Source organism: Suricata suricatta, chromosome 3 (genome assembly GCF_006229205.1).
Source record: "Suricata suricatta isolate VVHF042 chromosome 3, meerkat_22Aug2017_6uvM2_HiC, whole genome shotgun sequence".
Classification (NCBI taxonomy): Eukaryota; Metazoa; Chordata; class Mammalia; order Carnivora; family Herpestidae; genus Suricata; species Suricata suricatta.
In genome coordinates, this window is record NC_043702.1 from 30,735,425 (window position 1) to 30,807,513 (window position 72,089).

At 38.6% G+C, this 72,089-nt stretch overlaps 1 protein-coding gene across 2 annotated transcripts; it reads right to left on the reverse strand.

Moving 5' to 3' along the window:
* Nucleotides 1-26,968: 26,968 nt before the first annotated feature.
* Nucleotides 26,969-54,147, reverse strand: CD28 (CD28 molecule). Of its 2 annotated transcripts, XM_029934010.1 has the most exons (5): nt 53,977-54,147; nt 34,270-34,323; nt 33,388-33,744; nt 33,015-33,139; nt 26,969-27,311 (listed from the first exon to the last, which is right to left on the reverse strand). In XM_029934010.1, exons 1-5 carry the CDS (start codon nt 54,131-54,133, stop codon nt 27,183-27,185), a joined length of 822 nt encoding a protein of 273 aa, XP_029789870.1. In that variant the 5' UTR covers nt 54,134-54,147; the 3' UTR covers nt 26,969-27,182. The 2 variants fall into 2 exon arrangements, with proteins under 2 accessions (XP_029789870.1, XP_029789871.1); XM_029934011.1 differs by lacking the exon at nt 34,270-34,323.
* Between the last annotated feature and the right edge of the window lie 17,942 nt (nt 54,148-72,089).

Consider the following 72,089-nt stretch of genomic DNA (forward strand, 5'->3'; position numbering starts at 1 on the left):
CTACCTAATACAAAATTCCCTGTGAGCAATGTGGCATAGGGTTTAAGTGCACAGGCTTTGGGTTCAGAAAACCCAGAATTCAAATCCTGGTTCTGCATTCCCTTTGCCATCTGTGTGTCATTGAGCAAGTTGCTCTATCTCTCTGAGACTTGGTTTCCTTATCTTTAAGAGTATTTATAATAGTGATACCTCAAGAGGGGTTGTTAAAATGTTAGTACATAGGGGAGATGTTGGCCAAAGATTATAAGTGCCCTAGTATAAGATAAATACATTATAGGGATCTAATCTATACCATAATGACTATGGTTAATAACATTGTATTATATACTGGAAAGTTGCTAAGAGAAAAGATCTTCAGTGTTCCACCATAAAAAGGGAATAGTAATTACATGACATCATGGTGATGTTAGCTGATCTATGGTGGCAGTAATTTTGCAATATATAAATGTATCAAATCAACATATATAGACTTTAAACTTATGCAATATTATATATCAATTATACCTTAAAAGAAAGGAAATTTAACACACAGTAAGCACTTAACAAACTATTATTTATCAGCACTCACAAAATATCTGTTCTGGAACAAAGTTTTATTGATAGTAGTTCTTTCTTCCTTTCTTTTTTTGATAGTAAATTCTTTCTTATATGAAACAGATTAAAATTTGTTTCAGAATTACATCACTCTTTACTCTGAGTTCTGCCTCTGGAAGCTATGCTGAATGTGCATATTCCTTCTTTCACACACTAGTATTTTAAATATTTAAGGAAATTATCTCGTGCCTCTTTTCATATATTTGGAGATAGCTATTATTTTTCCAGTTTGATTATCTCTAATTCCTTCAACTGTTTTTCCACATCCCTTTGGATCCTGTGGCAAAACTGGCTAGATGCTCACCAGTCCCATTTCCTTTCCTTGGGCATCAGGAAAATCCCATTTCCCTACTTCCCTTGCCATAAGGTTCTGGCCAATAAAATGAGGGCAACATGATGCGTGTCACTACCATATGAAGCCAAATATCCAGTGAGATCCTCCTTGCTCTTTCACTTGTTGGCCTACTTAATGCAGAGCTACTGAGGATCCGTGGAGGGAAACCTATGAGACATGGAAGCCAGAGATGAAAGAAGCTGGAAACCCTGAGGTAGAAAGCTACCTGTCAGACCCCTGCCAGACCGTGACACAAGTAGGAAATAAGCTTTTACTGTAGTAAACAATAAAAGGTTTTTTCGTTACTGCAATATATCCTGGTCTATCAAGGCTAATACATTTTTGTAGTTACCCATCTCTGGACATATACCAGCTTGCCAGCCTCCCTCTTAAAAGATGACACAATTTTTGTATCATCTGAATACAATTTTTTGAATGTGACATGGCTCTGATGGAAGAAAACTACTTGTTTTCCTGGGTATATTTGTGCCAGTGCTTTCCACAGTTGCTTTATGCTTTGCAACCACATCATACATACATGTGAGGCATAAGTTAAACTTGCAGTTAGCAAAAAAAAAAAAAAAGTCACCGAAGTATTTGTAAGGCAACTTCTGTTAGCTAGGGGTGACACAGTTAGTATTCACCAATTGTCCCACTTACTTTCCTGTATTTCCCAGCTTCCCTTGCAGTTCAGCTGAAGATAGTTTATATTTCTGAGAATGAAAATGGTATGTGTCACTTCTAGACTGAGGCAACTAAAAGACACGGTCCCCATCCATTTCTCTCTTCTCTACTGCAGTGAACTTAGAAGACGAAGATAGATTCCAAATGAAGGTAGACTTCACAACTTGCTTCAGACTTTGCATAAGTGATAAATAAATGTTTACTGTGTTAAAATGCTAAAATGTCAGAGTTTGTCTGATATCACAGCTACCATTAACTTGACTCTCCAATCTGGTCTTAGTGCAATTCATTTGTTTACCCTTTAATTCAAAACTTTATATGTATCTGTACTAATGTTAAATTATTTCAATATTAATTATGTACCTACAGGAAAGTACCATAGCATAAGCAAATTAATAATTCAATGAATTATCACATAATGAATGCACTTGGGTTAACACCTAGATCAAAAGAGAGAACATTACCAGCATCTCAGAAGCCCTTTTAGCAACCATTGTTATTTTCCCAGGTGTTTGGGGGTTTTTTTGGTGTGACTGTAAGTGGGATTATTTTCCTAATTTCTATTTCTGATAGTTAATTATAAGTATATAGACATGCAACAGATTTCTGTATGATGAGATTGTATCCTGCAACTTTAGTGAATTTATCTAACAGCTTTTTGGTGGAGCCTTTAGGGTTTTCTATATATAATATCATGTCATCTACAAATAGTGACAGTTTTACTTCTTTCTTTGTTACTTGAATGCCTTTTATTTCTTTTTCTGCCCATGGCTAGCACTCCCAATACTGTGTTGAATAAAAGTGGCAAGAGTGGGCATCCTTGTCGTGTTCCTGGTCTTAGAGGCAAAGCTTTCAGCTTTCTCCCATTGAGTATGACATTAGCTGTGAGTTTGTCATATATGACCTTTATTATGTTGAACTATGTTCTCTCTATACCCACTTTGTTGAGAGTATTTTTAATAAATTGATGTTGAACCTTGTCAAATGCTTTTTCTGTGTCTATTGAGGTGATAATATTCATATGATTTTTATCCTTCATCATATAGATTGATTTGCAGATGTTGGACCATCTCTGTACCCATGGAATAAATATGGTCTATGATCCTTTTAATAATAGGATTATTGTTGATTATTACTGAATTATTTTATCAAATTGTTAAATTCAGTTTGCTAATATTTTGTGGAAGATTTTTACATCTATGTTCATCAGGGATATTGGATTGTAACTTTTTTTCCTTGTGTTATCCTGGCTGGTTATGGTATCAGGGCAATTCTGGCCTTGTAAAATGAGTTTGGAAGCCTTTCCTCCTTTTCAAATTTTTGGAACTCTTAAGAAGAATAAATATTAAACCATCTTTGAATGTTTGGTAGAATTTGCCAGTGAAGTTGTCTGGTCCTAAACTTTCACTGGTAGGAGGGTTTTGATTACTGATTCAAAATCCTTATTAGTAATTGATCTATTCTGGTTCTCTCGATTTCTTTATGATTCAGTCTTGGAAGATCATATGTTTCTAAGAATTTATTTATTTATTTATGTGTATGGTGTAAGAAAGTGGTCTCATTACATTCATTTTGCCTATACCTCTCCAGTTTTCCCAGCACCATTTGTTGAAGAGACTATCTTTTTCCTTTTGGATGGCTCTTTCCTGTATTGTCAAAAATTAGTTGACCATGTATTTGTGGTGCATTTCGGGTTTTCTAATCTGTTCCATTGATCTATGTGTCTGTTTTTGTGCCAGTACCATATTGTCTTGATCACTACAACTTTCTAATATTGCTTGAAATCCAAAATTGTGATGTCTCCAGTTTTGTTTTTCTTTTTCATGTTTGTTTTGGATATGCATGGTCTTTGTCATTCCATACAAATTTTAGGATTGTTTGTTCTAGCTCTGTGAAAAATACTGGTGGTATTTTGTTGGGGACTGAATTAAATTTGTTGAATGCTTTGGATATATAGACATTTTAACACTATTGGTTCCTCCAATCCATGAGCATGGAATGCTTTTTCATTTCTTTGTGTTTTCTTCAATTTTTTTCATAAGTGTTCTATAGTTTTCAGACTATGGGTCCTTTACCATTTTGGTTAGGTTTATTCCAAGGTATTTAATTATTTTTGGTGCCATTGCAAATGGGATCAATTCCTTGATTTCTTTTTCTGTTGCTTCATTATTGGTGTGTAGAAATGCAATTAATTTCTGTATGTTGATTTTATATCCTGCAACTTTCCTGAATTCACGTATTAGTTTCAGCAATTTTTTGGTGTTGTCTTTCAAGTTTTCTATATAGCGTATCATATCTGCAAATAGTGAAGGCTTGAACTCTTCCTTGCCAATTTGGATGACTTTTATTTCTTTTTGTTGTCTGATTGCTGAGGCTAAGACTTCCAGTACTATGCTAAATAGTAATGGTGAGAATGGACATCCTTGTCTTTTTCCTGACCATAGGAGAAAGGCTCTCAGTTTTTCCCCATTGAAGATGACATTATCTGTGGGTCTTTTGTATACGACCTTTATGATGCTGATATATGTTCCTTCTATCCCACTTTGCTGAGGGATTTTATTAAGAAAAGATGTTAAATTTCTCAAATGCTTTTTCTGCATCTATTGAGAGGAGCATATGGTTCTTATCCTTTCTGCTATTAATGTGATGTATCACATTCATTGATTTGCTGAATGAAATCCTAGCGGAAAGAGTATTAATGAAACCCACAGGATTCTAGTCCCAACTATAGTCTTCTGTCTTGATCCTCTGACCACAGTCATGACAATGGGCTATGTTGATTCATATCCCATTCTTGTACCAAATCTAATAGTAACATGTTTATAACATATTCCCAATTTCTTTGCCTTCTAGAACTTCTATCTTAACATATACCTTCTAATTCAACCACTTGCTTCATTCATTATGACTCTACTGGTATAGCTCATTATGCTCCTATACATTATTACATATATCCATACAAATGTTGAAAATTCAGTAAAGTCCTGACAAAGAAATATGCTCTGGAATATTATCTGCAAATGGTTTCTTATAAAAGATCTATAAGGATTATATTTTATCTATAAGGATTATATTTTTAGAGATCTCCTTACTTGAGTCAAGAAAAAGTATGGCTTCTGAGCACATTGTGACATGAATTTCTCCCCTCCATTATTTTAAGTCTCTTTTTTTTCCTTTTTAAGATTGTTTCTTAATTCATACAATGAAAAGGCCTCCCACCCTTGAATTCAATAACTGACCTCAAAGTTAGGTTTCTCATGAAGATCTTGTAGTCTAACTATATAGTGCTTCATGTGGCTGTACAAACATATTCACACATGCACACACATGGAGGCACATGCATATGCATTAGAGATTAAACCCTTGATTTTGAGAACAGTATTGTGAAATTTTGAATTTCACATGGCATTAAGAATTCTTTTTTAAAACTTTTGGCTGTGACTATTTAGAAATCCTTTTGGGAATTAAAAATTTTTAATACCCTTGTTTTATCCACAATCCAATTACCAAATACAGGAATAAAATATTCTACCCTTTAGTAGTGGTGCTTTTTGTGTCCTTTCTTCCCAAAGAGTAAAATGTTTAGTCTAAAAATTTTTTAACTGAATAATTTAAATCATAATAAACATGGAGTCATTATGGAATCCATGTCAATAAACAAAATAAATATTTTTTCTAGCATCCATGGGAGATATTGAAGATGGATGGATTCTGCACCTTTTGGTCTGAACTTCTAGAGTAGCCTAAGGTACTCGTCTCTCCTTAAACTACTTTGATCTTCTTTTAGATCAATTCCCTGCAGTGAGATACTGGTCTAAAGAGAACAGGAAACTCTCCACATCCACATATCTGCTCCAGAAGGGAGTGCTGGTTGTCCAGAGAAAGACTAGGACCTTCACTAATGATTATACAGTGGCACACTTCTCTTTCCTTTCCATTCCATCCAGTTATATATGCTTAGTCAAGTACACAGATTAATTTTAAAAGTTCATAATGGTATGGTCAGTATGGGTGTTTCATTCAGATGCAGAAGTCTAAAGTTCAACTCCTTTCTCTTGTATATGTGCTTCCATAACAGCCACTTAACTCCCCAAGCCTTACTTTCTTCACCTAGGAAGCTGGAACAATATGTCTACCTCACAGTGTTGCCACGAAAATCGATGAAGAAAGTATATGTGACATTTAGCATCTTATAAGCTGAATTGTGCTATGCATCTTTAGTACCAGTACTATTATTTTAATTCTCAACTCCAAACCAAATAAAACAAATATTAGCAACTTTCTGTAGAGACCAAATGTAGAAACAAAGAGAGTCCTAATCTAGCGTCCCAAAATATAATGCAGAACACTAGTTTCATGAGTTATTAATGGATACTGTATATTAAAAAATTAACAAAAAGATCAAAATTAGTTGTGAAACATTTGTCCTAAAGGTAAATCAGTTTTTGGTGAGCATTAGCACAACATATAGAGTTGTCGAATCACTGTTATACACCAGAAACTAATGTAATAGTGTGTTCAACTATTTCAATTTTTCAAAAAGGTCAGTCAGTTTTTAAATTACAAGATTTCTCAAAACCTTCAACATGCTCATGCACATGGTGAGTCTCTGAAGGGAATATCATTTGTGGTATTTCCCCAAATTTTTTGACCATCTATCTGTTTTCCTTTTTTTTAATTTCTTTTTTATGTTTTTTATTTATTTTGAGAGACAGAGACAGCAGGAGCAGGGGAGAGTCAGAGAAAGAGGAAGACAGGCTCCAGGCTCTGAGCTAGCCATCAGCACAGAGCCCAGTGCGGGGCTTAACCCCACAAACCATGAGATCATGACCTGAGCCAAAGCCGGATGCTTAATTGACTGAGCCACCCAGGCACCCCCCATCTATCTGTTTTCTTTTTGCAAAATACTATCTTTAACAAGCACAACCTTACCTTTTGTCCATTCTTCTTCCATTTCCACACTCATAGTTTTGTTACCTAATTCTTAGAACACACTCTCTAATTTTTTGTTAAGTTGAATATCTGTTAATAGGCAGAGAATAACAGATTTTCCAAAACAATGTTTTGTCAGAGCAAAGACTACATGAATAAGTCTGTTCTATATAATATAGTATAGCATATAGGAATTCAAGGAAATAAAGTAGCAAAAGGAATCCAAAACAACAAAAAGATGAATTATACTACTGTGATACTTACCCTTTCCTGACATACATAGCAAGTTTTCATAAAGGTAAATAAACAATCATCATAATTTATAGTTAATTACTCTGTCTTGTGAAATAATACTATGATATGAAGTCTTAATTGCAGGTCTTTTTACTATAGATTTTCAAGACCCAAAATCTCAGTTTTTTAAGTTACATGGTAGTTTCAAGTTGTATTGTAGTTTAGGTGCCTATACTCTATGGCATAAGGTTCAACAGGCATTGATTTGCATGCTAATATAAAGACAATGCATAGTAAGTTTTTTTCATCTAGCACATATTAGGCCTTAGCATAGCTTAAGTGGCACTCAGCTCCTTTTTGGGGGCATGAAAAAGTTCCAGTAAACTCTCAAAGCACATATTTGCTATCCTATATGTGTGCATTCATATCTGCCTAAAGCATACATCTTCCCCTTCTTTCAAATGTTTTTATGCCTCTATGAGTCAGATCGTAAGTTCTTGGGCCAGACCCTACCCCTCTTTTTTTCCTTTTGTATTTTATGTGTACTTGTAATCCTTCCCAAATACCCAGAGGCCACCCTGGTGTAACATATCTCTGACTGTGATAGTTGTCTTTCAAAATATTGCCCACACCACCCCCAGCATGACCCCCACACTCCCACACACCTTCATGGCTCATTCTCTCCACTCAGCAAGGGCAGCCAGGCACAAGCTCCACCTAATTTATAAATGACTACATTCTGCAGAGACCCATCAACAGTCAGAAAACAACCTTTGGTTTGATTTGAGTGTGAAAACCACTGTATTCACTTGTTTGTTAAAAGAGTTATGAAGATGGATTAATCACTTCAATTTCTGGACTATTCCCCCCATCAAAGTATGCAGAAAAGATAAACAAGTGGGAAGGAAACCTCATACAGTATTATTTCATCTCCCTTTGCTACCATGCTTTGACACAAAAGTTTACAGACTTGTAGAATCTCTGAATTAGAAGAGCTCTTAAGGTCAGGATGGTCTAAGCACATAGCCCATAGTGAAATTGACATGAGCACTAGTGAAAAGAGAAGCTTTGAAGCTGGATGAAATAGTTGGCTTTGCCATTTCTTATCACATGGCCTTAGACAAGTTACTTAACCACCCTGGGTCTCCGTTCCCTCAACTGAAAAATGCTGAAAATAGACAGTGTTCAGGGATATCATGAAGATAGGAGGTTATGTATTTAAGATGCTTAACACTCTGCCTAGCACTATGGTTCCTAGCACCATGGTCTTATTTATTTACTTACTTATTTAATTCCTACATACTTGACAAATGATTATCCAGCGCTCTTAACTTCAGAGATGAGAAACCCCTTGCCTGCCTCGTCAGCCCATTCCATCTTTGGAAAGTCTTCCAAGAGTTACAGAGTGTGTCCTTATTATTGTTGCCAACTGCCCAAGGAGAAAGAGACTGAGGTTGGATGGTAGCAATGGCTATATTAATTACTGATAGAGGATGATGTGGATTCAGATACGTAAGAAGAGAAAATAAAAATTCAGGCCGAGTCAGGTCAGAATCTGCTCATTAGCCCATTGGTATGCATGCATACCATATCCCCAAGCCCCAGAGTCTTGTTCAAAGAAGGTTGAAAGAATTTGACTATCTAGTTGCTAGTAAAAATGTGAAGGGGCTGTCAGTGCTAAGCACTTTAGAACCTGCAATATCCAAGCAGTTCTTAGTATACTCAGGTTCACATATAAGAACAATTGCATATTACCACAAGTCATGAACACTGAGGACTTGCAAAAAGTTGAAAGAGACCACGTAAAGCAAAATGATTAAGAATGTGTTCTGGAAATAAATTCCTTGAGTCTGAATCTTTGACAACCCATTTAAATTCTCAAAGCCTTAGTTTCATTGCATCTAAAATGAACCAAATAATAATAAAGCCAATCACATAGAAAAGTTGTGAAGATTGGATAAAACCATGTATATAATGCACATGCTAAAGTGCTTGGTACTTTTAAGCTTTCTCTAAACATTGGCCATACATTACTATCAAAAATCCGACCATTGGCCTTTTTTTTTTTTAAGAGAAAGAGGGAGACATTGTGTGTAAGCAAGGGAAAGGGGCAGAGGCTCTACACTGAGTACAGAATCCCAGTGTGGGGCTAGATCCCAGGACCCTGGGATCATGATCTGAGCCAAAATCAAGAATCAAGAGTTAGTAGCTCAACTGACTGAGCCACCCAGGCACCCCAACTATTAGCTTCTTGAATGTCAACATATGAAAGCTACACATATATACATGACATTTAGAAGGAATTCAGAGGTAATACAGGCTACTGAGATTATGAATGCAGATGAAGGATTTCCAGAAAACACTGACATTTTCTTCTGACATCTTCACTTCCAAGCTTAAGAGAATATAGAATGCTGGGGTGTCTGGGTGGCTCAATCGATTGAGCTCCTGACTCTTGATTTTGGCTCAGGTCATGATGTCACGGTTGTGGGACTGACCCCTGAGTGGTGGAGCCTGCTTAAGATTCTATCTCTCCCTCTTCCTCTGCCCCTCCCCTGCTCTCTCTCTGAAAATAAATTTTTTAAACTACACTTAAAAAAAGAGTATAGAATATTAAAATGATCATGTAGAGCAAATTATTCACTAAGTCAGGTCTCCTGATTCCAAATGTTATACCCTTTCCACTTTGTCATGCTTTGTTTCATGCATTGTTGTTGATTTGGGATTTCAGATATGGCTATTTTAAAATTATTTGCCCCTCCTCCCACCTTGAGAGAGAGTTTAATTCTTCTCCCCTTGAAGACGGGTTGGTCTAAGGCAAACTGTTTCTGCTGAATCTCTTAAGGGATCCTTGCCCTTGGCCCCCAGTTGCCACACTGTTAGGAATATTAGCCATAAAGAAAGGTTCCATGTAGGCCAACAGCCTCTAGCTAATAGCACTTCCTGAATTCCTAGCCAGACACTATTAGCTGACAGACTACATGAGAATCTTTCAAGATGGAAAGCCTGGAAGCTTTCAAGTTTTCAAGGAGCTTCAGAGACCAAAGTGAAGATCACCAAGTGGAACCAGTCAACTTTCAAACTATAAGATATAATAATATAATAATAATTATTATATAATTATTATTACTATTATTATTATTACACTGTTGTTTTGTGCCATTAAGTTTGGGATGGTTTGTTACATATCATTAGATAACATAATGAAAACAAAGGCATCTTTGGGTGCTAGTTGAAGGTGTAGGCAACGACCCTCAGAGAACCAACTGATCCCCTGTAGGGAATAGCTCTGTCCACACATAAAAGAAATATAGTGCAAACTCTGATGATTTGTCTTTGTCTTTCTGACATCAAGTCATCCTGTGCATTTTGTACCAAGAGAATAACTGAAGAGCTTGCTTTGCAGAAAACAAATCCCACTCAGTCTATTTAGTGCATAGTGCAGCAAAAAGATCAGGAATAGATGGTTGAAATGACCTGTCTCCACATTCTAAATATAATGGATGCTCATGGCATGCTGTACACATATATATGTGTGAAAGACAACCAGAATCACTCTCCAGGTCAAGATTCAGTGCCCCACCTACCCCTAGATCTGCTTTCCCAGCATACTACTCCACCTTAGTTGAGATCTTTCATCATCTACGACTTTCTCTTATTCCTTCAGCTCTCATTTCTTCCTTTCTATTAGCTGCCCTCTTTACTTAAGCAGATTAAAATTTTGCCTTCTTTTTAAAAAAAATTTTTTTAATGTTTATTTATTTTTGAGAAACATAACAGAGCATGAGCAGGGCAAGGTTAGAGAGAGAGGGAGACTGAATCCAGAGCAGGCTCCAGGCTCTGAGCTGTCAGCACAGAACCTGATGTGGGGCTCAAACTCACTGACTCTGAGATCATGACCTGAGCTGAAGTCGGACACACAACTGACTGAGCCACCTAGGCATCCCTTAAATTTTTGCCTTCTTACAACAACAAAACTTTCCTTTCCTCTTGCTCTCTAGTCAACAACATTTGAGAGACTGTCATGGACCAGTTACTACATAGTGTGCTAAACTTTGGAGATACCATCAAGGAGATCCCAGACTAATAAAGGAGCTCAGTTGTCAAGAAGCTTCTTTTCAGAAGAAAACTTCTTGCCAGAAATTCTACTCTCTTGATCTCCCATTTTTCACTATCTGATCACAATTTTTCCTGCTGGATTCACATCCAGCTCCACTGTTTCACTGCAACTAGTCTTAGCAAGGCCCCACTTGCTAAATCTGAAGAGCTGATTACATCCCTATCTTTCCTAAAGAACACTGCTGACCATTCTGTCAGACTTAAAATTTTCTTCTCTTTTAGAATAAATGTAATCCTTTTTCTTCTTTACATTGAAATGTATGAAGTAACATCTTTAGCTCAAAAATAGTCAGATAACCAAGACCTTGGGGAAGGTAAGGATGATAGTAGAATGCAGCAAATTTTTTTAGCATAGCGAAACTATTTTGTATATTATAATGAGCACATGTCACTATATATTTGTCAAAACCCATGAAATGTACAACACCAAGAGTGAACTCTCATGTGAACTATGGACTGGGCACATGAAGAAATTGAACTGTGATGCAGTTACAGTTAAAACAAAAGCTTCAGTCAATTCTACTAGAAGTTCTGGAACAGGGGTGGATGGTCCTGTTGAATTGTCCCAACAGTGGCAACCTCCAAACTGACTCTCCATGGAACAAAGTCTATTCCAAGGTATAGGCATATCTCTGGGTAAAGCAGAGAGCAATTCCCAGAAATGGCGCCATCTGAAGTAAGCACTCTAGCAGCTCAGAAATGAGACATTGATTCTGCAAGGGATCTGGACCTCACATCTTAGTATCTACCATACTTACAAGGGCAACTAAATGGGCATTACATGGTGGAATTGCAAAGTATGTAATATTTATAAAAATATTAATACCATTTATTTAAATCTTTAAGAGAAAGAAAACAATTTTATTCTATTTTATTTTATTTTTGGAGAGAAAGAGTGTGGATGCGTGTGTGCATATATGTTTGTGCACGTGGACTAGCGGTAGAGGGGCAGAGGAAGAGAGAGAGAATCTGTGCTGACAGTGCAGAGCCTGATGGGGTTCTCAAGCCCACAACCCTGGGGTCATGACCTGAGCTGAAATCAAGAGTTAGATGCCTAACTGACTACACCACCCAGGAGACCCTAAAGCAATTTTATTTTAATAAATTTTTTCAATTGTCAAAAAAAAACCCATGAGAATGACACTAACATGGTTAGAAAGAAAAATGTAGATAAGCCAGAATTTTGGCCCAAAATACAGAGGTCACATATGATTCATTGGTTGCATTTGGCAGTATATGAGAAAGGACCTCAAATATGCTAAGTGTGAACTTCCTTTGAAAAAATTCAAAGATTATACACTGTATTTTATGGATCTGTCAAAAGACAGAAGTCCTCATGGAACAGATAGCAAATTTGACCTTACAACTGCTTTTGAATACATGATGGGAATGCCAACTAAATACTGTTAAAGCAGTTAGCCTTAGCTTAGACAAGACAGAGAATCCATTAGAGGAATGAAGTGAAATAACAGAAGATCCTCAAATAAAAAACAAATTATGTTCTTGTTAGAAAATGAAATTACTTCTGTATTTGTTCTGGCTACCGTTATTTGTTATGGACTATTACTTTTATTTATTATAAAAATAAATAGGTCTAAACATGGCTATTTTCTTTATAAAATAAATTGAAAACATTTTTTAAAGTAAATTATTTTTCTAAATGAAAAGTAACCACATGTGAAAAATGCAACAAAAGTGACATTTTAATAAAGTATAAAAAAATGAATATGAAGAAGATTCACCTATAAGTAGTCCTGTAACTAATTTCTCTACAGACTACTTTCTGAACATTTGAGATCAAGGCATCATCTCAACTGAGACAAAGAATTACAATGAACACAGATAAGTTGTCTCATCAACATGACAATCAATGACACACAAATTGTGTTTGAATCTTTATTATAACATGTATGATTTGTGCTGAAATAAGAACAAGAAAAATAGAATTATGGCATAAGCATACAATAAATTTTAAAAACTCTTTGCTACAGTGTAACAATACGGAAAGTACACAAATCATACATGTACAGCCCAGTGAATTTTCAGAGCAAATAATAACCAGCACCCAGTTCAAGAAACAGAGCATGATATGTGTCTTAATTTTACTGCTCATCCAGACGTTTTAGCTCATTAACAGGAGACCAGCCATATGTGATAACTGAATTCAGCTGTAGTCCATAGTTTACTCTCAGTCTTTACACATATTTTTCTATTTTGTCATCATGAAATTTGTCTCATAGGAGAATAGAACATATTGATTAACACTTGTTGTCTTGATTTATGATGTTGAGGTATTTAGTGGAGCCACCATTAGTTAGTACACTTTGAGCTCCATGAAGATTAGGCCTGCCCATGACTTCAACTTAAAAAGGCCCTCTGTTCAAAATCTCCTTAATGCTTGCCACCCTCCAGGTCTAGGTATAGAGTTGCCTTACCTGTGCATAATTTCTCCCGTGTCCCCCTTGTCTAATTTTGTTTTATGCTGTTATTCTATCTCATAAACCCTATTCTTTTCTTCATAGCACCTACCTCAATCTGTAATTATGCATAATTTTTGTAAGTTTATGTGTTATTGTCTATCTCCCACCTTTTTGAAAGCTCTTTGAGAAGAAAATTTGTCTGCTGTCATTATTTTCTACCCAACATGTAGCTCTTAGAAGGCATGAAACAAATATGTATTGAGGGAACAAATGAGAAAATGAATAGACTGTAGATTGATGCCTGAATCAAAATCTATCTGTTGGCCCAGGTCTGACTCCTGAGTGCCACACCTCAATGGCCAGCTGCCTCAGAAGGTATCTCTACCTGGATTCCCGGAAACATGTCAAACTCACATATCCAAAGTGAAATTCATTATCTTTCTTCCCTGCTAAAATCACTCTCTCTTCCTACATCCCCGTCTAGGAGTACAAGTACCACCTGCCATAGCACCAGTCAGCACCCAGAGAGCAGCTCTCTCCCTCCCTCCAATAACTCCTAATCAGCCACCATCTTAACCTTCCTGAGCACCTTCCACGAACCCTCCTCCACCCCACATTCTTGTTTGACTTACTACGACAGCTACCAAACCAACCTTTGTACCCTAGCAAATTATCTTTCCAAAATGCAAATCTAATTGGGTCCTTCGTATGCTTAAAACTTCCAAAAAGTTGGGAGGGTGGGAGTTAGTGAAAATGAGCTAGATTCTTCATCTGTCACTGTGGAAAGTATGTAAGTGCTCTTAAGTTTAATAAATCAAGAGATATGAATATACACATATTTAGAGTTATGAAAATAAATAGAAACTAAAAAAAATGAAGACTAGTACTATGGCAGAGAGGACAAGGAAGAGGAAGACCTTTAGTTTTCACTTTGTGGTTTCCATAGTGTAAGGTTATTAAAGTATATATTATAATAATTTAAAATGAAGACTTAAAAATATATATTTAAATATATTTCCAGTGTCCTTGGGATAAACTCCAAATTCCTTGTCGTGGGTCTGTCCTAATATGATGCCAGACGCACTGCTAGTCTCACCTCTTACATTCTCCCACACTAAACTGCTCTCCAGCCACTCTGAAATCATATGCTGAACTCCTCAAAGGCCCCATGCTTGTGTTTTTGCACAAGTTGGTCTCTCTACCTAAAATGTAAATTCTTTCTCTGGGATCTGGTTAAGTCCCCCTTGTTCTTTAAGATTCAGCTGGTGTCACGTGTTCCACGAATACTTTCCTGAGTCTCCCAACTCCTCCCATGGGTTAGGTGGGACCACACCCTTGAGTTCCAAAACCTCCCTATGCCTGGTTTATAACAGACCAAACAAACATGGGACTGATACTGTGTCTCCCATAGCCCAGAAGCTTCCCGAGGACAGGGCTGTTCTAACTTCGGTGCCAAGTTCAGTGCAGGCACAGAATGACTTTTGTAGATATTGATGAGGAGCTTACATCTATCTGCTCATCACTAAAATGAAGGAGTTACAAGCAAACAGCTAGTTTCCTTAAAGAAATCCTACATTAAAAGCAATAGTACAGCTGAAAAAAAATGGACAAAAAATGTGAATAGACAGTTCACAAAAAATGAGATATAAACAACTCAGCCGTATGAAAAGATAATGAATCTGATTCACCAAAAAGGAAACGCAAAGTAACTCAATGATGATCACTTTAAGCTATCAAATTGGCAAAGATCAAAAGTATTGAGAATAAATAGGATAACAGGCTCTCTCGCACATGACTGATGGGAGTATTTATCAGTATGCAAAGCAAATTGACAATATTTCTAAAAATTAAAAGTGCAAACACTCCTCCTCAAAGCAATTCTACTTCACACAAGTTTGAAAAGACATATATACAGTAACATTCGTTCCAGTCCAGAGCCAGATCTGAAATTCCAGTCCACCATGATCTTTCACCTCTAAATTTGAATTGTATATCATTTAATTGGAGCTTAGGTTATGACCAGTTATTTACCCAACCAGATAGTAAATTTCTGAGAGCAAGACTATGTGTTAAACCTCTCTGTCCTTCTCAGTCTCTATTGCTGAACATATGTTTGCTCAGCTTGCATTCTCTTCATGGGACACAAGGCTTCTTCCAGGAGATCCCAAAGGGCACTCTAGAAGTTAATGTGTCCTTCCAAGGCAGATCAGTGTTACCTGAGTAGCCACTGCCAGAAACTAAGAGAGACTGGAATAATCAGGGTTAAGCCCAGTAAACAAACCTTCTTTGATTTTTTGATAAGATTTCAGTACAAGAAAAATGGGAGTGGTTTTGTTTTTTTTTTTCTTTTAATCTGCTGGTCTAAATTAACAATGTAATTTTTAAATTTATTTTTTTAATAAAGTATATTTTGAATTTTTAAATTTAATATATTTTTAAAATACTTATTGTTTTTACACATACTATGACTTCTCTCTCCTATTGGTCCCTGGAGTTTAAGGAGCATTAAAAATAGTTTCAAACAGAGAGGAAGACAAAACATAAGAGACTTCTTTTTTTAATGTTTTTTATTTATTTTTGAGAGACAGAGAGAGACAGTGCGAGCAAGGGAGAGTCAGAGAGAGATGGAGACACAGAATCTGAAGCAGGCTCCAGGCTCTGAGCTAGCTGTCAGCACAGAGCCCGACATGGGGCTCAAACCCATGAACCGTGAGATCATGACCTGAGCCGAAGCCAGACGTTTAACCAGCTGAGCCACCCAGGCGCCCCAAGAGACTCTTAAATAAAGGGAACAAACTGAGGGTTTATGGGGGAGGGGGTTTCAGAGAGGAGGGGAAGGAAAATGGGTGTTGGGAATTGAGGAGGGCACTTATTGGGATGAGCAGTGGATGTCCTATGTAAGTGATGAATCACTGGATTCTATTCCCAAAGCCAAGAGCACACTGTATACACTGTATGTTAGCTAACTTGACAATAAATTATATTTAAAAAGAAAAAGAAACAATGTAGGGGCAGCTGGGTGGCTCAATCAGTTAAGCATCTGACTTCAGCTCAGGTCATGATTTAGCAGTCCATGAGTTCGAGCCTCGCATTGGGCTCTGTGATGACAGCTCAGAGCGTGGAGCCTGCTTTGGATTCTATGTCTCCCTCCCTCTCAGCCCCTCCCCCACTCATGCTCTGTCTCTCTCTTTCTCAAAAATAAATGTTAATTTTTTTTTTAAAGACAGTGTCAAAAACTTCCATTTTGACATGTTTATGTAATAGAAAACAATTATTGACAATAAAATCATAAAAAGGTAAAAGAAAGAAAGAGGAAGAAAGAAAGAGAGAGAAAGAAACAGAGGTAAAAAGAGACTACTCAGCTAAAAAAAATCTGGGAAGATTTTACTGGTGTGTAGCTTCCTACACTTTAAGGAAGAAAACCAATGTTCCTGTGTTTTAACATATATATTTTTTTTTTCAAAATATAACTATATATTCCTCAGACTCTTTCTAGGAGGGGCTCCTTCTTATCAGTTAAGTCTCACTGATCTCTCGTGAGGCTCTTGTATCTTCTGCTGTTCCATAATCTACAGCACCCAGTAGGAGTGTGTTCAAGGCAACAGGTTTCTCGAGTTTCACATGCCAGCAGATACAAATACTGCCATGAGTATACATTTAGTATAACATTTAGTTATTCATGGTTACCATAAACTAATTATTGAACATGTCAACAAGGCAAGATACTAGTGAGTCAAGTTCTGTGTATACCAAGTAATATAATCTGAGTGTTTATGAACATCAATAAGCATAACGAGTTACTAGTTAAATGCTTTAAGCTTCATGAAACAGAAAAGCCAACTCAAATGCCTTAAATAGAAAAGGTATTTATTGTTTCACACAACAAGAAGTTGAAGGAAGAACAGCTTCAGTGTTGGTTCTTTCTGCAGCTCAACGATGTCATCAGAACCCAGGTCCCTCCTCTCTTCCTGCTCTGTGTCTCTCAGCATGTTCTTTTCAGGCTAACTCTCCTCACAGTCCTAAAATGACTGTTCCAGATGTCTCCTACAGACACAACACTCTGTAGCAGAAAAGAGACTGTTTATTTCCACAAACCTCTTTTAAAGAGCCAGGAAAAAAATTTCCCAGAGCCCCCTTAGAACACACTGCCTTGGCTCTTGGTCAGAATGTTGTCACATGTCCATGCTTAAAACAGTCACTAATGAGAAGATAGGACCACTATTCCAGCTTAAATCAATCATTATCCACTCCCTGGAATGCCCCAGAAGCACAGTGGGGGTAGATACCTGAACACAATTAGAGTTCTGTTTGTTGCCAAGGAAGGGGAAATGGGTTTTGCTTCTGAATTTCTAAACAATGTCTGAAAACGTACATATTAGTAGAATACAATACATTTCAACAATTTATGAAATGCTAAATCTTTATCAGTAGTCTTTAATTTTCCCAAGTCCTTTCATAGTTGCTAGTTCATCTAATCTGTCAAAGACCAAAACAGCTTGCAGATATTTATCAAATAAAAGATGTTCATTCATCCATCCATTTATTCATTCAATTAAGATGTGCTGAGTGGGGTACCTGGGTGGCTCAGTCACTTAAGCATCTGACTTGATTTTTGCCTCAGGTCATGATTTCATGGTTTGTGAGTTTGAGCCCCACATTGGGCTCTGTGCTGATAGTGCGAGCCTGCTTGGGATTCTCTCTCTCTTTCTCTCTCTCTCTCTCTCTCTCTCTCGCTCTCTCTCTCTCTCTCTCTCTCTCTCCCTCTCCCTCTCCCTCTCCCTCTGACTGTCCCCTGAACAGGCATACTCTCACTTGCTCTCTCACTCTCTCAAAATAAAATAAAATAAAATAAAATAATAATATAAAATAAAAAGCATTAACAACAAAAAAAGATGTGCTGAGCACCTATCACATTCAAGATAATAGTTCGCCATGGAAGGCTAAATAATGTACAGTTTATGTCGTCAAGAAGTTTATTATTTAAAAAATGACAAACTCTAAAAATGATGTAATAATCTCTTGTGTTATAATGTGAAGGTGCTCTTCAGATTAAATTCACACAAAAAATCCACAAGTTCTAACATTTTTTCAAGATTTCTGACCTAACTGTATAAATAAAATTCACTGTTTTCTTAAGAGAAAGTGATGGAAACCTTTAAGATAAATTATTGAACTTAAAAGTTATAAGAAATTATAGGTTTATTCAAATAATCCTTATTGAAAAATATCAAACATAAAATATTTATATCTATAAAACAGGAATGTGGTAATGGGCAAAACCCCAAAACAATAACATTTATTTGGGGATGATATTTTTGGCAGAGTTATAATCAGGAGTATGGTTATACCAATACCTATTATAGGTATCGGACTTGAGGTTATTTAGTCCAAGCCCTTCATTTACTGAAAACTACAAAATAAGAGTACTTTCTTGCCATTAACAGAGAAGTTCCAAGGACAGCCCAGGAACTAACTCCAATCCTGGTGCTCTCCAGGTCAGGTTTCTTCCTCTGAGATCTAAGCCAGAAAGTTTCTTCTCACATTACTCCTAAACCACCCTCCCCTTACCAATAAGTATTTCAGGGTAAACCAACCAACTGAATTAAACTGTGCAGAAAAGACTAAAGAAGGGACCCAAGAGAGAAATTCGTATGGTATTAAGAACAATTCTTTTTTTTCTGCTGATTTTAATTCCTGTTTTGAGAATGAGGATCTGATTTATTCTATAAAGAACCCACTCACCAAGTAGCAGAAAGGCAAGCATTCTGTCAGGACTTCAGCAGTCCATATGTGTGGGCAATAGAGAAAGGCACTCTGTCCAGGTAGACATAGCTCTTGCAGGTGAGTAGCTTAAGGGATTTCAGCCCCTTCCACCCGCCTTGGCTAGGGGCCCTGTGCAGGGCATACAACACATAAATATACACAGTGACCCTACATCATGGAAAAGAAAAATCTTGGCTTCCTGAGGCTCATGTAGACCCAGAACTTGAATGCCATATAAAAAGTCAGGATAAATTCATTCTGCCAGAATTTTTATTCATTAGTGACATCCTAGACTATTGGCACAATGATCTTAATCATCTGACCTTTTAGAAGCAATTTCCTGATCTTGGCTGGACAGATCAGGCTAAATGCTCCATTTGGCTCTATTTTTAAATTGCCCAGATGGTGTGAATGGGTGTATGGCTTACGGTACCCACAGATGCTGGACTGCTTCCAAAGACTATTCGTACCTGGGGTGTAACCAGCAGCTGTAGACAAGAGCCAGGAATGGAGATGAGGGAATGGTAAGGGCCAGGTCAGTGTCCTTCTTACCTGAGTAAAACCGATTTCACCAGTTCCCCGTGAAAGTTTGGATTCCAGGGGGGTGTTTACTCTTGGTCACCTATAAAATGGCATCCAACTGAATATTGAAATTGTGGATGATGGGCAGAAAGTAGGAGGCCAATTCTGGGACAGCTGCTTCTGATCTCTGCTGCACCTTCCCCACACTGATTTGATTGTGCCAAGTGAGAAGAGTTCACCATGAAAGTGGTCCTGTTCATTACATTAAACAAGGCCATATTTTCCCCCCTACCTGCTGTGACTCAAAATCTGCTTTGTCTCTTTGGAGATTAAAAGGATTTGATGCTTAGAAAAGAGGAGAAACGGCAAACTGGACGTGAGAGAAGAGTGGCCACAATTCCCAAGATTTTTAGTTTAGCAATAATGTACAGGGGACTCCATCATGATTCAAACCGCGTCTCCTCATCTTGACTCTTAATTTCCTATTTCTTCTACCTAAAATGACTTTCCCTTAGATGAAGTTTCTTCTTCCTTCTTCTTGAATGATCCATGTTCTTCTTTCAAAACAGATGCTTAACATTCACCACTCCCCAGAAACCTTTTTATACATCCAAACTGATTGCTTCCCTAAAAATGCAGATGGTGGCTGTAACTCAAAAACATGAATGCAACTAAAATTGGGGCATGGGTTAAGTCAGCAAACTGCAACCTGCAGGACAAATCCAGCCCACAGCCTGCCTTAGAACTGCCATGAGCTGAGAACGGATTTTACACATATAAGTGGTTGGGAAAAAATCAAAAGAATACTCATATTGTGTAACATATGAAAGCTACATGAAATTCAAATATCAATGTCTACAGATAGAGGTTTATCAGAACACAGACATGCTCATTTGTTTACATATTGTCTATGGCTGCTTTTGCACTACAGTGGCAGAGTTGAGTAGCTGCAAAAGATCATGAGGTTGCAAAGCCTAAAATATTTACTATCTGGACCTTTCCAGCTGAAGTTTGTCAATGCCTCATCTAAGACCTTAAAAGTGCTAGAAATATAGAATAAAAACATCTCAAAGAAATAAATTTCAGGCAAATTAACAGAAGAGAGGCCATCAAATAGCCACATGAAGGTCCGAGCCCATAATTAAGACTAAGTGGTTCTCCAGAAGAGGGTATTTAAAGAAGAAGAAAGAGAAGGGCTATACGAAGTCTACCTTTTACATGTAGTAAGTATGGACATAATAATGTCCATGTTTGCTGCCACGCTAGTGCCCAGTACCTACCCACTTCTTAGAGCTGGGCAGGAGCTCATTGAATAGTTATTGAACAAATGAATAGGAAGGAAGAAGGAAGAAGCATGAAACAAGTGAAACAGTTGCACAGGTCTGGGAGTGAAAAAGAGACCCTAACAGCAATCTCAAGTTTGTCTATCCTTGTATAACATGCCACGGGTTCTTAAAAGTTAGAAGCTAGCATACCATTTAGAAGCAAACATATGAAATGTTAAGTATGGGCCCAGGAGATGAAAAAATGACCAAATGACTGTAGTAATGGCCATGATGCCGTTCAAGCCCACCTTTTCCACCCCTTCCTCAATCACCAGACACTTATATATTGAGTCCAGAGACAAAATTGAGACTTGGAGATTAATGAGGAGAAGGAAATCAAAGATAAAGCTCATGAAATAAACATCACCACTTGTTGATCTTTGATTAACTGGCTCTTCTTTCCGAAACAGGGCCTCTTTTTCTTTCTCTCTCTTTTTGCTTGCAGGTGACACCCACACATATCCTTCAGTGTTGGCAGAGATGCTCACTCAGATAACAACTGGAGTTCATGCTGCACATTTTCATCTTCATGTGTCATCATCACCAAGTAAAACCACAACTATAGGAAAACAAAGCTGTTTGCTACTCTTCTGTCTCAACTGACATTTCCACCCAGCTCTCACAACTTGTTCTTTGGAGCCAGAGGAGTGTTTAAATCTGTCATCAAGACAGCACTATCAAGATGCAGTGTAAGGAGAATCCAGTCCACCCCGGCTCTAGGATAAGTTCACCCTTCTGTGACTTTTTGTCCCCTCAAATTCCTGGCACTCCAAAACCTTTCACAATTTAAGCAGGCAAATAGGAAATGAAACTGGGCTTGGAAACCATACATTCTGGCCTTTTGAGTGGCCTCAATAATGAGGTCAGCTTAGAAAAGATAAAATATTCTTGGATCACCTATATTTCATCCCAAGCATTTTTCAAGTATGGATCCCAAGTGTCCATACACCCTGAAAAGAATAAAAGAAATACCGAGAAAAGGTACTACGTTCTGCTCTGGGCAGTGGTCTGGGTTTCTAAGTGCTGAGAGCCTATGAATCTTTGAAGGGAATGCAGACATTCCTTTGGGATGCCAGAAGAGAGAGCTTAGAGAGCCAATCATGTAGATTTGTTCCTTAAGAACCATACTTCCGAGTATCACTGATGAAAAGTCAAGAGTGAGGCAGTGCTTCAATTTAGGAGTCACAAATAAGTTACCAAACAAGGGTCTGGTATGATTCCCAGACCATCCCGATTACTGCTGCTAGTGTGATGGTTTGGCCTCCACTGTGACGGATCCAGAAGTTTCTTTGATTCTTCTCACTCATTCATTATATCTGTTACAGGCAAGATGAGAGAGGAGAAAGGGTACTGCTTTAAAAAAAATCCATATGTTTTATCAGACTAGAGGAAAAAAGGTAATTCAGGGCTGTGAGCAATTACATCATTCACATAGTTTAGTTAGAACATGGTGAGAGGTCTGTTAGCTGAAGTTATGAAGTTTGCATGTTACTTCACTTTGAACTTGGATCTCAAGATACTAGAAATTTTTACATAACTAGGTTATACTATTTTTATTAGCCTGATAAAGGAGCACTTATTGAGCAGATTCATTTAATGGCCGATTTTTACCAGTCTTGCTCCTTTCTGATTGAATTGGTTTGTTCAACTAAATTCATGAATGATTAGCTAAGTTCAGTCTTTTTTGGAGTAGAAGAATGCATATAAACTCATCTTTTTCAAGTTTACCTTTATTAAATTTAATGAGCTCCATTTCAACAAAGAAGAGTCACTTTAGAGAAGAATTCATGGTACACCAATCTGACTTCAGGCCACCTTCAAAGAATAGTTTGTAATGAAATAAACAGGAGCTGCTATGTAAATTATCAGACCCGCTCTGTGTCTCTTTTTCAAGGGCCTTCCCCTACCTGCAAAAGGATAGCTGTGTGTGTGTGTGTGTGTGTGTGTGTGTGTGTATGTGTGTGTGTGGTTATTAATATATCTGATTTGAATTTTCAACTTACTAAAAGTGCCACAATCTTGTTTGTTGCTGGTCTTTTATTTTTAAAGTCTTACTAGGCATTAGAGCGTTCAGTTATGAGCATGACAGATAAAGAAGCTGAAATTATCTATCCTCAGCATTCTCATCTGTGAGCTCTTTTTGAATCATAGCCAGGCAAGGAATTTATAGAATTTGTTGGGGTCAAAAAAAGAGAAATGCCTAGCAGTACACACTAAGATGGGATTTTAACTATAAAGGAAACATTTTTAGAAGTCTTAGTTTAAAGGCATGTTTAAAACACAGTTGATACTCTATTAAGAGTAAATTTGGGGACTTCAGTGGAACATCAACTTAGTTCTTGACTGTCGCTTATTTAGCATAACTTTTTAAGATTATTCTAACAGTACTGGTTTTCCTCACTGTGCAAAAATTTCTAAACTGTGAATGAACGTCTACCCATCAAGTTTTCCTTCACCAAGGTTGGCTGTGTATTATATATGCTTTACCTCCTATTTTCACTGATAAAATGGATTTTTGAACTTATCAATACGAAAGTAGAAAACAGAGCAGACTCTCTCCTTCTCAGAGTATGATTAGTACATTCAAGATGATCTTAATCCAAAGGTATATGAAATTCATTCATGTAATCAATAACTATACTATTTCATCTAAGGTACTATTCTAGGCACTGGAAATATGGCAATAAACAAAGCAGACAAAGTTCTATTCCTCATGAAGCTTACATTCTAGTTTGGGGAAACAGACAATAAACAAATAAATAAATTTTTTTTAATCTGACATAGGAGACAGTGAAATGCTATGGTAATAAGGGAAGCAAGGAAAGTAATAGGGTTTCGTAGGGTGAGCAGGGGTATTAACTAGGGTAGAAGGTGACATTTGAGCAGAGGCCTGAATGAAATGAAGGAGCAAGCCAGGTAGATACCTGGAAGAGAACATTCTAGACAAGGAAAGAGTATGTGTAAAAGCCCTGAGACGGGAACATGCCTGAGATGTTTGAGGAGATGTTGGCAAGTATGCATATACCTCTAAGAGAGATTTCCTGAACCTCAAATGTGCTCACAGATCCCAAGAAGTCACTCAGCCCAGGACGTGAGCTAGTCCTTGCCACTGTCCTGGAGGTGGGTCAATAACAGGTCTACTGTGTGATAACCCTAGTTCTGGGCTCGTCACTGCCACCATCTCTAACCTCCAGCATGTATTTGAATTTAACACTTTGGAGTCAGTCCCCAGGTGGTACTCTGCTCCAGCAGAGAAAAAAGATGGAATGAGGGACCTGACATCCATTTAACTATCAACATCCCCATTAAATTAGCCATGAGAACTAGTGGATCAGTTCGTTAACCCGAGGGACTGATGGGGTCAAAGCTAAAGTTTGATGTCTCTCATAGAGCATTTACATCACACAGAATGCACAGCCTGCCATCTCAGAGATATAAACCATTGGTGTGATGAGAAATTGTGACTAAAGCCAAGTAAACAAACCAGGAGTGTACCTTGCTTGAAATAAAACAAATATCTGAATATTTGGATTTAAAAAAAAAAAAAGCTAAACTGGAGATTCACTTAAAAAGATTTACCCAACACCATTTTTAAATACCAAGTTTTTCTCCAGATTCATGGCCAAAAATGAAGCATACCTGCTTTGAAAGACAAATACTAAAGCATAACTTTAAAAACAGGTACGTGATAGTTCATAATTTTATGACTGAATATACAGAACGTAATGTACACTTGGTCTCTTTAAATTGGCATACTTAGCCCAAAATAAGTGAGCTCACGATCAAAACTATAGAGATACTATTAACTATGAGACTCTTACAATAACAGCAGCAAATGACATTGTCTTCTTCATCATCACCGTAGGTGAAACTGTAAAGGCATTGCTCCAACCACTGTTCTTAAACCATTTCTTGGCTCATACTAATAATGAAAACGGACTTCCCTGTTCACATTTCTACTCTGGCTCTGTTCAGAGTGAGTAAGAGAAACCTAAAGTGTGATTCATCTTTAGTAGACCTATTTTTCCCATCAGAAAATAAAACCATTTTTTACCAAAGATCAAATCTTTCCATTTTTTTAATTTATTTTTTGACACTGCCCTTTATAAAAATTCTCTAGCTCTATCATTTTCAAATCCAATCCAGTAACTCAGATTAAAGAACTCTGTGTGCCAAGAGGCTGGCAATGTGACACATGTGCCAATATAAATTCAGGAGTTTTTGTCACTCAAGTCCTGACGAGTTTGACCTTCTTTAGATTAATTATATTCATGGAATGGAAGCCCATTTCAAAGTCAACTGAAGTACAATATTTTCTGTCTGGAATCATAAGATTCCTACCCTTCCCTACATCAGAAAAGAAATTAAAGGAGACTTCTTTCTATACATAAAAGTGGGAGGCAAAATGCTGTACATTTCATTACAAGCTAAAATATTCCAAAACAGGAAAATGGCAGAAGTTAAGAGATTCTCAAATTTTATAGCACCTTATCCCTGGGAAGTGGGTTTAAATTTGTGTTACAATATTCTCTTCCTTCTCAGGGCATTTCCCAGTTTAATCTTTATACATGATTTATATGGCAATAACAATAGCTAACATTATTTGTCAGGTATGGTACTAAGCATCAGGGACAACCATGAAAAAAGGACAAACTTGGGCCATGCCCTGATGGAGATTATAGTATAAGGATAGACATTTATAATCATTACCTCAATTTTATAGTTGAAAAGCCAGAGTCTTAGAAAGTCAGCGACTTGCCTGAGGCCAACTAGTAACGGGACTTGAAACAGATCTATTTCATCTGCTTCTACAACCTAGACTCCTCTAACATCTGAATAAATCGAAGCACTGAACAAATTGTAAAGGCAGCAGTAAAGCTCTTCTTCAAGGTCCCCAGGCATATTCCATTTGACTCAAACTGGAGGCAGAAGAATATCTGTGGTGATTAGAAGGTCAGGCTTTACAGGGTCAGGCTTTGCAGAGTATCTTGAAAACTTTGATGCAGTCTCAAAACACATACTCCAAAATATTTTTCCATGTCATTGGACCTCCAGGGTAAACACACAGCTGAACCCACAGCGTTCTGGAGCTCTGACCCCTAAAGCACAAAAAGTCGCTGTAAAGGAGCTCTTGCCACGTCTCCTTCTGCCTGCCGTCTTCTGGAAATCTTCCATCAGATGCCAGCCACCCCCCGAGCACATTGGCGAGAGTCCCATCACTCCTTTCTATTCTCCTCCTTCAGGAGAAGCATCTTGGGGCTCATCTTCCATATACCCTAATGAGTACTAACACCCCTTTGTCACAGTGTCATCACTGCTCTGAATGTGCATTCAGGGTCCCACTTCAGATTTCCACACAGATAACAAAGAGACCAACCCAGTAAACCTGAAATACATGGAACAGAGAACCCCCCCTCTATGATTTGACTGGAATGATCTGCTAAAGGAATAACCCTTTATAGTACTCAAATAATTTTGACATCTAGTGGCTTCATTTCTTGACACATTCTTCTGTGGTTTGGGAGGACTACTTTATTCTTTTCAAATCATATGGTCAATACTACATTGAATTCCCATCACAGGGGGTAAGAGGAGCAAGACTGTTTGCTTCAAACAGCTTTGAAGGGATTCCACTGGTCCAAATGACTATGACCAGAATTCATTTGAAAAGTCTATATCTTTCTAAACCAGAAGTATTAAATAGGAACTTGTGGCTCATTTCATGAATGAGAGACAGTGTTTTAATGATTTTAAAAATATGTAAGTCTCCCTTCCCCTCCCCCACCCTAGCCTACCCCCACCCTAAGCCCCCCTTTTACCAAAAGGAATGGTTTTGTAACCTTTCTTCTCCATCTAAAAAGTCCTTCCATATCACATTCCATTTGACTACAGTGTTCAGATGAGTGAGATGAAAAAGGAATGAAATGGAAAACAGTTTTCAAGGCTAACAGAATCTGCTGGCTTTTTGTTTTCTACTGTAACCTCTTAATCAAGTCAATAAATACATGGTAAGTTTAAATTTGAGTCATGGCACTACAAGATAGAGCCTTCCACAGTAATGTGCTTCATTTCAGAGTCTCAAAATAATGTTATTTGGTCTAGTCATTCAGGGAAACTTGGCATCATTGGCTTAATAAGAGCCCCTAATAGGAGCTGTGGCCGGCTGAAGACGAGGCAGTTTTTTTCCTATCCAGAGCAGTTGTGTTGAGCAGGTAAAGAGCTGCCAGCCGGCTTGCATCTGGATAGGCGTCCATGTCAGGAACGGTATGCTGCGAAGTCGCGTGCTGGGGCGTAGGGTTGGTAGTGCTTTCGGGTGGGTCCCGGTCTCCGAGGGGTCATGTTCATGTAGTCACTCTGGAGGATCCTACTCCTCTTACTCTTCATCTGCAGAAAAGAGAAGCATCACTGTGCAGGGGGCCAGGGAACAGAGAGAGACACAATGGGAGAAGTTCTAAGACTTGGGGGGGGGCAACTATTCAGAACATAGACTGTAAAACAAAACTGAATACACCTGACTTTATTGAGCACCTTGGACCTGGATAGTGACTAATTAAACCTAATTACTTTGGACTCTTCTAAATTAACTTGCAAAATCTGAATCAAACAGTATTTTAGATAAAAGTACCCATGTTACTCTCAATACAGTCATTTGATCTGAGTTCCAAAAGCATATCTAATTAACATACCCATTGTTGATATGTAAATACTTTTTTTCATTTGTAAGTCATTTTGATGAAGAACTTGTATCTAGTATAAACACTCAATATTCAATAAAAATAAAGCAAACAACCCAATTTTTAAAAAAACCAATAAATCTGAATCAACACTTCACCCAAGAAGACATACAAATTGTATGTCTAAATGCTTAACAGGATTTTCATTAAAAAAATGAAAAATTAAAATTACAATGAGAGCTGAAGGTTACCAAAGGGGAGTTGCACATGTACCCCAATATTCATAGCAGCACTTTCTACAATAGCCAAATCATGGAAAGAGCCTAAATGTCCATCACCTGATGAGTGGATCAAGAAGATGTGGTATATATATACAATGGAGTATTACATGGCAATGAGAAAGAATGAAATATGGCCATTTGTAGGAAAGTGGTTGTAAATACTCTTTAAGGCCCTTCCTCCTGTAAAAAGTTTAAGCATCTCCACTGCAATGTTCTTACATTAGTCATTTTGGAACAAAACAAGCTGTTTTCCATAATTAATCCAAGAGGACCTTCAGCCCTCTAGAGTTTGAAATAATCACAAATTCATAGCAGTGAAGTGCAAATTAGTGGAGAGTTATAGTTCCAGACAACCAGTTATATTCCTATTCTCTTATATGTATGTACACTTCTGTAAAGACAATACTGTCCTTCATCTCTGTTCCTCAGACTCAGCTCCTTCTGAATGGATGTCTACCAGGGGTAAACTCAGAGCAAGAGTATACTCATCATAAATCTTAGCAAAGTTTTGACTAGGGGTTAGGAGCATCTTTTTTGAACCGCAGTGATGTAAAATTTACATATTTGATAAGAGTCCCATAAAAATTCTAGAAATTGAAAGCTACCCAGATTTCTAAATTCAGAATTCTCTATTAAGAAAACAAAATGTCTATTTCTTGGCACCTAGGCTTCATGCATAAGTAGATATGTTGCATATCACTTGAATAAATAAGTAAGCAGGTGACTTCTGCCCTGGGCTTATTTTTATGCACTCCTCCCTGAGCCATTCATAATTTCCTTGTCAAACAGGCATGAGCAAGTGTTAAAGGCTAGAAAAATAGTGACCCCCACATTATCAAATACAGCTAACATGTTTTCTGTTCTCATCATTTGAATTCTCAGCCACATTCTACACTAATGATTCTTCTCTCCTTTTTAAGACACTCTTCCATTTTGCCTTCTGTGAGATGGTACCATCCTGGTTTTCATCCTACCTTTCTGGCTACTCCTTACCTGCCTCCCTTGCAAGTACATCCTTCTTTAAGTAGCCACTCAATGTTAGAGGTCCTTATAAACTTCTCTTCCACTCACTCCTTCGTCTCTTTCTATAAGCACTCTCATCCCTATTCACAGCTTCAACTACCACCTGTTCACCCAAATTTATATCTCTGAACTGAACCTCAAAGGCACTTCAGACTCAACATGTCCAAAAGGAAACTCAAGAGCCTCCCCTAAAGTCTGGTCCTCTCTCAGTGTTTCTGATCTCAGCGAGGGACACTACCATATATACAGTGGCCTAAACCAGACCACCTAAGCCTTATTCTTGACACCACCAGCTCCCTTATCCCCTGTTCCAGGAGATATTTGTCAGTGTCTGAAGATATTTTGGATTGTCACATCTGGGAAGAATGCTATGGCATCTAGTGGGTAGAGGCAAGAGATGCTGCTAAATACCCTCTGATGCATAAGGCAGCTCTCTATGACAAAGAATGATCTAGCCCAAAATTTCAGTAGTGCCAAGACTGATAAATTCTGATCATGAAAAAGGAATGGAATGAAAAGGAAGCAATGGATAGAAAATATGTGACCAAATTTAGAATGAATATTATTGGATTGCTTGGACCCTTCCTTTTTGCTCATACCCAAAGATAACTGATGATCTGAGCCTGGGAGCCTGGAAGGATACTGTTCTATCCATAGATATAAGACAAGACAATAGGAGGAGTAGATCTGTAAGAGAAGGTTACAAATTCAGCTTTGGTTTTTGGGGTTTGAATGATGGATGGATTTTCCAGCTGAAACTAAGAAGAGGATAGCATTAAACAGACATAATTGGGAGATTCATTCAAGAGATGTAGCCATGGAAACCACGTGGGTGAGGGAAGTTGCTCCTCAAACATCTTGGCTTTACATCTTTTCTATAAATGAAAGACTAGAGTTCTCTTGGGCACAGGGTTACGGCATGGCAGGAATAAGGGCAAAGAAATGTCTGCCCCCAAATAAATGTGGAAGGCTGCTAATGATACCCTGGCAAGAATTTTAGTACTTACTTACTCTGAGGACTTCTCTTGCCAGACTCCCAAATGTCAGTCTTTGCCTCCAGACACCCAAATACAACTATATCTGGTGGAGAGTCCCCAGTGATGAAGATGTCTTGAGTCTGAAGCTCTCCATGTTGCACAAAGACTATGAAATATCTGCTCAATCAGCTCCCATGCTTACTCTCATGCTGTTATCTGATAGTGGATTTAGTCCACTTAGCCTAAACACAAAAGTGGGATGGAAATGACACATGCGTGGCTGGGAACACCATACAAAACCCATAGTGTCCAGCTGCCTCTAGGATATGCCTATAGTGTGGAGAGTATTTGCCTTATGTGTCTGTGTGACTGGGTCATCTATTCTGCCCCCTCACCATTTCACTATGTCTGCTAAAGATGTATGACTTCACAACTTATCTTTCCTTACCCTTCCTCCACTCTCACCCTTACCTTCTTATTTTCTGAAAGCAACAGCAAGACAGAAGACAATTCACTTAAAGACATACTCTTCAAGAACACACTGAATTTAAAGGCATATGCTACCTATACACACACTATCTACATTCCCTACATTGTGATTCATAGTGGAGAAGATCATGTTTTTAAAAAGGTGTCCTTTAGACTAAGAAAAAGAATAGGTTTACCACTCAGCTGAGTGAATGGAGGATTGAGTGACAGTAACAGGTGCTGTTCTGCAGTAGCCTAGCAGAGGTTAGCTCTTTATTTATTTAAATGTCAGCAACAGGTCAAGAACAGAGATAGAATGTGCAGCTGCTCCCAGAAACCCACTCATCTTACAACGGCCTATGGTAGCACATCACAAGCACTCAGGAAGTTCTGGAAAACAGAAGCTATACCAAAGCACAATGTAGACCAGCCAAAAATAGGATCCCAGAATAGGACCCAGGAAATGGCTAAACTCTAGGGATCCCTGATGCTGTGGCTGTCTAGCTTAGCAAATTGGTGGTTGCTTAGATTGTAACAGCAGCAAGAAAGATGAAGCAAGGGTAAAAATGCTGTGTTATTCTACAAAAATGTAGATATATATATTTATTTATTTCACACCCTTTTGGTTAGAGAGTACAAAGACCTATGTTGAGTTGCAAATAAACAGTTCTTATTGGACAATCTAAATGACTACAAGAGACTACAGAAGGTAAGATTATGCCAACCACTGGCTCTTCCTAATTCACATGGAAGACTAAGCAAGTAGTGCTACCAAAGAAAAGCCCATAGCATCTATGATGCTTCCAATTTGAAAGTAAACTCTTTAAATTCACTGAAAAGGAGAAGCAGGTTTTGTTCCTCTGGGCAATTTCAGTCACTGAGGCTGGAATTAGTGCCTGATTATAGTAACTTACATTCTAATGCATATTTACAGTAAGTTTAAATGATGAGCAGCACCCTTCTGGCCACTGAAAGTCAAAGTAATTCTCAAAACTACTTCCTGGGAAGCCAGTAAATTACATTGATCCAGCTCAGCATATTACAGGGGGGCACCTGTCTTGGAGATGTACCCAAAAAGCTGCTGCACTTATATTTTAGAATCAGAATTCCCAAGAAACAAAACTAAAGACTAAGACTCTACATTATAAACTATTGACAAACACCACAGAGGTTCAAAAGTGGGATGAAAACACCAAGATCCAGAAAGATGAGGGACTCAACTGGCATCAGAGGAAGAATTTAGGCAATATTTCTCTACATAAAAGGCTCTCATGGTTGGACAACTTACAGAAGGCAAGACAGGTAGATATCAAATTGAGACGAGTATAAAGGATTTCTAGGAAAAAGCAGCTACTCTGTTCCCTACCTTGCAAAAGGTATAGATTAGGCAATGGGCAGCTTAACAAATATCCATCTGCCCTTAGAATCTTCCAAAATGCATGTGGGGAATGGGAACGATGGAGAAGCAAACTTTGGTAATAGGCCAACAGAGTTTAAAAGGATCTCAGGCTGGATTTATCACTGGCATGACTGTGAACCCAGAGCTGCCCTCCTCACCTCCACCCACGACCACCACCTCCAGCCTTATAACAATGCTAGTAGTAGTATCACTACTATAGGAATGCTATAGTAAATATGATGGTTTCACCTGTCATAGTTTCCATTGACCCTGTGTGGATTAGTTAAATGTGTGGAATATGTCTTAAAAACCTTTATGGGGGTTATCAATTCATCAGATTGACAAGCATTCATTAAGCATTAAATATGCTTAATACCAGATGGATGGTGACTATCAAGAGAAATAGTCCTTTGTCCTTGAGGATAAGAAATGACTCACACATGCATCTACTTATAGAAAAAACTCAAAGACAACATGGAATCAAAGCAGGAGATACTTTGTGTACATGAGGTTTCTGAGTAAGGAGAAAGACCCTTATTAAGGGAGTCCCAACTTAACAGTAGATATGGTCATCAAGATGTGTTCAAAACTTCATCTTTGAAGAAGGTAAAGAAAAATATGGCAAGTTTGTTACATGAACAGTTGCACAGTTGGTAAACTCTAATTCAGTGCTGAGAGCTCAGAAAAGTCTAACTCCCATTATAGTTTCATAATGACAGCAACCATACTTGGCCTCACAAAATTCAACTGCTTCAGAGGAGATAAAAATATGACTCAGATAAACAGACCTAGTTTCTTTGCAGGTTTGAAAGCATAATTTCAGTAGCCAAATTTCTCACAATTTTTGACCCTGAACCAAAATTGTTCGTTGGTTTCATTGCCTAGATTCCCAAGTTGCTTAGATTTGTATATGCATGTGTATGTTAAAGCTATTTTACATGTCATAATGATATTGCAAAACGGTGAGAAGAAAAGTACCTGGACCTAAGACTCTTAACCCCCACCCCGCAATATACCCATTTAGCTTCTTATTTTGCCTTCTAATTAGCACTTTCTGAAAATTAGAATTCACATTAGATTTTTCATCTCCAATACAGTTAAACAGGCTAAAAGAGAACTTACTCAAACCTAACAGGAAAATAATAGCAGTAATAATAACAATCACATGTTAAACAGAAAATAAACCACACAGGCACAGTTCTTGAACATGTTCAGATTACACATAGAGTGGAAAAGTTGCACAAAAGCAGTGTTGCTTCTCTTACCCAGCAAGCACCAAGAGCCACTGTTACTAGCAAGCTATAGAAACCTAGGACTCCACCAACCACCACCAGTGCCCAAAATGGCTTAGAAGATTCAGGAGACGGCTGAGCTGGACAAAGATGTTTCTCTGAAAAATAGAATAGAGTGGGTTAAATGACATGGGAATGGCACCTGAGTACATTTCCTTCCTTCCGAACGTTATGAAAGAACGGGAGATGGACCAAAATATGCAAAATATCACTAGCTTAGAATGTGCAGACTTCCTCTTTGGAATTTATCCAACCCCCACCCCCACCCCCAATCATGACCTAGTTTACAAGACTGCTGTTGAAAACCATTACTGCAGAGTGGTGCACTGGTAGAGTTGCATGTTACCTTTCACATGGATAATGGTCCCATTGCTCTTCTCATTGTCTATGTAAGGAGGTGGATACATGACTTCGATTTTGCAGAAGTAAATATCCGTTTGGTTAACAAACAAATTCCGGAGGTAGAATGTCACTGTTTCATTGCCCAGTTTCCCCTCACAGTTGAATCCTGTACTTGAGTGGAACTCAGGCTGATGGGAGTAATTTCCATTCACAACGCAGACCTCCACAGCACTATCTACCCCCTTATAAAGGGATGCCCGGAACTCCTTTGAGAAAAGGTTGTGAGTATACTTGCAGCTAAGGTTGACCTCGTTGTTGTATACCACAAGCCTGGGCAACTGCTTCACCAAAATCTTGTTTTCTGAAGGAGGAAAAATCATTTGCTTAAAACAAGGGAATGAAGACTTTTTTTTCCCCTAAAATCAAGATATATTATTAGCAAAATAAACAGATCTCCAGAAAAGGCTTCTCTTGGCAGATAAAGACGCAGAAGCTCTTTGGAAGACAGTACACTGAGAGTTTAAAAATTTACATTTTTATATTCTTTTCATCCTTCTTAGAATGGGACAATGGAGAATGTTTCCACTTGGAGAGCAGAATATGGTCTTCCATTGACACTAAGCACCACAGCTATGCATTTGGAATTTTCGAAACTTTACTAAGATTCCAAAGATGTTAATGATATTTAATTTTATTATTTTCCTGATTGAGTGGCATACTTAGAAATGGCTTTTAACACCTGACATAGATACACAAGTAGATTTGTTTTTAAGTTGTGATGCAGGCTTTGTGAATTAACTAAAATGTTTTGAACCATTTGACTTTATTGGCCATTCCAAGAGTAGGATGAAGAGTAAGAGAAAATACAACCCAGAGTTTAACTTACCTTCCATAGCAAATTCTGAGAGAAGCCTTCTCAAGAACTTCACATATTTGTTCCCTTAAATCACAGAAGATAGAAGAGGTATACAAGAGTTCCCCCTCTATGCCATTGTTCTACCTTTACACTATGCCAGTAAATGATCAAAGGATCTAGCAGCCATCTAGTTCAGTATTTTCACTTTTAAAGCAAAAAATCTGAAGCTGTTATAACCTACATGTGGAAAAGAGCATATCTATTCCATCTTATTTTCCACTATATCCCCATTGTCTGGCACGCAATGTATTTCTTTTCTTTTTGTTAATGACAGTTTGAGGCCTAGAAATAATAGATGATTTGTCTAACTTACTAAACAGATGATAAGCAAAACTAGGACTAAAAAAACCAAGTAAACTACAATCACCTGAGAAACAGACCACTTAAGCATTAAGAATCAACTTTACAAATTTCTCTAAATTTTCTATTACTCTAAAACAATGAATTTCTCTAAAACAATGAATTGCTTTGTGTCTCTGTTTCAAAATTTAATACAAACCCAAAACATTTTGCCATTATTTGGGGGTATGTTAATAATTGTCTATCTATTTCTATTTTCTTTTAAAATATGGTTAGGGGCATGTGGATGGATCAGTCAGTTCAGCATGCAACTTTGGCTCAGGTCATGATCTCATGGTCCATGAGTTCAAGGCCCACTTTGGGTTCTGTGCTGATAGACCAGAGCCTGAAGCCTGCTTCAGATTCTGTGCCCCCACCCACCTCTGCCCCTCTCCCATTCAAGCTCTCTCTCTCAAAAATAAACATTAAGAAAAGTTTTAAAGGTTATTTGAAGCAACATCCCACACACTCATAATGAAGAAACAAATAGAATAAAAATCTACTAAAACAAAACCTACAATTTAGCCAGGATTTGAATTTAAGTTCTCAGGTGTTTTGTTTTTGCTTTGGAAAAAACCAAGATGCATAGAACGAAATTGCTAATAGCTTTTCATCCCCTACATAGTTCTCAACACTGGTTGTATATCAAGAACTTTAAAAAAACCAAACCTATGTCCAGGTCCCATTTCCAGAAATTCTGATTTAATTAGTCTATGCTGGATGGAGAGGGGATTTGTATCCTCTCTTTTCATTTTTTAAAACAACTTACTGAGATACCATTCATGTACCATAAAGCCACTCCTTTTTTTTTTAAGTTCACCCTTATAAAGTATACAATTCAGTGGTTGTGATTCATTTTGTTTTCTTTGTTTATAGTTGACACACAACATTATATTAGTTTTAGTTGTACAAAATAGTGATTCAACAAGTGTGTAGTTATGCTATGCTCATTACGAGTGTAGCTATTATCTGTCGCCATACAACCTTATTATAATATCATTGACTGTACTCCCTGTGCTGTACTGTTTATTCCCATGATTTATTCATTCCACAGTTGGAAGCCTATCTCCCACTCCCTTTCACCCATTCTTCCCACCACCCCCATCTCCTTTACCTCTGGCAGTGATTTTTTAATTGTATTCACAAATTGTGAATGGATTGCCACTATCTGATTCCAGAATATTGTATTTTTCTTACCCCAAAAAGGAAATTCCATACTCATTAGTAACCACTCTTCATTCTTCCTTCCTTTAGCCCCTGGCAACTACTAAACTGTTTTCTGTCTCTGTGGATGTGCTTATTCTGAGCATTTCTTATAAATGGGATCATACAATATATGGCCTTTTTTAGCTGGCTTCTTTCATTTAGCATAATATTTTCAAGATTCATCTATGCTATAAAATGTATCACAACTTCATTTCTTTTCATGGGCAAATAATAGCCTGTTGAATGGATATACCACGTTTTGTTTTTCTATTAATCATTTGCTTTCACTTCTTTGTTATTATGAATAATGCTGCTATGAACATTCGTGTGCACATTTTTGTGTGGACATGTTTTCAGTTATCTTGGGTGTATACCAGGAGTGGAATTGCCAGGTCATATGGTTTAATTCTGTTTACCTTTCTGAGGAATTGCAGTATTTTACATTTCTACCAGCAGTGTATGAGGGTTCTGATTTCTCTACATTCTTGCCCACATTTGTTATTGTTCATCTTTTTTATTATAGTTATAGCCATATTCTAGTGGATATGAAACAATATCTTATTGTGGTTTGATATGCATTTCTCAAATGACTAACGATGTTAAGCATTTGTATGTGCTTATTAACATTTGTATATCCTATTTAGAGAAATGTTTATTCAGGTCATTTACCTACTTACCGAGGTTGCCTTTTTATTGTTGAATTGTCAGAGTTATTTACATATTTTAGATGCAAGTTCCTTATCAGGTATGTGATTTGCAAATATTTTTCCCATTCTGTGGGTCATCTTTAGTATTGTTATAAAAATCCCCCCCTTTGATTCTAATATTTAGTTAGGGTTGAAAATCACTATCATGTAACAGATTTCTCGAGCTGACAGCATATTATAATCATCTGAAATTTTAAAAGCCCTTGATTCCCAGGGCATTTCAATCAGAATCTCTGTGTACAGGACCCAGACATCAGTATTTTTAGTTTCTCAGAAGATTCTAAAATGCAGTCGAGTTACAGAATCTTAGAGTTGAAAACTCACTTCTTATCCTCAATTCATAGGCCTCCACAGGCTTTTCCAACCTCATTTCCTCAAACCCAAGCCTCCCAATTAGCTGAACTATTTAAATCAACATCTCAGCCACATACTGTGTGAGCATTACTCTCTCCATACTTTGTTAACTAATTTCATGGCCTAGAATATCTCCCTTCTCAGGATTACTGTCTGTATCATTTGGTCAGGTTCTACATTTTGAGCACCTCTTATTTCATATGCTTTAAGCTTTTGATTTGTGTGTATTTCCTCTACACTTCTAGTTTCCATGGCTTCTTTGAGCAAGGACAACCTTTTATGTTTCTTTGTATAGTACTGTGTGAATAATAGGATCTCATTAAATAATCAATAAGTGAAAGATGGTAATCTGACTGTATCATTGTTATCAGTAGCTAGGTCTAATTACCATCTCATTAAATCCTTACTCAAAATTTGTGTCTAAACAACTTTAGCTTCATTTAGTATTCATTCAAACACTCCCTAAAAGCACTGAATAGCACATGTAAGGAATCAAAAAGTTCAACCTGTCATGATGGGGAAATGCCACTTGTTTCTATTTTGTTTTATTTTGCTTGGTTTTGTTCTCTGTTTACATAGAAAGAATCATTGAGCCATCTCTGATAGGAAGAACCAAACCCAGCAAGAAATGCCAGCATCTCCCCTCCTTTTCAAGGAGTACAGGTTAGGTATTGGTATTTCTGCTTACTGAGCCCTCCAGGGATTTGGATTCTGTTTTAAGAGATAGTCAAATTCTTTCTGCTCTGCCTTCAAGAGCTGATTTAAGAAAAAGATGACAACAGGACTTCTTTGCCAAGGTAATAAAAGGGAGAATAAGCAGATAAACCAAGAAAATCTGGAGAGAAACCCTGAAAGGTTACCCACTTTGGCTTCCTTCTCCCAGCATCCACAGTGAGGTAGAGAGGAGAGAGAGGGAAGGAGCAAGAGAAGTTCTAGCATCTATACTCCAGTAGTTTGCTTAAAATGTCTTGTATAACTCAGAATATGACATCTACCCAAGATGCACACAGAAGAGAAAAATTTCCCAAAGATGAACAGGGCTCAGTTTCCTTCCTTGGGAAGCTTACAGTTTAAGGGGAAAGAAAGATACATAAACAAATGGCTACTTTTAAAATAGTGGCAGTGATCTGCACAGTGTTTCTGGGCATAACTGGAGAACCAGCTCAGGATTTCTGAAAGTGACTGCTGACCTGAATGTTGATGTATGCATACATTTATTCAACAGGTTTATTAAGTAAAAGCCTAGCTAAGATGAGCCCTTGTTTCAGGGGGTGGGGTGAAGTAGGAGAGTGTGTGGTGGGGCATGAAGCATGAGGTAGTGGACTACAGGGAATATAAAACAAAGAGAAAAAAATAAGAGTCTAGGCAGAGATATAAGGAGGTGAGAAAGAGTATGACAGATGTAGGGAATTAGAGATACCTCAATTTTGCTGGACCATGACTTGTAAAAGACAAGATTGGCAAAACAAGCAGGGTTCATAGCTTGGACTCTCTCTTGCAGTCAATGAAGACCTACTGAAGCATTTTAAGCAGAAAGGTGATTTCATTTTATAAAAATATGGAAGGTAAATTCGAAGAGCACAGGTAAGAAAACATGGAGACAAGTTAGGATACAATCATAGTAGTCTAGACAAGAGGTGATAGGGCCTGAACTACAATTACAAAGAAGTGGATGAACTCAAGAAACATTCACAGGTGAAATTGGCAGAACTCAGCATTGGCTTAGATGTGGTGAATGAGGGAGAAGGAGGAGTTAAAAATGATTGTCCTGGGGCCATACAAACCAACCTGTAATACTGTTTTCTTTTGCCTACAACTCTTCTTTACTCATTATGCTCAGAAACTGAGGTAAAGTTTAGATATCTAGTCTATGAAAAGACCTTCTTCCAGCCTAAAAGATCACTGAAAAGAAAATGTGAGTTACCTCCAAGGTTTCTGGGAACACAGTTGACTGCCTAGAATTTTGTTCAGTGTTTTTCTATTTTCACAAGGGAGAACTGGTAGTCTTTCTCTCCTGAAGCTGATTTTCCTTCACAAAGCATAATATAGTGATAGTGTTTTCCTTCTGTTTATCATGGAGCCTCCAAAGTCAAAACTCAACATGTTTAAGACTGATGATGAGATTTCTCCTGAACCTACTCTACATCAGCACCACAAATTGAGAAATTTCTCAGGGAAGAGAAATCCAAGATCCCAGTGTCTTGGCTGGCTGTTACATATTCAGTATTCTCCTAGTTGATGGCACATTCAACAACTGCTAAAGGGAAGGAAAAATCCTTTTGTGTGAGACTCCTTGTACTAATACTGTGTTGGGAAAGAGCTTGAAAAATATTGATTACATGGCCATTTGATGAAAAAGAGACACCTAATGTATTTGTCAATGTTTACTTTTCTCTGTCTTCCATGTCAGCACATAATTTTAAAATTAGGTGCTGTGCTTCAAGTGGTTTGCCAAATATGTGTGAGCGTGTGGCTATGGTTTCCTAGCTTAGGGTTCAACCCAAGTTAAGGATTGGCTGAATAGAACTCCTTGTTTTCAACATTTATATCCTGATAGCCCTTGGTCCCACCTTGGTTTACGTCAATCATTCAGAGAAGTCTAAGTGTGAAACCATCTCACAGAACTTCAAAATCTACATCTGCTTTGAAAAGACCCTAAATGAAGAAAATTCATTTTTCGTAGTAGAAAAAGATAACCAATTTCTCTAAGTGATATTGAATATATGTGATCATTATAACTTATAGTAGACACAGTAATTCTGATTACTCTTATTTTTTCTTAAAATGGAGCATCATAAAAATGTACACCCCTTAAGTCTAGGGGAGTGGGGTAATAACATGGATATGTCATAGCAACCAATAACGGAAACAACAAATGATGTTTGGCTTTGATATGTGTTTTGGTTCTCTGAGTTTCAGGGAATCCACAGTACTTCAAATAATTTAAGCGCACATTGTAAAATTTAAGAACATACCTAGACTCACCAAAAAAAACTAGAGAAATATTTAACTTCTCCATACTAACATTTATTTGATTCCTTTTTGCTTTTTAGTTCATGCTAGGAGTGAAAAGCATCCTTCTTGGGTTAATTTGGTTTAGCAGACCTAGCCTTTCCCTGTGGATATTTGGTTTCCTTCTTGTGAGTAGTTAGGCAAGGTCCACCTAGGTCAAATCTACTACATTAAAAGATAAACATTGTCGATCCAACAATTGTATTTGCTTCTGGTTTCAAAAGATTAGTTTGACTGACATTTCTCTAACTGAATTGACAAGTTGTTTTGATGATGAATTTAGTGCTTTGCTTTCAAAGCCTTTCCTAGCAGCTAAATCAGCTAAAGCTGTGGGGACAGGAAGCTGTAACCTCAAACCTCTCTCCCTCACAACTCCTCCTTAACAACAGGCAACATGAAGAATAAGATTGGAGGTAAAAAGGTTCTTATCTGCTCCTTATAAGCAAGGCAGTGAGAACTAAAAGATTTCCCACAGATAATCTGTGAATCTTGTGATACAGTTGACTTTTGGAAAATTGGAAGTTACATGTGCATCCATGAGAGCTGGTTATAAAAAAAAGTCTTTCTTTTTTAGCCTGTTGTAAATGGGTCAATTACTATATTGATAGCTGTTAGCTCTCTGCAGACACGGAGGGGATAACCATCCCTAAGGTGTGGTTCCAAGCACCAGAGAAGGAACCCTGACCCTGGGAGGACCCTTCTCACCAGCTCAGTTACTGCTTGGATTTCAAAAGAAGATGAGTTCTAAAATGTTATGTATTTTATACATCCACCTAAATTAGTAATTGTGGCCTACAGTCATAGGACTACAAAATACTTTTTCCTATTTTATCTCTTATGATCTCCACATAAACCTCTGAAGTAAACAAATAGGGCAGTCATTTTTGTGCCCATTTTATAGATAGGGAAACTGAGGTTAAAGATGTCAAATAAGTTGCCCAAGTTTTAGGACAAGTGACCTTAAGGAGGTGGCTCATGCTTCATGACTGCTAAGGTCTTCTTTACCCTCTGCTGGGTTGCATCAAAATTTCAGTACAATTTTGGTGATTGATCTTAGATCTTCTCAAAGTAGGACTGTATAGTTGGATGGTACTAGAAGTGAGAGTTAGGAAGGAAAACAAGATTGAATAGGGGACTAAATGGAGTGGGATCAGGACAAAACCAAGTTAAATTCAAATTTCTCCACCATTTTGCTGGAGTACCATCATGTAAAAAGTGCTCAGCTGGAAGGAAGATCGGAGGTGATCTAAGCCAACCTCTTCTTTTATAGAAGAGACATGAAAATGAAAAAAGTAAATGACTTTTTAGACCAGACCACACAAATAGTGGAGGAGCTAAGATAATTTATTATTTTATGTTTCTAGAAAGAATGCTTAAAATCATGAATGAATAGAAAACTTTGTGCATTCAGGAGAGTCACTTGATTTCAAGGTCATATTTAGAAAAAATGTGTTTGGTTTTTTTTTAAGTTTATTCATTTTTCAGAGACAGAGACAAAGCATGAGTGGGGGAGGGGCAGAGAGAGAGGGAGACACAGAATCCAAAGCAGGCTTCAGACTCAGCTGTCGGCACAGAGCCCTATGTGGGGCTCTGAACTCACAGATTGAACTCACAGATCGTGAAATCATGACCTAAGCTGAAGTCAGGTCCTTAACTGACTGGGCCACCCAGGCACCCCTAGAGTAAATGTGTTTTCAAATTTTGTTTACCTGCAATGTATGGGCACAGAACACTTTGCTTACAATTTCAGAGACTTCCTGAGAGTCATATATGGGTCCCAGATAAGGCCTGTGGACAATATGGCTGCATGAAATGCATCTTATAAATTATTTCGGATCCATAACCAACAACACTTCTTCAGCTCTTATATCTGAGCTTTCCCAAGTATGTACAAACACTTTGAACATGAACATTAGTCAGTATAATAGTCACGTTTCAGTCCAAACCTCACTAGGCAAACTCAACGTCAGCACATTTGTGAATTACATATACGTATCATGTTTAATTTATGATACACCATCTTTCCTTTCCTTATCATAGCATCACAGAGAAACAGAATGGCACCTAGGGCTGGTGAGCCAGAGAGTGGAGTAGACAGCACTCAAGACTGGAATTTGCACTGAGACATTAAGGAAGCAGTAAATAGAGATATAATACATCTTTAATTGGCAATGGGATTTTCTTTCAAAACCTCTCAAGAACTTTATTGGGTTCCATCTCTGTACATCACAATCAGAGGGGTTTTTTTGCAGCTTAAAAATCAGATCGTAAGATCCTAATCACGTCGTTTCCTTTTTTTAAAATTCTGACTGAACAGAATTTAACGTGTCAGGCAGGAACCCAAGAAAATGAAAGCTTTCTATTTTCAACTATCTTGCCCTGTGGTGTTTGCGAACACAGTTTGAAGGTGACTCTGGTTTCCTTGGGGTACGGTACCTCCCTCCTGACCACAGAGCTGGTGAAGTTACTGTAACTTTCCTCTGAGTATATTTCCTGTTCAGGCCTAGGATACCCTTTAACACGTGGCCGTCTGACCACTTGCTTCATTTTAGGCTCCATTAGGGCCAGGCTTGCTTACAGAACTATCCAGTGTTTGCTCAGGAAACTGTAAGACAAACTGTGCTTTATGGGAGGAAAGTGGTTCTTTTCTCTGTCTGTGGCTCTGGTAACTCTAGCTGGTGGCTCGGCTTCATACAAATGTGAGAAAGAGGAATACAAAACCCTCATCAGACTTTTGCCATCTTCTTTGAGCTAAAAACAAAGCTAAGAATGACCTAGCACACCTTGAATGGCTCCAGACTCTCTGAAATTCATGTTAAAATGAAAAAAAAAGTAATAACACACATTACATTTTCAAAATAACTTTGTGATTGTATCATCTAGTTTATTAATGACTATTGTCTTGAAACTCTTCCCATTTTCACAAGGAATAAAGATTTAAGGAAAGTTCCTCCAAACAAAGGGCTTTGAAAAAGCCATGTTATATTTTCAAATCCATATATATATATATATATATATATATATATATATATATACACACACACACACACACATATATACATATATACATATATACACATATATATAGTTTTTAGGATCCCTGTGGAAAACAAATGGCACAATCAAAACTGGGCAATAAGAGGAAGGCTTATTTATAAAAGGATTGTTGTCAAAAGTGTGGAACCACAGGCAAGTGCTAGAAACTGTGGCTCATGGCAGCAGAGTTATGACCACCCTTAGGTCTAAAAAGGGCATGGACAGGGTAAGCCAACCAGAACCAGAAGGGAAGAGAATCGTGTAGAGGAGGCCACCATGATAGATGCAATGACTTTGTTCAGAGAAACAGGCCTCGGGACCAGCCCTGCCCAAGATTGTGTGTCTGTAACTATCAGTTCTGTCAAGCATGTTTACTTGTATCCAGAGGATGATTTGTATACAAAATCTAGATTCCTTAATTTGAACAGGTACAAATAATTACAGGTCACAATAAAAACAGAAATAGAAACCTAACTAATAAATTTACTCAACAAGCTGCTCTTAACCAGCACCAACCTAAGCTCCACATTTCACCCTCATGGACACAGGCCAGACACTCCACTGTAGAGGACATTTGTTCTTATCCTTTTAAAAAACTATTGTGCTCCATGCAACCGTCAGAAAGTAACTCAGAGGTCAAATAGTTCAGTAGCAAAAAGTCCCATCTGAGCACCTAGTCATTAACTCTGAAGAGAGAAAAATTATCAAAACGATCAATGAGTGCTTTCTGAAAAGATATTTCACCATGTCAGAAAATTGTTCTTTGGTATTCTGACTTCTGCAATGACAAAGTCATGCATTTATTCAGCAAATAAGTTATAGAACAAAATGTACTAGGTTCTTGGGAGATGTAAAAGACTCAGCCTCTTTCTTCTAGGTGAAATCCTAAGGCAAATGCACAATTAGCTACACTCCAAAGCCACATATGGTGCAGGAGCCCTGTCACAGACAGTAGCATGAAAGAGGCCTTATTTCCAGATGAGATGATTCTGGAGGCTTTTTTGTAGACAGACTGACCTTAGCTGGGCCATGAAGTCTGGGGCAAATTTAGACAGACTAAGATCAAGGGAATGACTATTAGTATAAAGATTTATTGGTGACCAGCAGAGCATTCCTTTCACAAAAAGGGGAAATAGGTAAAGATGGCTGATACCAATCATAGAGAGGTTTTAATGCCAAGAAAGGGCACCTGGATTGTACTAGAAAGGCAATGGAAGGTGTTGAAACAGCTGAGTTGAGAATGGTGTGGTAAGTGCCCCTTGGAGAAGGTTAACACAGCAGTGCAGAGCTCATTAGCTGGAGGAGGGTGGAACAGAGGCAGAGACCAATCAGAAGGCTATTGCAATAGCTTTGATGTGAGCTCATAAGACCAGAGCTGTGGAGGGGGCTGGGATGGAAAGGACAAGAGGTTGGTGCTTGGTTGTGCTCACTGGTGGACAAGAATCAGAAATGACCAGAGTTTGTGGGCAGGGTGAGGGTGAAAGCAGAGGCATTGTTAACAAAATTTGGTAAGTGAAGAGAGGAAATGTATTTGGAAAAAAGCTGTTGGGTTCAGTTTTAGATACACTGGGTTTAAGAGGTGAGTAAGGCATCCTGAAGGAAAGGTCCAGAAATTAGATGTGCCAGACCAGAGCTTAAGAAAGTCAGAGATAAATATGTATATCACGATGTCATCTGTATGAGGATGACAGTTAAGAGTAAGGCTGCTGAAAGCCATTGTCTGCACTATCATCAATCCCTACCATCCGGACACTGCCCAGCAGTGCAGAGTGTGAGCACCCCAGGACTGAAACTTCCTAAGCACAAAGAGACACACATGGGCATGATGTGACCCAGCCCCTACAATTCAAAAGTCCTCAATTGTCCTCTCAGCTCCTAATGCTAGAAGGAAAATCTAAGAGGCCAACTAGGAAGATCACCTTAACTTGTACAAAAGCCACTGAACCACTCCCAAATATCCAATTTTATTTCCCTAAAAGATTGCCTGTAGTCCAAATGGTAGGTAACCAGGACTTTATAGCTTTCTACATAAACAGTATGATGATAATTCGGCTTTACATCTCCAAAGGGCCTCCTCACAACCACCTTGGCACATACACAATCTTCTAGGCAAATGTCATGACCTAGAAGTTTAAAACTAATTACTATGTTGAACTTTAACATTACATAGGAAGGTGGAAGAGAGGGAGAAAAGACCAAGCCCTGCCATAATTTCTAAGCATTTTAGTACCTAATGTCCTAGTTTGCAGTCTCTTCAAGCAATTTCATAGATGTCTGCTCTGCAATTAATTGTATTTTCTCTTTCAGATCATAAGAGCATCCACAAAGGGGTGGGTGGCTGAGTTGCCTCATTAGAGCAGATAAAAGCCAGCATTTCTTATTCCATGTAAGAAGCATTTTTAAACCAAAAATAGACCTAAGATGTCTTTAAATCCAACCCCTCCCATATCAGACAAGGAAATGAGGGCCTAAAAAAGTTTTGTCACATTTCAACAGACTAAAGCCCTTAATCACATCCCCCTACCTTGAGAGTCATTGGCTTTAGCTTTTAAGTTTGGGGGAAAAAAGGTGGGGGAGGGTAGAATAACAGATATGGCCTCCCCAAGGCCAAGAACAAGCTGCTACATCCTTGTTCTGAAAAACACATGGAGATCTGAGATTAACTTCCCTGACTGGACATTGGAGCCCTGCCCATGGGCAAGGTTGATCTGAAGCTTATGATCCTCTTACCTCAGCCATGAGCTGAGGCCAAGCCTAGCCATGTTGTTCATTTTTGAAGGCTCAAGCAAATTTAAAATACAAATGGGCTAAGCCTTCAAAAATCAGGTATGCATGATCCAGTAGCTCTTGTTGATACATGTTTAACACTAATGTCTGTTTTTAAAGAATTACATATACATACATACATACATACATACATTTAATAAAGTTTTTAATGTCTGGTATGCCAGCATGGAATCATTCATCAACCGTAGCTTTATCTTAACATACGTATCTCTGATCCCATAAATCATTTCTCTTCTCCCCCATTCTTCTGAGATGTTTATCTTCCTCTCTCTAATACTCCCATCCTCTAGGCCTAAAATCTCCTTCCCCCATCTCCTGGAGAAAACTGCTTCCATTCTCCTCTATTTTTCTTCCTTTTCCTCTTTTATTTCCTAATGGTTTTCTTTCCCTTCAACCCCTTCAACACTGCACACTCACTAATTCACTCCCTCCCTCAAGAATAGCATTTGACTCCTTCCACATATCAAACATAATAAAGTCATTCCATTTGCAAACATTTATTACATACCTACCATGTATGAAAAAGTGGTAGGCATGATAGGTAATATAAACTCCCAATTGTCTCTACTTTAATCTATCAGTTTCCTCTCTTTCCACTCTCTCTGCTTTCTCTCCACTTTTTCTTGACCTTTTGAAGTGTTACCTTCCTTCCCCCCACCCCCATTCTATCTAAGCTCCAAAATTCCAACTGTCCTCCTTTGAGCCAAAACCAATACCTTCCCAAGCCACCATTCACTTCTCCCCTTCTATAATTAATGCTATTAAGCACTGTCTCTTTTTGGAATTCTTTCCTCCTTTGGCTTTAGTGTTGTTCTATCAAGACTTATTCTCCTCTTATATCTCCAAACACATTCTATGTCTCCTTCACTGGCTCATCATCTTCTTCAGCTGACTGCTAACCAGAGCTCTTTTCCAGATTCCATTCAACTCTGCTTTTATACAGTTATACTCTCTCCTTTCTACTGCCCATTCATTCCCATGACATCAGTTTTAGCCCAAAAATGAGGATTCCTAGATATTTTCTTCTTACCCAGCTTCCACAGCATCAAATTTGTACTGGATATTTTTCTGACATCTCAAGCCCTTACTTCAAACTCAGTGTGTCTAAAACTAAACACTATTTAGATCCAAAACTCAGTTGCATAGCAATGTCTTGATCTCAGGTGGCAATACCACCATTCCCCTGTTAAGCCAAAAACCTTGACATCACTCTTGATCCCTACTTCTCTTTCAGGCACTAAATCCTGGAATTTCTACTTTTCAAGCACTTCTCAGAATAGTCATATCTTTGTGTCCCCACCTTTGCTACCCAAATTCTAATCTGCTACCTCTTCTCCCGCCAAAGTGCCAAGTGTTACAACATCAGCTCTTTGCCATTAATCTTTCCATGCATTCTAGACCATCCTGCTTCCAAAAACTTTCCAGCTGCTTCACAATGCCTTGAAAATGAAGTCTGAACTTGCATTATCAGTATTCAATCCATGGTTTGACCTGATTCTATCCTAACTTTCCAAGCCTCCTCACATTCAGACTGACCATCTGTTCCAAGAACACAGAACAGTATTCCTGGTTTAATTTCCTTGTTTGTATTGCTTCTCCCTCCTGAAGTAACATGGAATTGGTAAGAATATGAACCCTGGAGCAAGAGTGTCTAGATTTACTCACTAGCTGTATGAGCACAGGCAAGTTGCTCTATTTGCTCCATGCTTAGGTTTCTGTTTCCCCATCTTATAGATAAGATACTCATAAGAACTGTTTCAAAAGAGTTCAGGGAATAATAAGTGATTTAACATAGGGAAAGCCAGGTAGAGCAGTATCTGGCACATTATAAGTGCTAAATAAGTATTAGCTAGCAATTATTATTAATAACATCACCCATTCAAATCCTATTTATTTTTTAATGTCCACTTCCATTCCCACCTATCCATAAATGTTTTCATTCTTTATTAATCTTACTAGAATATTTATGTTATGAATGAATGAGTAGGGACTCATTCATTTCCTTCTTTGGGTATTTGTTGAACACCTATAATGCTTCCACCACTGTGCAAGATAAGTTATAACTTCACTGTGTTGTGAAGTTATCCTGATGAGTAAGACATGATTCTGCCTGCAGAGAGCTCACAGTCTAGGAAAGAAAAAAAAAAAACAGATAAAGAGACATATCAATGCATAATAACTATTTTGGGAAACCTGAGAAAGAAAGAAGTCCCTCACTTTGCCATTTAGGATCTCAGAGAAGTGAGAGGTGTAGGGGATATTTCAGATTACAAGAATAATGTACGCAAAGTCATTAAGGCACCAAACAGCATGAGGAAGTAGCCCCGAGTTAGTTATCTGTCAATTATAGTCTTCTCAATTGGATCATAAAGTCTGAAAGCAGAGAGAACTTGGTTAATTTTGCACAAGCGGTTCTTGTGTGCTGGTGCTTATAATGCTTTTCCTCTTTTTATATTCCTTCAGACTCCAACAGAGATTAAAATATAACAGAGGTTTACTAAATATTTGTTAGGTTGAGTTTTGTTCTGATTGGGACTCCTCTTACAAGTCCAAAGCACAGTTTGGATGCCCAAAAAGAACCCCTCAAAAGAGGTGAACCTTGCATTATATTCCTAAAGTGAAAAATGGGTAGGCTTTGGATGGGTGGAAAAGGGGAGAAAGTTCCAGGAGGGATGCAACAGAAAGGGCATAAACACAGAGTTCAGGTGGGTGAGACTATGAAGAAAACTGCAATATTGGGTTTGAGGATCCTATATTAGGGAATGAAAGAAGACAGATTGGATAAGTAAGATGGATCCAACCTAAGATCATCCAAAAATGCCAGAACACATTGCAAAGTCACCTTTCCATTTTTTAAAAATGTTTGTTTATTTTTGAGAGACAGAGCGTGAGCAGTAAAAGGGAAGAGAGAGGGGGCAGAGAGAGAAAGAGCTCTGTTAGCACAGAGCCCAACACGGGGCTTGAAGTCACGAACTGCGAGATTATGACCTGAGCTGAAGTCAGCTGCTTAACCAACTGAGCCACCCAGGTGCCCCAGCAAAGCCACCTTTCTACCACCATCTTCTAGGAACCATCAACACAACTTGCTTTTCTATAGTTGGAGAGATGTCTAAGTTTTCACCTATCTCTAAATATCTGTGGTTGAATCCACCACTTCTACGGATGCTTCTGCTTGTATAAAACAAATTACTGTGAACAAAGAATCATTCTCAATGATGCTAAATGAAAGAAAAAATTCCTAGAAAGATTTCACAATTCTCATTTGTACTTCACTGAAACTCCAACTGGATTTTTATATCAGTCACAGGACCTAGAATAGCACACAGAAGATGTTAATAAATACTTATCAAATGACCACATAAATGAAGACCTGTCTTGCTAAAGTATAAGAAAAAGCAGGCACTTTACAGAACAAGGACCTTGTAATAGTCTGTTTTTAGTCCTCCCAGGAGCTCCAAGGTGAAGGGAAACATTCTTCTCATATGTGTCCATTCTTGCCCAGTATCTATGGGACAAAGTCTGTGGATCAGCAGTGAAACCCTCCTGGACCCAACATTGCTAAAGCTGGTCTTAAATTATGTATCCTCTTTATTAGTAGTGTTCAATATCAAAGAAAGTCATCACATCACATGAAAGTTGCAGATATAGCCACAGTGATGTTCTGACACTTCAGCATCTGTCAAGTGTTCTTACGCAGTGAAGAAATCAACCTCTACCTTCTCAGCAAGTAAAAACAATAACGACCAAAAAAAAAAAAAAAACCCCCACTCACCTCACCTCAGTTCCTAACAAAGGAATCTATGTCATTGTTAAAATTCAAGACATGTTAATAATTCAGACTCTTGTGTGAATGAGTGGGTGATGAACAGGAGTTCCTGCTATAATCAATACATTACGTGATGAATTGCGAGCCACAAAGTTGACTTCAGTACTGCTGAAAAGGGGTCCTGATTAGATCATAGGTCAGAATGAAGTATGAGTGGGTGACATTTATGACACCATCAGGAACCATTAACCCAGTTACCTTGACAGCCGAAGTCCCACAGATAACAAAGATGATGACAAATGCACAAAATGACGGTAAAGATGATACACAGATAAAGTTGCAGCTCAAAGTTAGTAAGAAATTCTCCACGACAGTGCAGCTTTTCATCCAGTAATGAAACATAAACACACATAACCTGCATAGTGACACACAGACTAAATCAAGATGCCTATGACATCAGTATTGAAATACTTAGGCCAAAGAAGTCTAAACTCTCTTTTTCACATCATCTAATAAGTGACCAAGTAGTCCTTGACCCCATCCAGTGTTCCTGTCTTCCAATGCCCAGAATCATGAAAATGAGAGTAGCAAGCAAGAAGTTTGACACCTACTTTGCAATCACTTCTCCCTGAGGCATGAGTTGACTTCTCACCAGCTTCAGGGACGAATTCTTACATAATGATTCTCAGACTGAAAGCTCTGGGTACCTTTTTTTGATGATAACACCATGTTAAGACCAAAAGGGTCAAGAAATTACCATAAAAGAGACATAGATTCCTTAACGCAGCTTCAAAAACCAGAGATCCCTTCAGTCGGTCACAAAACCACACAGCTGTCATTTTTTCCAGGAGTTCAGTTAAACCATCTGCTGAGGAGAAAAGCACCAGCCTCTATGAAGTTCCACAAGTAACAAATTTCTTGAAGAAAAAGGGAAACAAAACTTTAACCAAGATGAAAGGGGAAAATTAAAGATTTTATTCTTTTCAGTGACCTGCTGTAAAATAACGGTGCTTTGAAAGACCCCCTGCCCTCAGAAAGTCTGCAGTCGTGCACCCTTAGCAATGCCTATACCAGGCACTAGAGAGCTATTGTTTTAGAGACGGTAGACCACAAATGGGATTTTCTTCTAGGGTATTGGTGGCATAAAAATTTTCATTTTGTAAATGTCAGCACACTGCATACAACAACTACTGGGAGGAAAATATCCACATGTTGTAAAAGCCGAATGGTAATCATGTGGCATTTCTCCACTCAGGAAAATAAAATGAAGACATTAAAAGGGAATACAGTCTAAAGAAGAGACAGCAAGATCCCCGCCTCCCGCCCATACAAAAAGGTTTTAATGTGAGAAATTCAGAGTTATGATCGCAGGTTCTTTTCTAATCAGTCTGTGAAAATGACTCACTCTATTCCTTGGTATTGATATATTGATACTGATTTTATGGTCCTAGCTATAAAAGTCCTGTCTGGGTGGTTGCCTTTAAAAAAAAAAAAAAAAAGTACTCCTATCGTACGTGTGGGAGTAGAGTAAAACAAATTCTGAAGCAATGACTGTACGTTTGAAATGCCCATCACATTTACTGGAGATGACAAAACACCCAATCAATTCTCTTAACAGTCAGAAAAACGGGCTACAGTACAGTGGGTGTTATGCAGATACAGCAGTTTGCTGATCATATTGCATTTTCGATGCCCATCTCTCAATCTTATCTTCCCTAAGCCCAGCCTCACAGCAACACTTTCCTGTGACAGCATTCTTTTTGTGGACAACGACCTCAGAGGGGTCATTTGCTGAACTAAAAATGAGGTCTGTAAGTACCTTGTTTCATGCCTCTATGCCTCTCTCAGAAAAAGAAGTGCCAAGGAAAATGCAAAACCTTTGGAGAAATCCATCGTGTTCAAACTGGACATTTGGACAGTTTATTTGCTGAGGTTCAGGGAGAAATGAAAAGAAATCCTCACATAGAAAAATAAGTGGTGTTGTCCTAATTTTTGTCTTCATGTTGGGTGATTAGCCTTGCTGAAAGATCACCAATATTGGCTGAAAAGTCTATGAACTATGCCATCTACAATATGCACACTCCTTCTACCTCAGTCACGACATGGGTCTCTTTCAAGAAACTGCAGTTGTAAGCTGGACTCCTATTTGAAAGTCCAACAAAATTCTCTCAATTTGTAGATCTCAACTGCACACTTACTCAAATCTGGTAGAAAACATGTGGCTTTTCTAAAGGATTTGTCTGCATTGAAGTTTCCTCATGCTTCCTAAATTATACTTTTTAAAGTTAGCTGTAAAGATCTTTCTATAGCATCATGAAACCATGAAGAATCAGGTTAGGTTTAATTTTCATAGAATAAGCATGTTAAGCTATGCTGTGAGCAAGTGAGTTCAAATTTTTTAATTAGTGGATAAAGGAACTGTTCTTCACACACATACACACCTTAACACAGACATACCAGTAACCTCTCTCAGTCCTAGGAAGGACAGTTCCAGTGTGACAGAGAATCACCCTATCTATCATTTCTTTGTGGAGGGAAAATACAGAGACAGAAAGCTCATGGCAGGTTTTGCACCACTGATTACAATGAATGGATCTTGCATTTTTTTATGTTGTGGTTATTTTTTCTCATAAGTTTTCTTACTGAAAGAAGCATTTCAAAGCATCTCTACCCCTACTTCATTAGATTGCCACTCAGTATCAAATCTTAAAAGTTATTATGGGGGCAAATTGGCATTTGAAATGCAGATGTATCTCAAAGTAGAAAACAGAGGTCTCATATGTGTGTATCCTTAATGGCATTTTTAACTACTCCTCTTTCAATAAACATTCTAAAGGGAAAATATAAAGCTTTGAGTCTTACAAAAATTATCTTCAAAAGAACTTCAATGAGTTGATGACAGATGGCTGTCCACAAAACACATCAGGAAAGTATTTTTGTATACAAATTCTTAAATAGTTTCTTTGAGAATGAGGCTTGTCTTCCCTTTCTGCCTATCCTTTACCGTGTAATAAATTGAGAAATTTTAAATATCTTTAAAAATTTTAAAGATCCCTTAAAAATAAGTTTAAAGACTTTTTTTAAAATAAGTTTTTAAAATTCTTTTAAAATATATTTGGTAGCTTTCAATGCTCGGCACCAGATACTGAGGCATAACCTAGATCATCACCGGCTCTGTCTTTTGTTGTATTGGCACATTTTATTAACACACACAGATTGTAAACGTGCTCACCGACACAAAAGGCAATGAAATAGAGGGTGTCTATATAACTATTTCACTTGTGCAAGTTGGGAAATTATACCCTTTCGAGCATATGCCCATGATATTAAGAACAATAGCAAATAAGGCAGTCTCCACACCACCAAAATAAATGAGAAAGAAAATTAAAGATACTGACCACTCAACATATCTTAAAGGAAAAATAATTATCCTACTTAGATGTGCTAACTAATCAGTACAAATCCTGAGCCAAGTGGGACATTTTTCAGGTTCTGAGAACAAGTTGAACAAACACCTATCTCCAGCCCACCAAAGCAACAAGCTCTTTCTGTTTGGAACTGTGCTTTTCCAAAGATGATTTAACCCTGGATATATCTGGAGCTATGAAATCATAAACCACATCACATTAGGCAGAATATTGTAATCATCAAGAGCTGAAGAGTCAGATTAAGGTGGTTCAGACCCTGACTCCAATAACTCATATCTGTATACCCTCAGACAAATTAACATCCCTATGCTTTGATCTCTTCATCTGAAAAAGAGTTCCATTATAATAGCACTAAGTGTATCATCCTCCTCAACATCGTTGGGAATGTAAAGAATTTAGTCTAAAATAACAGATTTCAGCCAATTGTAAAAGAAACTAATTTTTGTTAGCATTTAGATTGTGCCACCTTCTATGATGACTCCAGAATTTATTCTGACACACTTAATTCAGTAGACATAGGAACTACGACTAACATTCATCCTGCAAGCCAAGCACTCACTGTGCTAAGCATTTCACACAGATTATTTCATTTTATCCCACAATGACCTTGAGATGAGGTTATTAGCACTCCCATTTTATAGATATGAAAACTGAGGCTCAGAAAGTTTACACGCTAGCCTAAGCTTAGCTAGTAAGAAATGGATCTGTGATATGAACCCTAGCGGTCTAAACCCAGGGCTTTCAGAACCAATCCGCTTATAGCAATTGTCTTAATTTTTTAAAAGCATAATTTTTATGGCTTCCTGGAACACTGTCAACTACTAGCTAAATAAATCTTACTTAATTCCAAAGACTGTTTCTTACAATATTATACTGTAGACTGAGAACCAGTGAATTTCTAACTAACAGGTTGCCGTGTTAAAGCAAACTATGTTTCAAATGTTCACATTTCATAAGTTGTCTCAAATTTAGGATAAGCCAAGCCAGTCGAAGGCTCCAAAAGAAAAACTGAGTGGAAGAAAGAAATAAGAAAAGTCTTTACCTGTTACTTGAATTGAGGGGAAGAAGCTGAGAGCCAGAAGCAGCCTGAGGATCATTGTGCTAATGGTGGGCCAGGGCTCCAGCCCCTCCTCCCCGAGGAGCCCAAAGTGTGAGGGCAGCTGAAGAGGCACCTGCCAGAGTCTGAGTTTCTCCGTCATCCACAACCACCACCAACTCAGGGCACATGATCAAGGGACTCAAACCACAAGGCATCATGACTGCAACATTTCACACAGGATATTACCTTGTTTTGATGACTTTAGACTTTTCCTCTTCTTTTAAAGACAAACTTTTCTTGTCATTGAAAAAGAATGTCAGTTACTCTATGATGGGCTGATGAGAATTATTTTCTGTACACAGGTATCAGACCTGTGGAATAGGTGCTTGAAACCCAGCAAGAATTTAAGGGCAGACAAACAAAGTATTCTCAAAAGAGGAAGAGAGCCAACTGCAATTGATAGATATGTATAGCATGAGTAGAGATTGTGTCCAACAAGAATTATAGGATTTGGGAGATATCCCTATTGGTGTTGGGAGGAGTTATAAATATTAGGAACTGAACTTTTGTGTTAGACGTAGGTAGCTCTATGGAGTATTTAGCACACACGGCTTAGTTTATACCAAGCCTCCCTCAACTCACTTCCAAAATCTTTGAGGAACACACCCACATGCAAGTGCCAGCCCAGTGAATATGTGGAGGGGCTTCCCTGAGCAAAGGGAGAGTCAAAAAGTTTCACATATCCAGAGGGGACAGTAGTGTAACCAAAAGCCCCTTTGTATCTTCCTAGGTTCCTCAAGAAACCATTCAAGGTTAAGAAAGAGGCATGAACACAGGCTCCATAGCAGGCTCCCCAAGGCCAGCCATCAAGCCTCCACAGCCCTCTTCTGCTGGCCAGACCTTCTGCATGTAGGGTCAGCCACTGGTGGAGCCAATACTGCTCTCCTCACCTGGCCATCTGGGCTGAGATCTTGTACTCACTGACTTTCTCAAGACCTTTCTAGTAATTTTTCTTCACCTTTCCCGATAATCTAAGCTTTATATGACTACCCTAATGTGGGGTGTTATATATTTTTTTATGTAACCTGTCCTGCTTCTTATTCTGTTAAAGTAGGACATATTTCATGTGTAAAATGTATTAAAATATACATTTTACCTTTTTTAATTATTAAAAATAATTATTAAAACGAAATTCAGCCATTATCTTACCACCCTGATATAAACACTATTAATATTCTGGTCCATTGTCTTTCATATGTTTTTCTGTTAAGGGTTTTATATATTTAATATTATGTTTTATTTATATTTTCCAACAGATATATACTATTATACCTTAAACATTTTCCCACGGCATTTAAGTATTCTTTATAAACATCATTTTTAATTGATCTATAATATCCCTCCTATAATTATATAATAAATTATTTAAAAATCCCTTAAGGTTTGGGGCACCTGGGTGGCTCAGTCAGTTAATCATAGATTTCGGCTCAGGTCATGATCTCATGGTTCTTGGGCTCAAACCCCACATCGGACTCTGTGCTGACAGATCAGAGCCTGGAGCCTGTTTCAGATTCTGTGTCTCCCTCTCTCTCTACCCCTCCCCTGCTCATGCTCTATATCTCTCAGCCTCTTAAAAATAAATAAACATTTTAAAAAATCCCTTACTGTTCTTACCAACATTTTTTGCTATTTTAGAATGCTACTGTGAACATCTTTGATGATATAGCTACAAGTGAAAGAAGTTTTCACATTTCTTCCTCCTCATCTGGTAAATGACAGATCAAAAGTATTTTGTCTCCAGACAGCCCTTCTTTGTCCTCATTTCAATTTTCTCACAAACAGATCTTGGTGACCCTTTCGTACTTGGCATATTTCTTTGCACTTTGGAGCAATTTGTTCTTGGCAATGGTTTACTTAACACTTCTGAACTAAAAATGATGAAGTCATGTCCCCAGTCCTGGAGAAAATTCACTTCTAGAATTTGACCCAGAATTCCTGGTTCTGACCCTCTATATCTTACCTAGGGGCTGATGTCTTTCCAGGAGCAACTTATAGAAGATGAGGTGCCCTTCTCTAAAAGGTAATCCCTATTCTGAAGCCGACAGACTACCCAGATCTAGAATTTGAGGCTCTAAAACTCATTACCAGGATTAAAATATGTAGAGTAGAAACAAAGACCACCCAAACTTTCCAATCATTGATAACAAAGGCTAAGATGTGAGTTAACAACTATTTTCAAGTCTACCAAGGATGACGGTATAGCATCTAGTTAATATTATATCTATGGCAGTGCTTAATAGAATCAAATTAGGTGGAAAGAAATAGTGCAATTATCTGGTCTAATGCCTTTAGTTTGCAGAGGAGGCTAAAGCCCAGAGAGGATAGATGACTTAACATAACTCACTAAACAATAATTAAATGTACTTGACCAACTTTATTTGGTTTTCATTCTTTAGAACAAAAAGAAACACAAACTTTGAGTTCTTTTTTTTACATATATCCCACTAAAAAAGTAAATTATTTCATTAGAATTCTTTCACATTTCCTCCTGAAATTCAATAGCACTTACTTATACTAAGAAGTAGAAATGATAAAGGTCAAATAAGGGACCCAATTTCAGTACATGAATGCAGTATTGAGGCACTACTGCATTTCCCATAATAATAGCAAGTGCTAATGTGCTTACATGCTTACATGCCTGATATCATTCAATACTCACACAAACTGTAAGGAAGAGGCTATTATATCCCCATTACACAGACGAGAAGACTGAGCCTGGAAGGAGAGTTAAGAAGTGTCAGGAAGCAGTGCAGCCAGGATTCCAACGTAAATCTTTCAAACTTGAACTGCTAGTCCTTAACCACAGCTTACTGATTCCCTGCTTTCAACCCTCCCCAGTATTGTAAATTCCTTCAGGACAAACGAGTAAGAAAGGTACATTACCTTTCCGTTGCAGGGCATATTTAACAAGATGTCTTATTAGAGCCTGTGTGTGTGTGTGACTGGAATATGGAGAGGAAAGAAGCTAGTGGCCCAAGATGGCACTGGGGAGCTATAAATACAACTGTGTTTTGTAAAACAGCACATGTACTTTTCTAGAGAAACTCCAGATTCCTTAAATCCATGCATGCTCTTAAAATGCAAGGAAATATGCATCGTGATGAAACAAATGACCTTACTCAATCAACAAGTATAGTGAAGTCCTGACTACATAGCTTGTCAGAAAAAAAATATATACAAGTGACCAATTCTATAGGCTGAAACATAATAGGAACTAAGGCTAGGGGTAAGAGCCTGGGGAGAAGAAAAAAATCTAAGAGCATGTAAGATTGTGATGTAATAAATATTTTGGTCTTTGTCCTTGGCTCCTGGCAATAGCTCCTAAAACTCTTGTAATTTCCTAATCAATGAAGTTGCTAGGAGCATCTTCTCTTTTAATATTTTGGTCTCTGACCCTAGTTTCTGACACACAGCTCCTAAATCCTTTGGAATTTCCTGGATAATAGGACCATCTTATATTCTAAGGAGGCAATTTTTGGTGGGTTCCTAGATAGCTTTAGGATGAGGGCTGTTCCCCAGAAAGGTCAAGCTATGATCAGAAGCTTAGGATTTTCAGCACCAGCCCCATCCTCTGGAGAGGAAAGAACATTTAGAAATTGAGTTAATGATTGGTTATGCGTACATGATGAAGCCTTTGTAAATAACCTTGAAATTCAGGGCTCAAGGAGCTTCTGAACCGGTAAACATACCACAAGCAAGGAAGGTGGTGCATCCCAAATCCACAGGGACAGAAGCTCCAGCACCTAGAATCCAGGCCTCACTCTATATATCTCTTCATCTGGCTGTTCATTTGCATCCTCTGTCATATCCTTTATTACATAATAAACTGGTAAGTGTTTTCCTGAGTTCTGTGAGCTGTTCTAGCAAATTGACCCTAAGCAAGGAGTCATAGAAACCCAGTTTATAGGCAAGCCAGACAGAAGTACAGATGGACAACTTCAGACTTGGAATTGACATCTGAAGTGAAGCCTGTCTCCTGGGACTGAGTCCTTAATTTGTAGGATCTGACACTAACTAATAGTGTCAAAACAGAACTGAATTGTGGGACATCTCAGAGCGGTGTTGGAGAAATGGTAGGAATGGGGAGAAAATCACACATCTTGAACGCCAGTGGCTAAAAGCACAAGATTTGAAGTCCTGTGAGTTATGGATCAAATATCTCAGTTGGGCCACTTCATAACTCCATGATTCTAGAAATTCACAGCCTGATTCCTCATGTGTAAAATGGAGATGAAAATACCTAACTCAATAAATTGTTTATATCTCATATAATGTGTGACTCTTCCCACCGTCAGGATAGAAATCAGACTTTATGAATCTCTATTTAACCAAAATGGACATTGAATATATGTTCAGTATATTTATGTGGATTGATTTTACTCCACAGCATGAATGCCACCAGAACTCTGTTTTAGAAATTAGCATAGAAGCGCCTGGATGGCTCAGTTGGTTAAGCGTCTGACTTCAGCTCAGGTCATGATCTCACGGTTTGTGGGTTTGAGCCCCACATCAGGCTCTGTGCTGACAGCTGGCTCAGAGCCTGGAGCCTGCTTCAGATTCTGACCCTCCCCTGTCTCTGTCTCTCAAAATAATAATAATAATAATAATAATAATAAAATAGAAATTAGCATAGTAGGGGCACATGGGTGGCTCAGTAGTTAAGCATCTAACTTAAACTCAGTTTACAACTCGGGCTTAGGTCATGATCTCATGGTTCATGAGCCCGAGCCCCACATCAGGCTCTATGCTCTCAGGACAGAGCCAGTGCTTCAGATCCTTGCCTCCCTTTCTCTCTGCCCCTCCCCCATGCATTCTCTGTCTCTCTCTCTCTTTCTCTGTCTCTCTCTTTCTCGCTCTCCCCATCTCTCAAAAATTAAAAAAAAAACATTAAAGAAATAATAATGTTTAAAAATGAAATCTGGCCATTTGTAGCAAAGTGGATGGACCTTGAGGGTGTCATGCTAAGTGAAATAAGTCAGGCAGAGAAGGACAGATACCACATGTTTGCACTCATAGGTCTAACAGGAGAAACCTAACAGAGGTCCATAGGGAGGGGAAGGGGGAAAGAGAACTGGGGAGAGAGAGGGACACAAATCATGAGCGACTACTGAATACTGAAAATGAACCAAGGGCTGAAGGGGGAAGGGGAGGGGCAGAAGTGGGTGATGGTCATGGAGGCACTTGTGGGGAGAGACACTGGGTGTTATATGGAAACCAATTTGATAATAAATTATTTAAAAACTATTATTTAAAAAAAGACATTAGTATAGTATTCCTCCTTGATGCATAATGCTTTAATAATAACATATACCAGTATAAACTACAAAGTATTACTGGAAGGTATAAAAAATTATAGTTGTCATCCCAATCAAACAATGAGAAGTCCTGTGTCTCTCTCCAACTCATATAGAGCAAGATTACCGGGATATCTTCTTTGATCTAAATTCCAGCAAGAAACTTGTCTTTCATTTTAGTTTCTAATTCTCCCCAAAGCTCGGACTTACAGAGGTTCAAATGCTCACATGGTGACTGTGGGGAAATAATGAAGCCTGAAATTTTTCTCTCTGATCTGTGTAGTATCACCTCAGCTGTTGGTATAAAAAACTTATCTTAAAAAAAATAGACAACAATGACATTAAGAAAGTTGTGCATATTAGAACAAGCCAGCAGTACAGCAGTACTAAAGCTTGAAAAAAATTACATCTAAAAAAAGGAAGATCAAAAAATAACTGCCATATTTGTTGACTGATCCCACTGAGTAAACAGCTATTACAAAAAGATCTTTTTGCAAGAACAATCTAGGAGGTTTTATCAAGGATTACATGAAAAAATATGGTGTAAAAAAAAAAGTAGCTGAAAACAACTACTTAAAAACCTTTGGAGCACCTAGAATGGTATGTCTACCACTCCAAGTGGTAAAAGCTGGAGCTAACAGGGGCGCCTGGGTGGCTCAATCAGTTGAGCATTCGATTTCGGTTCAGGTCATGATCTCATGGTCCATGAGTTCGAGCACTCCATGGGGCTCTGTGCTGACAGCTCAAAGCCTGGAGCCTGCTTCGGATTCTGTGTCTCCCTCTCTCTCTCTGCCTCTCTTCAGTTTACACTCTGTCTCTCTCTGTCTCTCTCTTAAAAATAAGTAAACATTTAAAAAAAGAAAAGAAAAAGCTGGAGCTCACATTTCCTGGAGGCTTCCTGCTAGCAGCTAAGCATTACACATACATTATCGCACTTAATCTCCACAACAACCCTAGTAGGTGGGTACTATTAATATCTCCATTTTATAGATAAAGAAGCAGAAACTTAGAGAACTTAAGTAATTTACTCACAATCACACAGTAAGTAGCAAACCCAGGATTTGAGTTCCATTTGGTTTAGATCCATACATCATGGTAGAAGCGAACATAATTCTGGTCAACAACAGCTTGAATATGTAATTGACAGTGCAGTGTTTAGGGGCAAGGTTTTTAGAGAGAAATGTATCTTTTTACAAGCACACCTGACATTTAACACCAACTTCATAAAGCAAAGAAAAATCAAAAAAACACTCTTAAACAGAAAGAACAAACTGGTAATTGCCCAAGGGGAGATGAGTGGGGATGAATGAATAGATAAAGGAAATTAAGACGTACAAACTTCCAGTTATAAAATAAACAAATCACAGAGATTAAAAGCACAGAATAAAGAATATAGTCAATAGTACTATGATGATGTTATATGGTGAACAGATGGTGACTTATCAGTAATACATAAAATTGTTGAATCCGAATGTTGTACACCTGAAACTAATATAACATTGTATGTTAATTATACCTAAAAAAAAAAGATTCCATGAGAATTCTCTGTGACTTGCAAAGTCCTTCTGCAGTCAGGAGTATGTGGTTCTCTTTACTTTCCTGCTGACCCAGTCAAGAGCAAGAAACAGTATGTGTATATTTTTGACATGGTCAGTAAAGGAATGCATCCTGGCGAGACCAGGAATCTAAGTGAGTTTAGGCAATGCTAATCTCCACTTTAGAAAAAGCTGTTTTCATGAAAACAGGTTCATTCACTTGGTAATCTGGGGACAAAAGCAGAAGAGCGGTGGCAAGTACAGAAAATATGGATCACCATCATGAAAGACTGAGAAAGACTACTACCCATCAGATTCTGACCAACCCATTATGACCATGTAAATTCATAGGTTTTAGGACCCAAAGGTATTATTATGAGGGAAATCTACTGCGCTGTTCTCAAATCTTATTATTCAGAAATCTAATGGCCTCATGGAGCCACGTTCTTTCAGTCTTATGGAAGACCAGCTCCCTGCCTTATTTCCGGCATTACACAAAGGTACCATGGACGCTGAGTGAGGCTGAATTTTTAATTATTTGAAGCCACTGGGATATTTGGATATTTTCCGGTAACAGAAATGTTAATTAAATATGACTGGGGTTGGGAGAGGAAGGTAAGGAATGTATTTCACTCCACATCTTGTATTAAACCTGATTTGACCCTCTTCTATTCCCTACTGTGCAATCAGTGGAATGGTAAGGAGGAAACCTCTGACCTCTCCAGGAAGTGCAATCTTGTCCTGGCCTTGGGAAAACTGTCATGCCTGGTTTTCCTCATTTTAGAAAAAATTTAACGGCCTTCATCCCCTAACATGTTTTTAGCACAGAACCTCCAGGAAATAGAACTATTCACTTCAACACTATTTTCAGTGGGCTCTCATATTACTGGGCCCCAAGGGAACCTTCCCACCCTCCCTGCTGGGGTATCTCCCTACCCCCTACTCCTTCCCACTGGTTCCCACACTCACTAAATAGGGAAGGTCAGTCTGAATACATCTGTCCACATCTCCGGAATGCCACAGAGGAGTAACAGCTGTTGACCTCTATTCCAAACACATGATCCTGTTCGTTCCAAAAGTAGCTTGGATGAACTCCAGAGAATATATACAATCTCTACTTCCTATGGAGAATGTAGGCTAGGAGAGTATATTCCCTACACACGTGCTTTGGTGTAAAAACAACCTCCTTTCAAATACTGGATCCTATTATACTAATAATAATTATTAAAAATTAAAAGAACAATTGCAGCAAAAGTTTTTAAAGTATTTCCTATGTGCCAGATATAGAACTAAGCTAAAAGAACTCCAAGTTTTTAAGTTCTATTTTTTCATTTAAGTTTTAGAAAAAGCAGGATTTTCCCTTCTAAGTCACTACACTCCCACATCTTACACACACACACACACACACACACACACACACACACGTTTCCTAACCTTCCATATGTACTGATGATAAAAATGAAGATTTTATGTTTTCTCCTAGAAATGATGGAAGGAAAAAAATGAAACATGAGGAGAAAAAACTGTAACTGAGATGGTACAAGAAGCCCAACAGTAAAGGAGCAAGAATGTTACATGGTGACAGATGGTGACTACACTTCTCTTGGTAGCACTGAACAATGTATAGAATTGCTGAGAGCAAGGCTATGGTCTGAGGCATTTAGGAATCCATCCAGGGCACCTGGGTGGCTCAGGAGGTTAAGCGTTTGACTTCAACTTGGGTCATGATCTCAAGGTTCATGGTTCAAGCCCCACATTGGGCTCTGCACTCAGAGCTGCTTGGGATTCTCTCTCTCTCTGCCCCTCCCCAACTCACACTTTCTCTCTTTCTCTCAAAATGAATTAATTAATTAAAAAAAAGAATCCATCCAAAAACATCATTAACACCACAGTGTGTATGTCTTTCATACATGATCTTGAGGAAAATTCAGACTAAACTTGTTTAGCTTCTGTTATATGATAAGTGATCAGACATAGATATAGGGATAGAGATAGATAGAGACAGAGATAGAGATAGATATGTTGATATAGATATATTAAGCTGCTCATATTTGAAGTCACTAAAAGCTAACTCATCATTCTCTTCATTGCGGGGCCAGAATCAATATTGGAAACACAAGAAAATCTCATCCATGTCATGAACCTAAACTCCTCAGATTTTTCATGCTGTTGTTCATTGTGTGAAGTTTATCCAGCTTTGCTATGCCAAGTAGGACTTTTGTAGAGAAATGGGAATTATTTACTGGGCTTCAAAACAGAACAAACAACACTAGAAAATCTATAGGGACCTTGAAAAGGCACCCATTCACCCAATAAACCCATGTTTGGTGACCACAATTGAGAAGGGCTTGTTCTATGTGCTGAGAGTCCAGGGGAGACTCAATTCTGAAAGAAACGCTGAGGAAGAAGCCTCTAACTTGCTTAGAGAAACTTCTTTGGGCAGAAATGCTATAGTTTGGAGGATAGGCAAAATTGGCCCAATCGGCAATGGGGAAAAATGGGAACGCCCATCCAGACAAAACCCTAAAAGCTCATGGCTTATTCAAGGAACAACAAGAAGCTCAGTGTGGCTGGAGCAAAGAGAACACTGTGGGAAGGCAAGGGAGGTGACAGGCACTCAGCAGTCATGCCATGGTAAGAATTTTGCTCTTGGCACTGAGAACAGTACAGGTCAGCATGCAGGTCTGGGCTGCTGACACAGATGTAGGAGCATCAGCATGCTAGATCCAGGCTTTCAGATAGGTTTAATTTCTTACATTAGTTCCAACTGATTGATATCAGCCGCCTGAACCACGGTGGTGACCAGGATTTCATTAGGAATATGGGAAAGGCCAGAGGGATGATAGAAATGGCTCTCTGTGGCTCCCTGACCCGGATTATAGTAAAGCCATGAGCACAGATCAGATTGCAGGGTACTCTTCTCCCACCTGTCCCTTAAATCTTGGCATTTTTTCATTGTTGGAGTTGGAGGAGGCTAACAAATTATTCCCTCCTACTTGCTAATTCAGTTCTAAATCAGGTAAGACTAACAAAGACAAAGGAGTCAGGCTGGCAGAGATGCAAATATCACTGAGAGAGTCCTAGCAAAGAATATGGTAAGACAGGCAGCCACAACAGGTCCCCCAGCATTGGGCAGTCTTACCCACCAGTTGGGGCACTGCTAGAAAACCACAGGCCCCAGGAACAGGAGCAGAGTCTTTACCACTGAGCTACCACTGGGGCCAGAGCAGAACACTGCTCTCTGCAGGCAGACAGATCCCAATCATGGGGACAGGAGGCAGCAGGAGCTGAAGGGAGATGTGAGGTCAGTTGAACATAGAAGATACAGAGAAGTAAGCGTGTTTTCATGCTCAAGCAAGGAAGATACTGCAGAAAGGAAGACTGAAGAGGTAAGATAGGATATTTTGTAGGGAATAAAGGAAAGAGGTGATAGGAAGTAGGCCTAGGTCATAATCTAATACCTGGCATTAATTAAAAAGGAGGGCACTTCTTTGAGATTGTCACATTTGAGTAGGGCAATGGAAGTTAAAGCAGTTCCAGATTAATGAACATTGACCAGGCATCTTTCAATTCACACACATTATCTCATGAAGCCCTGGGGAGGAGTCATGGTTATTGGTGCATTTTATAAATGAGAAGACTACTAAGTAGCAGACAAGAACTGAACCACACTCTTGCTGCTCTGAGACTGACCTTGGGGAGTTGAGTTCTCTGATTCCTTACTCTTGGCCATTAAACCATCATCTCATTAAACCATCCCCTTGGAAAGACCACATATTCTGAAACCATCATTCGGTTTGTATGTTGGAAAGTGGAGGATGGGAGCGAGTGAATGACCTCGTAAGCTTTAAACTCGATTTCTGAAATCTCTGAAAAAGTGAACAAACATCTCCTTTTCCCTTTTGTTTCCCTCTCCTCAGGATGCAGAAATAGAAATATTTTAATTTCAGCAGAGGGACGTAAAACGGTTTCTTATCTCTGGGTGCCACTCCAGACTTTAGGGAAACCAGGCTGACTTCTCAGGGCTTGCTGTTGGTGTTATGTCCCTGCCTAGAAATTAGATCTCCTAAAAATAGCACCTGTGGGGTGGCTAAGCCCGGGAGGTGTCAGACTGGCTAACAGTTTGCATCAAGCACTCTTGCAGTGTCACCTCTGAGGACACTGTGTCTACAGCCAGAGCAAATGGGGAAGGCTCAGACTGACTGAATGAGCTTGTTCCAGGAGGTCAGAGTTGCAAGATTATGTCTGCTTTTTTCCAGCTGTCTACTTAGTAAACATTTATGGAAATGCAGTCATTGTACCCAAGATCATGGGCATGTTCCCTCTTCTCTCTCGCTTTAGTCTCCCTTGATCAATGCTTCTCTTTTTATTTCTCAGAAACTCATTCTCTGAATTGACCCAAAAGCCAAATAAAATATGTATGCATTTCTGCACAAACATGTGGTTGATGAGTAAGTCTTACCTCAGTACTTATTTCATACGGCTTCATATGCAAGTGGACGTGTGGACATTTTGTCCCCAACATTCCTATTGCATCCAACTGTCAAGACTGTGTCCATGACATCTGACAGTTCTTAACTTTTTTTGTGTCAGGGACCCATTGGTGGTCTGCAAGCCTGAAAACCCCTCTCATAATCAGGTTTTGAAATGCAAAACAGCAAAATACATAAAATTGCAAAGAAAACCAGAAGTACTGAAATGCAGTTTTCAAATACTTTTAAAACACAAAGTTGTGATACATGTGCTTTATTAACACATTAAATAACAAGATCTAGCTATGGTATGATAAGTACTGTAATTCTGAAGTAGTGATACACAGAAGTGATATTTTGAGATATCCACAACAACTACGTGATATGAAAATATCTGTGATTTCTAACTGATGACAAAGTCACAAGTACTGCTAAAATTACTGTGATTTGTGGCATAAGTATATTGTTGCATTGCTAAATTTCAGTTAGAGGGGTTAGTGAAAACAAAGATGTAATTTTTCTCCTGCCCAAGATTACATCAGACCACTGGTTAAGAATCCCAGAACAAGCCAGTGCATATGGCTGCCATCAGCAGCCCATCTACCAAACAGTGGGGTACACACAGGTGCGCGCGCGCGCGCACACACACACACACACACACACACACACACACACACACGCCCTTGCAGTCTCAGCTGGAATCTGATAGCATCTTAATAACATTCATAAAGGACCCATCCCAGATGTCTTATATCTTGAAAGGTCAAGGAGCAGAAAGTGCACATGACATTAGAGACCTCAATGTCAGTATGCTCTTCAGTCTCCAATTCCAGACCTGACCAGGCACGGATGACCATTCCCAATCATGATTTTCTCATGGGGGCCTGAGACTGGGCCAGAATCCAAAGCTCTACTGTTCCACCTGTGCTTGTTTTTCTCCTGCAGTTTAGATGCATTCCATTGTTTCATTCTGCTCACTGTCCCTCAACAGGGTGAGACATTCAGTGCTCAGCCTTTCAAAATACAGTGAAAGGACCACACTCAGGCTCAAACCTCTTGCTCTGCATGATAATAGCAAGCCCCCTGACCACTCTGCAAGTGCTCCACACCTTTTGTTTGATAGTCTGTCCTTGACAGTTAATCAAACACTGCTTGGAGAATCCCTAACAGTTAGAGCACCCCCCCTCCCTGCGCAGACCCACGACTGTTGTTTTTAATCCTCTGAAACACCAGTTTCTTCTAAGCATCAGGACTTCACATGACCTCTTTCCCCTGGAACATCCTTCCCCTTTGCTCTTCCAGAGGTTTGCTTCTCCTCCTGACAGCCATTTCTGGCTTCCGTATATAAATTAGGTAATTCTTTTATTCCCTACCTCAATATTCCAGCTTACTTTTTTAAATGCCCACAATTTATAGTTATTTTATATATTTGTACTTTTGTCCATCTCTTCCTTTAGAAGCTAAACTTCTTAAGGGAAAGGACCACATCTGGCTTGTTCACTTCTATATCTCAGCGCATAATAGGCACTCAACGAAAAATTTAGTGGTATCCCATATCCGGCCTAGTTCACTTGTCTATCACCTGCTGATCTGGCTGCCCCAGTTCACGGTACCTGCTATGCCAGCATCTAACAACTGTTGTGGACAATTCCATGACTTACTTCTCTCATCCCAGAAAAGATGGTAGTAGGAAGTAGAGTTGCTTAATCTCTGGATAAACATTTTGGTGCCTTAGGAACACTCCAGTTCTAGCTGGCCAGGAACGTCTTCTGACAAAGTCTCTTATCTTAGTGTCACAGCTCCAGGGTCATCAGTTTTGGAATAGTGGTCTCCTCCTTGAAATTCACTTTCATACATTCATCCACAGATGACTAATTAGCATTGCACTCAGTGACAAGCCTGTTAGTGCAGGTTGGGACTACAGCCCACAGGCAAATGAAGCATTTGCTCAAGACAAGTAAACCATTAACAACTTGTACAAAGAAAGTGTCAGCTTTTACATTGAAAGGAGCAGACGGGGCAGTTGGATGGCTCTGTCAGTTGAGTGTCTAACTTCTTGGCTCAGATCCTGATCTCATGGTTTATGGGTTCAAGCTCTGCATGGGGCTCTCTGCTGTCAGTGCGGAGCCTGCTTGGGATCCTCTGTCCCCCTCACCCTCTGCCCCTCCCCCACTCATGTTCTCTCTCTTTCTCAGAAATAAAAAAAAATGTTTTAAAGAAAGAAGCAGATGGGGTGCCTGGGTGGCTCCGTAGGTTAAGCGTCTGGCTTCGGCTCATGTCATGGTCTCACGGTTTGTGGGTTCGAGCCCCGCATCAGTCTCTGTGCTGACAGCTCAGAGCCTGGAGCCTGCTTCCGGTTGCGTGTTTCCCTCTCTCTCTGACCCTCCCCTGATCACATTGTCTCTGTCTGTCTCTCAAAAATAAATAAATAAATAAATAAATAAAAAAGAAGCAGAGAGCTTTATCTTGGTTCATAGAGACAGTCTCTTTGTAAAATATCTATAAAACTATTTAAATGAATCAGCATAAGGGCACCAGAGATATGTTTGTGTGTGTGTGTGTGCATGTGTGTGTGTGCATGTGTGTGTGTGTGTGTGTGTATGTGTGTTTGTACACATTTATACTTGCCAACTCTTACAAGATCCTGCAAATATTAATTAGAAAATGAATCTCCATCCTAGGGGCATATAAACAAGACTTTACAATTCCACATGGTTACTGTTGCTTTAAGGGAATGTCTGGAGTTGCAGTTGCCCAGCCCAGTAAGCACAATGGAACATTTTCCTTGGAATTACCTCACTCCCAATGACCCACACAGGAAATAATTATTTTGGTAGTCGCCAGTAAACAGTGAAACACACTTACTTGAAAAATAAGCTCTTTTTGACCCTGCAAGACAGTGGCTTCACAAGCATAGCTGAGCCTCGTTTCTACCCAAATTCAATAATTTTGTACGTAAATGGTGCCTTATTCTTGGATCATGGGTTCCCAGATCCAGGCCATGCTTCAGAGTTCTGCCAAAACACTACAGCAAACAGTGGTTGCCTTGTATTTCTGGCTAAAGAAGAATGTAGCATTAAAAAAATTAGATTTCTTTCCTGGGATAGAATATGGAAATTCTGTGGATGTCCTAGCAATAAATTTAAACACTCTAGTTGTGTCTGAGAAAGTACTCCTGATCTTACAGACATCAATCATGGGGAGTGTCAGAGAAATATGGCAGCTTTTGGAGTAAGTGATGGTTCTGGGCAGGATTTCTGAGTCTAAATAAAAAGTCCAGAGCTCCACTCTATTTTAGCAGAGGCCTAATTTCACATGGCTTTCTTTTTCTATGTAGATGCCAAGAAAGCTACAGAGCTCTGAGAAGAGTCATGCTACCTGTTGAAACAGATGAATTGCAATAACAAAGCAATATTCTCGACTAAAACTGACTATTCTACTGCAATCCACTGGTTTAGGATAAAGTCTTGACTGCTTTGACAGAGATGCAAAATAATAGTGGTTTCAACACAACTGATGGTTTTTCCTTTCTCAGCTAATAGTCTGGAAGTAAGCAGTCTAGGCCTGGAAGGGCAGCTCAAAGCCCAGAAGTCCAGATGCCTTCTATTGTGTAGCTCTGCATCCTGAACGCACATGGTCCAAGATGGATACCTTCACACCAACATCCCAGCCAACCAGAAAGTAGGATGAAGAAAGAGAGGTCCTGCTCCTCTCCTTAATGGGCATAACCCAGAAATAACATCACTTCCGCTTCATCCTATTAGCCAAAACTTAGTTGTATGACCAACAGAGCTTTCAAGGCTGTTCTCAGCTTCATATTAGGGATTCTGTTACTCTAGGGGGGAAAGGGAAGAATCAATACCAAGAGGCAGCCTGTGGTTTTCTACAATTGTCAGTCTTCATATTACCCCTCTGGTGATGGTTATGTCATCAGAAGATGCAGCCTCTTTTCCTGCAAAGCTATTGTACTATGCCCCCTTCCAGAACAGGCCCATTTGTCAGACCACCCATGCCAGCATGGTATACCAGTAGGCCTAAGGAAGGAAAGGTCATGAGAGTAGAGCTCCAGCACCTGTGCACTTTGTGTGGTGATGTCTGGCCAGATCAGAAAGCATGGCTGTATCCCCACCTAGGAAACTCCCCTGCTGATGGCTTTAGTTGCTTCTGAGTATTGTCTTCATTTATTCTATAAGCCAAAGACTATTTTGATCCTGAGGTTATCCCATGGTTGTGAGGATCACTTTGTCTCACTATGGCTTCTTGATGGCCCTAGAAGGAAAATAAGGTAGTAACAAGTCAGGGACACAAAGCTCCCAGGCAATTTTAACTTTGGACAGGAGGAAGGATATCTCCTACCTTGCAACCCTGAAAGAGTAACTTAGTACAAGAAGGGCTACATGTTAACCTGTGAGTTTCTGAGGTCACTCCAAGAAATAGACTGTGAATAAAGGAGGCTTGGGAGGAACCGACCCAGCCCTCTTCTTGAGTCACTTTGGAGTGAGATTACAGATTTCAAAAGCTATAGAGAATTCCTGAGCAGGGATTTCCCAGAGATTTTCATTCATCAAGAAGGAAAGAGTTGAGGGGCTCCGTGCTGAGTGGATTAGAATCCCACCTGGTGTTTACACCAAACTGCAGGATGTACTTAATATCCTGACATGAATGTGCCATCTCTTGGAAGCAGAGAACAGCACCTGTTTATAGTGTGTGGTCTGGTCATATAAATTTAATGATATTTATTCTAGTATCAAGTAATTAAAAAGCCGAAGATATGGATGTTCAATTTCTTAAAGATAATCTGTGAATGATTCATTAAAGGGGGCCAAATTGAGATAATTCCTACCTAGAGAAATGATATAAAAAAGTGAATTTGTTTTGTGTTATTAGGAAAGATTGTGATATACTAGTACTATATTATGATAAAATCATAGCCAGAAAAAGTCTTTGAGGTGAGAAAATCCCACATTATAAAGAAAAAAACCATCATGATGTAACATAAAATTTATAAGGTATAAAGGTATAGAAGTGCAATCTTACAGCAGATTTTAGTAATTCATAAACTATATATAATATAGCTGATACACACATATGTATAGTCCAGGACAATAGCCTCTTAACAATGATTTTAATAACAAAATTATTTCAAATTCCAACTTAGATCTCTAGTCAGGGAACATCAGGACATCCTCTTCCTGTTTCTGCCTTGTCCAAAATCTGGAACAGAAACTTGGAAGGGATCCAAGATGTCAGGAAGAAATTATTTTAAGTGCTGATATGCTTGGGAGAGGCAGTGGGACAACATAAATTGAGCTCTCTATCTGAATCCATGGATAGTAATAATAATTCATGCCCTAAAAAGACTCCACAATGTTAATTTCTGGCAACGAACAAGGGAAATTGCACAGGTGTCATGCACTCAAGCCTGTTTAGTCACTTTTTCCTCTGCTCTCTTAGTACATTGTACATCCCTCCAGTAGCACTTACCTCATTCATGACGCTGTGACTAGTTGTGCACAGGCCTATCTCCAGTCCTGGACGATGACATGGAAATGGGTTGAGAACACAAGCTCTGGGACCAAATGGCCTACATTTGAATCGCAGCTCTGCCACTAATTTCTGTGACTTGGAGCAAGTCCCTGAAATTTGCCATGCCTCTATTTCTTCATCTATAAAATATATTTAGCAGTAGCATCAGCCTAATACAGTGGCCATTAATATCTCACAACAATTGAATGAAAAATACATCCTGCCTTAAGGTACATCTTTAATAACTGCTAGCTGCTCTTCTGATTACCATCCAGGGATAAATATTAAAGATTTATTCATCTTTGCATTACCAGCATCTCTAGGGTAGCCAGCTCCTGAAAGCATGTAAGTTGAATGAACTGGTTAATGAGAAAATGTGGTCAAGAAAAGGTAGTTCCCTCCAATATTCTTAACTCCCTCTGCTCCCAGGCAGTGGAGAAAATTCTCTGCCTGGCAAATCTGGGAACAATAAGTAGGTATGTGCATTGTAGTCTCATCTAGCGTCCTCTTGAGAAGAAGATGGCCTCAAGAGGCACATGCTGGACTTCAAGCCTCCAGCTCTGCCTTGGTAACTAGACCTGACTCTTTCCTCCTCTTCATCCATTGGGGAAGGGAGGCAAATTGCTCACAGGAATCAGGCATTCTCTGCTTTCCTCCAAAAACAGGTTTCCCTCCACATAGTTTGGTGACAGAGAAAACCAATGAATTTTAGGCTCAGTTGGTAGATTCATAGATCCTCACACTAAGCTGTTCCCTCCAACCTAACTTAACTGATCACAAACATGATATTTTGACTCCCACCTGCCATCACTTGGATTATTTCCTAGTAAGTTCTATTTACTGATACCTCTTTAAAACCCTAAACTTGGCTTAATAAAAAAAATAACTTTTTTCAGATTTTTAATTTCTCAGTCTTTTTTTAAAGTTTATTTATTTTGAGAGAGAGAAAAGAATGTGTGCAAGCAGGAAAGGGGCGGAGAGAGAGGGAAAGAGAATCCCAAGCAGGCTCTACACTGTCAGCGCAGAGCCCAATGCAGGGCTTGAATTCACAAACCATGAAATCATGACCTGAGCCAAAGCCAAGAGTCTGATGCTCAACCAACTGAGCCACACAGGCACCCCTAATTTTTCAGAATCTTAACAAAGTGTTACTCTTGGGAGGAACTGAAAGGAGATGAAATTCACTCTGGAGAATTGAAGAGTTGAAAGAGCAGAGAGCTGCTTGTTCT

What these genes read in the sequence shown, in the direction of transcription:
- CD28 (XM_029934010.1), bottom strand. Translation starts at nt 54,133, where the DNA reads ATGACGGAGAAACTCAGACTCTGGCAGGTGCCTCTTCAGCTGCCCTCA. An exon ending in CCCCTCAATTCAAGTAACAG is followed by an intron (nt 34,324 to 53,976) that starts GTAAAGACTTTT and finishes CTGTGATTTAAG; the next exon opens with GGAACAAATATGTGAAGTTC. An exon ending in TGGCTCTTGGTGCTTGCTGG is followed by an intron (nt 27,312 to 33,014) that starts GTAAGAGAAGCA and finishes TCTTTTCTGCAG; the next exon opens with ATGAAGAGTAAGAGGAGTAG.